Source organism: Oncorhynchus mykiss, chromosome 10 (genome assembly GCF_057628025.1).
Source record: "Oncorhynchus mykiss isolate SJ-2025 chromosome 10, ASM5762802v1, whole genome shotgun sequence".
In the NCBI taxonomy this organism is placed as follows: domain Eukaryota; kingdom Metazoa; phylum Chordata; class Actinopteri; order Salmoniformes; family Salmonidae; genus Oncorhynchus; species Oncorhynchus mykiss.
The window spans coordinates 23216535-23288623 of NC_143031.1; positions in this window are offsets into that span (position 1 = coordinate 23216535).

The window sequence follows — 72089 nt, forward strand, 5'->3', positions numbered from 1 at the left end:
CACATAGCCCTGGCCTTTGTGATTCAGCATTAAATTAAAACTTACCCTGTTTTTTTCCTTTCAATACAAAAAAAAAGTTTGTTCAGACTCAATAGGCAACTCGAAGAGTTAATGAGCGCTTTTATCAACTGGAATAGCTGTTAATTTATTTCCAATTCCCTCTAAACTTGTGTCATTTAAACACTTCCAAAAAGATAGCAAGGTTAATGATTAATTATAGGCTGTACAGTATAGCCATTGATTCTGGAAGAATTCACATTGTGAAATGCCTTCAACTGTTGTACCCTGTCAGAACCCAAAATATAAGCTGGTTTTACTCCATGGTTTGTAAATAATGTCATTGTGAACCAATAACTTTAAATCATGTTTGAAACTATAATTTTGGTCTCATGGATGGAAAGTTCTTGCATCCATAACTCTACATACAGTATCTATGCATCTAAAAGCGGGTACATTTCTACAGCACCATCCCTCAGCTGTTTACCAAAACAAGTGGAGGGGTGCCTTGCTTTGTCCAATCTCAGATGGTCCCTTTAAAGTGTCTTTTTTTTGGCATTGGCTTTAATACTGGCAATTTCAAACCATAGTTTGAAACCGTTGCTTTAGCAATACATTGCTTTTGTAAATTACCCTTATGGAGGCTATGGTGAACACAGTGATCAGGCTGGTTCTATCAGGCTATTCATGAATGTTGAGATTGTCAAATCTTTAACAGGACAATGAAAAGGGTGGGTTCGGCACAAACAGGGAAATCCCTTTCATTCAAGGTTTATGTATTGAATTGAATATAATTTCTAGCCAACTATGCTACTATATTCTTCAAAGGTATCTCAGTGCATTCCCTCTACTTGAATGTCAGGTGTAGGAATGTGGCAAGTCTTCTGAAAGCAACACTACAATTTCTCCTCCTTACCTCTTTTTGAGGCTGTCAACATTCCCCTTCAACCGCTCAGGGGGAAAATGTGAGATGATGAGTGAGATGATGGGTGAGCGAGTAAGAATTGTTCCGGGGTGGAGGACAAAACGTAGCAAAAGCTTGTTTAGTGGTGTGTGAGACCATCATAGAGACGGTAAACAATGTCACAGAGAGAGCACGAGAGCAAAGTAAGCTACTACTATGTCAAACTGCCATGGCAGAATGGATTAATAACGTGAGAGGAGAGGTTAGGCTATATACAGTGCCTTCGGAAAGTATTCAGACCTCTTGACTTTTTTCACATTTTGTTACGTTACTGCCTTATTCTAAAATGTATTAAATTGTTATTTTTCCTCTCATCAACCTACACACAATACCCTATAGTCATAAAGCAATAACAGGTTTTTTAGAATTTTTGCTAATTTATATTTAAAACAAACTTAAATATCACATTTACATAAGTATTCAGACCCTTTACTCAGTTCTTTGTTGAACACCTTTGGCAGAGATTACAGGATCGAGATTTCTTGGGTATGACGCTAGAAACGTGGCACACCTGTATTTGGGGAGTTTCTTCCATTCATCTCTGCAGATCCTCTCAAGCTCTGTAAGGTTGGATGGGGAGCATTGCTGCACAGCTATTTTCAGGTCTCTCCAGAGATGTACGATCGGGTTCAAGTTCAGGCTCTGGCTGGGCAACTCAAGGACATTCAGAGACTTGTCCCGAAGCCACTACTGCATTGTCTTGGCTGTATGCTTAGGGTCATTTTCCTGTTGGAAGGTGATACTTCTCCACAGTCTGAGGTCCTGAGCACTCTGGTGCAGGTTTTCATCAAGGATCTCTCTATGCTTGGCTCTGTTCATCTTTCCCTTGATCCTGACTAGCCTCCCAGTTCCTGCTGCTGAAAAACATCCCACAGCATGATGCTGCCACCACCATGCTTCACTGCAGGGATGGTGCCAGGTTTCCTCCAGACGTCAGTCTTTAGGTGTGTGTGTTCAATCTTTGTTTCATTAGACCAGAGAGTCTATGTGCCTTTTGGCAAACTCTGGCCACTCTATGATAAAGGGCTGATTGGTGGAGTGCTGTAGAGATGGTTGTCCTTCTGGCCGGGCGGCCAGGTCTAGCAAGAGTCTTGTGGTTCCAAACGTCACTGTGTTCTTGGGGATCTTTACTGCTGCAGAACTGTTTTGGTACCCTTCCACAGATCTGTGCCTCGACACAATCCTGTCTCGGAGTTCTACGGACAAATCCTTCGACCTCATGGCTTTGTTTTTGCTCCGACATGCACTTTCAACTGTGGGACCTTATATGACAGGTGTGTGACAGGTGTGTGAAACATCTCAAAGATGGTCAATGGAAACAGGATGCACCTGAGCTTAATTTTGAGTCTCATAGCGAATGGTCTGAATACTTATGTAAATAAGATATTTCTGTTTTGAATTTTTAATACATTTGCAATAATTTCTAAAAACCTGTTTCCGCTTTGCAAATGTTTTCTTTTCTATGCAGATTGCTGAGGATTTTAATTAAATCCGTTTTAGAATAAGGCTGTAATGTAACAAAATGTGGAAAAAGTCAAGAGTTCTGAATACTTTCCAAAGGCACTGTATATATACTGTACCAGTCCAACATGGTTTTAGGATAACAGCGTACCAGGGGACGCCTGGGTATGGTTGGGCCAATTATGTTGTAGGCTGGTGTTTTTACACACACACACGCAGTAGTTTTGTGTGTAACTGCTAATTGTGCGTGGAGGGTATGACAATCCCTTAGCGAGGGACAGGGTGAGTCCAATAAGTCACACACACACACACACACACACACACACACACACACACACACACAGAATAATAGTAAAGCATTCCTCATCACTGTTTCACCTCACATCTCACCTCTCGTATACATATTTTCTGCCATTGTACTGCAGGAGAGTGAGGGGCCTTTATTCCTGTGAATACAAGGATGTTGGTGGGTGGGGGTAGGTACAGTAAGGGGTTGCTATGAAATGGCACATAGTCAGAAAGTCCCTGCAAATAACTTTGTGTTTCCTCTGCAACAGGGGGAAATCAAAAAGATCACCTGTTCATTAGCCTTTCTCCCCATATTTTTGTGCTAGTGCTGTCGTAGCTAAACCTACCCCCAGCTGAGACCGTTAGGTCTGTGTGTGTGCGTTCACATGTATGTATCCCTCTCTCTCTCCCTCTTAATCCTTGTCCTTTCCTGCCTTTGTCTCCCACACTCCCCATGTCCTTGCCCCTGTCATTTTAATCATTACATCAGGTCTTGCTTCTGGGGCCTGGTTCCCACTTTAATGTCGCTTTGCCTTTCTTTTCCCCCTCGGCTCGGGTTTGTCCCTGATTTACAATGGCCCCAGTGGCCTATGGGGAGGAATGGAAACGGAGGGGGGGGGGGGGGGGGGGGAGTATTTATGATACCTTCAGCTCAGCCAGGGATGTGTGGTGCCCGAGGGAACAGTCTTGGCTTGGGAGACAGAGGGAAAGTCTCTCCCTGGAGGGAACCCAAGGCAGAGTTAGCGGATAGCAGTTAGCGTGTCGTGGCTTCGGCTGCTCAGGAGACAATGGCCCCTGCCTATCACTCTGAGGGAGTCAGCTGGGTTGAACTTAGGGTGAATGGGTCTATCATGAGAAAGCACACAAGGTCTATCATGACTTTCAACTGAATAATGGCTACATTCTGGGCTGGGGGCATGAGGGTTGGCCCACTGAGCATGACAATGAGCGTTGCTAGCTTGTCTGACACAGTCCTTCAGGGATGCGTCAAATGTTGGGTATTGTTGTTCTGTGGTGTTGTTGGGATATAAGACCACTAATGGTTCCTCAAAGCAGGATGTCTGTACTCCTGATTGAGTTAGAGGATAGAGGGATTAAGTTTCGATCAAACATGATGTGAGAAATAAATACTTGTTAGAACATTTGCGCCATCTGTTGATTTGAATGAATGGTCAACAGGGTGGATAATGGGATATATAAAAAAAAAAACACCAGACATATTTACAATATTATGATAGAGCAACTGCGAGTAAAAAAGGTATATGTTAGTAAGTTTGGATATGTACCTAGCAAAGGTCTGACAGGTAATAGGGTATTGGAGTTGTAACCCAGACAGACTGTCAGTGGCTGCAACACTAACTGGCCCCCACACCTGTTTTGCTGTGTTTTAGAGCAGGTGTACAACCTTGAGGTCAAAGGTCAGCGTCTATCAGGCCAGAGTTCATAGAGAACAATCGCTAGGGAGTAGTTGTTGTGGAGTACTGGGCAAATCCAGTGGGGCCCAGAACAGAACCCTGTGGAACACCAATGGTGTAGTCATAGATGTAAATGAACTTTTCAGCTGCCCTGTTCTATCAACTGTTGTGCAGACCACCCCATCATCTGCCCCTAAACTCCAGAATTGTTGTGGTCATTTCATCATTATGAGCATGTGCACATAGGGGAGTTTTGCTCAAGTTCAAGGTCATGGAATGAACCACTAGACATGGGTTATGTTTTCTGGAGAGCCTGATCTGCATTGACAAATGAGGGACACACTGTGTATTTTATTTCAATCAATTATTCTCATTGACAAGACACAATTAAATGGTCAAAATCTGTTTGAACAAATCTAACTCGCAAACTGCTAAAGATATAGTATGCATCTGTGTGTGCATCTGATCTGACAGTATATTTATAGCATTACTATATTTCCATTAATGCTATGCAGTAGCTAAATCCACCGTACACAAAGGTCCGCAGGACCAGAGTTAAGAAACACAACTGTTAGGTCTAATTTCCATTTATGCAGCCATGTCTTGACCGCAATGTAATCTTGATTAAATGTAGGTCATTTCAAATCAAATCAAATGTATTTGTCACATGCTTCATAAACAACAGTTAAAGACTAACAGTAAAATGTCCCTTCCTAACAATGCAGTGAGAAATAAATATAGAAATAATAGAAAAGTAAAACACGTAATAATTAAAGTAATAAATACACAATGAGTAATGATACCTTGGCTATATACACGGGGTATCAGTACCAAGTCCATGTGCAGGGGTACAAGGCAATTGAGGTAAATATCAAATCAAATCAAATGTTACTTGTCACATACACATGGTTAGCAGATGTTAATGCGAGTGTAGCGAAATGCTTGTGCTTCTAGTTCCGACAATGCAGTAATAACCAACAAGTAATCTAGCTAACAATTCCAAAACTACTACCTTATAGACACAAGTGTAAGGGGATAAAGAATATGTACATAAAGATATATGAATGAGTATTGGTACAGAGCGGCATAGGCAAGATACAGTAGATGGTATTGAGTACAGTGTATACATATGAGATGAGTATGTAAACAAAGTGGCATAGTTAAAGTGGCTAGTGATACATGTATTACATAAAGATGCAGTAGATATAGAGTACAGTATATACGTATACATATGAGATGAATAATGTAGGGTATGTAAACATTATATTAGGTAGCATTGTTTAAAGTGGCTAGCGATATATTTTACATCCTTTCCCATCAATTCCCATTATTAACGTGGCTGGAGTTGAGTCAGTGTGTTGGCAGCAGCCACTCAATGTTAGTGGTGGCTGTTTAACAGTCTGATGGCCTTGAGATAGAAGCTGTTTTTCAGTCTCTCGGTCCCAGCTTTGATGCACCTGTACTGACCTCGCCTTCTGGATGATAGCAGGGTGAACAGGCAGGGGCTCGTGTGGTTGTTGTCCTTGATGATCTTTATGGCCTTCCTGTGACATCGGGTGGTGTAGGTGTCCTGGAGGGCAGGTAGTTTGCCCCCGGTGATGCGTTGTGCAGACCTCACTACCCTCTGGAGAGCCTTACGGTTGTGGGCGGAGCAGTTGCCGTACCAGGCGGTGATACAGTCCGACAGGATGCTCTCGATTGTGCATCTGTAGAAGTTTGTGAGTGCTTTTGGTGACAAGCCAAATTTCTTCAGCCTCCTGAGGTTGAAGAGGCGCTGCTGCGCCTTCTTCACGATGCTGTCTGTGTGGGTGGACCAATTCAGTTTGTCTGTGATGTGTATGCCGAGGAACTTAAAACTTGCTACCCTCTCCACTACTGTTCCATCGATGTGGATAGGGGGGTGTTCCCTCTGCTCTTTCCTGAAGTCCACAATCATCTCCTTAGTTTTGTTGACGTTGAGTGTGAGGTTATTTTCCTGACACCACACTCCGAGGGCCCTCACCTCCTCCCTGTAGGCTGTCTCGTCGTTGTTGGTAATCAAGCCTACCACTGTTGTGTCATCCGCGAACTTGATGATTGAGTTGGAGACGTGCGTGGCCACGCAGTCGTGGGTGAACAGGGAGTACAGGAGAGGGCTCAGAACGCACCCTTGTGGGGCCCCAGTGTTGAGGATCAGCGGGGTGGAGATGTTGTTGCCTACCCTCACCACCTGGGGGTGGCCCCTAGGAATAAAGTGACTAGGCAACAGGATAGATAATAAACAGTAGCAGTAGCGTATGTGATGAGTCAAAAAAGTTAGTGCAAATAGGGTCAATGCAGATAGTTACATAGTTAACCAAATAGCTAACCAGACCTACTATTTAGCAGTTTTATGGCTTGGGGGTAAAAGCTGTTCAGGGTGCTGTTGGTTCCAGACTTGCATCAGTAGCACTTGCCTTATGGTAGCAGAGAGAACAGTCAATGACTTGGGTGGCTGGAGTCTTTGACAGTTTTTAGGGCCTTCCTCTGACACTGCCTGGTATAGAGGTCCTGGATGGCAAGGAGCTCGGCCCCAGTGATGTACTGGGCCGTACGCACTATCCTCTGTTGTGCCTTGCGGTCGGATGCCAAGCAGTTGCCATATCAAGTGGTGATGCAGCCAGTCAATGGTGCAGCTGTAGAACTTCTTAAGGGTCTGAGGGCCTTTTGTCCAAATCTTTTCAGCCTCCTGAGGGGGAAAAGGCATTGCTGTGCCCTCTTCACGACTGTGTTGATGTATGTGGACCATGATTGATCTTTAGTGATGTGGACACTAAGGAACATGAAGCTGTCGACCCAATCCACTACAGCCCTGTCAATGTGAATGGGGGCGTGCTAGGCCCTCTGTGTCCTGTAGTCCACGATCAGCTCCTTTGTATTGCTGACGTTGAGGGAGAGAGGTTATTGTCCTGGCACCACACTGCCAGGTTTCTGACCTCCTCCCTATATGCCTCCACACGGGAAAGCGTCAAATCCCATGTTCCCTCCTCATGTCCTGGTTCAAAAGTCAGCTCTGCACTTTGGTAGAGAGCTACTTCGGTCCTTAATCTTTAATTACTGCTAATAAATCATAGATCAGCATGTTAAACATCTTGGTCTTGCAGTCCAGTCCACAAGGCAATTAAAAGTGCATTGATGACACAGCATTAGTCATCTCAGCCTAGGCTTGGACATGGTTTCCCTATGAACTCTGATTGTTTATTAATGCTGATGAATTCACCTTCATTGTAAAAAACTAAAATTAAGGAATGAATCGAGAGATATTTTAATTTCGAACCATGTGATGTTTTAATACAAAGTAATCAAACCACAATGAGCCCAAAAATAACAAGACCCAGTCCACATCTAACATGAATAAATAAACATAAAGTAAGTAACATAAATAACAAATTATACCAGTTCCATTTATGGACCAAAAAATGGACAGCTGCGCCATAACAGTTGTAAAATAGTTGGGAGGAGTTTTTCGATGTGCAGATTCCATGGCACATGGTTTATGAACGGATACAGAAAACAACACCTGATTCAAAACTTAGTTTAATTATTATACAAAATTCTTGCAACCAATAGAATGTTATGGGGGATAAAATCATCCCAGCTCTGCAGATTTTGCTGTGAAGAGGCAGAATCATTAGATATTTTGGTACTGCCCATATGTAGATTTTTTGGTTGAAGGTTCAGGAATGGCTGAAAAATCACAACATTTGCCTTAAACTAACCGCAAATAGCACTGCTAGGTGATTTGTAAAGCAATAGTCAAGTAGAAACTATACTGAACAAAAATATGAACACAACATGTAAAGTGTTGGGCCCATGTTTTATGAGCTGAAATAAAAGACCCCAGAATTGTTCCATCAGCACTAAAAGCTTATTTCTCTCAACTTTTGCCATGATAATCCTGACAGGTGTGGCACATCAAGAAGCTGATTAAATAGCATGATCATTACACAGGTGTACCTTGTGCTGGGGACAATAAAAGGCCACTCTAAAATGTGCAGTTTTATCACACAGCACAATGCCACAGATGTCTCAAGTTTTGAGTGACCGTGCAATTAGCATGCTGACTGCAGGTATGTCCACCAGAGCTGTTGTCGGAGAATTTAATGTTAATTTCTCTACTATAAGCCGCTTTAGAGAAGTACGTCCAACCGGCCTCACAAGCACAGACCACATGTAATCATGCCAGCCCAGGTCCTCCACATCCGTCTTTTTCCCCTGCGGGATCATCTGAAACCAGCCACCCAGAAAGCTGATGAAACTGTGGGTTTGCACAACCAAATAATTTCTGCACAAACTGTCAGAAACCATCTCAGGGAAGCTCATCTGCGTGCTTGTTGTCCTCACCAGAGTCATGACCTGACTGCAGTTCGGCGTCGTCACCAACTCCAGTGGGCAAATACTCCCCTTCGATGGCCACAAGCATGCTGGAGAAGTGTGCTCTTCATGGGGTTCCTCGCAATTCCGTCGGCGGTAAAAAATGTGATCCACATTTTTTAAAAGTCTAACATAATAATAACATTTAAAAAAACATTTTTTCTTCACATTTTCAAACATATTTTCCAACAGGGCTATACATTTGGGTGTGGTTTACATTTGGGTGAGGTTTTTTTCTCACCTAGGTAGCCTAGCTTCCCTGACAAAAATAAAATGAAACCATCTAGTGTTAAGCGAATTAACAACACAATGTCAAATACAGGTAGTCTAGTCAAATAATTAACGTCCGATCACATTAACCGTTACTCTCTCGTGGGAATTCCACTAACGGTATGTAGCCAAGCATAGTTGTTGCTCATTCCGTTTGCTCAAAAATTGATCAATGGTTTAAAAAAGTAAGGCCCGCTACTACCAACAGTACTACACCTGCCCCTGTCGACAACACAAGTTGTTCTGCTTCCACGAGCACATCCAATGCTGCATCAGTCATTCTACAATTGTTGTTAGCCCAGCTAGCTTGGACACTGACAGTTGTGAATCTGAAGCAGCCGAATAGCCACTTCCCCCTTACCTGGGAAAGCACCAAACAACAGACAGGGACGTTGGACCATCAAAGATGCGCAAATATGATGAGAACTACATTGATTTGGGGTTCACTTATATTGGGAGTAGTGCCTTTCCTCAGCCACTGTGTGTTATATGTGCAAAAGTACTATCTCAAAACTCGATGAAACCTTCACTCTTGAGCAGACATTTAGAAACAAAACATGCCAATTTGAAACAAATAAGCCACAGGAGTTTTTTGAGCAGAAATATGATGACTTTTGACTAGTAAGACATGTATACAAGCAACAGATACCAAGGGGGCAGCATTTTCACTTTGGATGAATTGCGTGCCCATTGTGAACGGCCTCCTACTCTGTCCCAGATGCTAATATATGCATATTATTATTACTATTGGATAGGAAACACTCTGAAGTTTCTAAAACTGTTTGAATTATGTCTGTGAGTATAACATAACTCATAGGGCAGGCAAAGTTCCAAACAGGAAGTGGAAATTCTGGGGCTGGTTGATTTTCAACTCATTGCCTATTCACATCCAAATAAGATATGGATCTGTTCGCACTTCCTACGCCTTCCACTAGATGTCAACAGTCAGTAGAACGCGGAATGAAGCCTCTAGTTTGATGTGGGACAGGATGGCAGCTATTTGAGTCACTGGCCTGGCAGAATGCCAGTTCCTGGTTACACACAGTACTTATTATACCGCCTTGCGTTCCATTACTCTGTAGACAAAAACGAATGCTTCGGTTAGAACGTTATTGGATATATATGATGATAACATCCTGAAGATTGATTCTCTACTTAGTTTGACCAGTTTATTCAACCTGGAATATAACTTTTTGAAGTTTTTGTCCGAGTTCGCCTGGACCGGCGCCAGCTTTTGGACATGTGAGCTAAACGTGCTAGCAAAAGTTCCGTTAGTGGAACCTGTGTCCTAGACAGGGCATAAGAACGAGCTAGAAGCGTCTTATATGGTGAGCTACCGAGTGGCTAGGACAGGCAATCCCCACACTATTGTGGAGGACTTAATTCTTCCTGCTGGCCCGGATATGGCTGGGACAATGCTGGGGGAAAAGGCCAAAATAACTATACAGACAATGTCTTCATCAAACAACATTGTTTCACGACGCATTAGTGACATGGCAGGAGATGTTTTGAAATAATTACTGCTTCGCATACCTGCCAGTGAATTCCATGCGTTATAGCTGGATCAGTCAACAGACATGGTGGGCCTGGCACAGCTCCTGGTATATGTCCATTATGTTTATGGGAGGTCAATTAAGAAAGACATCCTCTTCTGCAAACCACTGGAAACCAGGACAACAGGAGAGGATATTTTTAAAGTACTGGACAGCTTTGTGATATAAAATGGACTTTGGCAGTCAAGATGTGTTGGTATCTGTACTGATGGTGCAAAAGCCACGACAGGGAGACATAGTGGAGTGTTAACACATGTGCAAGCAGTTTCTCCCGACGCCACTTGGGTACACTGCAGCTGCCAAGGGAATGCCTGACAGCTTGAATTACGTTTTGGACACAACTGTACAGTGAAAATGGTTCACTTTGTTAAAGCAAGGCCCTTGAACTCAGGTATATTTTCTGCATTATGCAATGATATGGTCAATGACCATGTAACACTTTGGTTATCAAGGGGCAATGTATTGACACATTTTTTTTTAAATTGAGAGACGAGATTAACCTTTTCTTTAATGACAATAATTTTCTGACCGCTTGCATGATGATGAGTTTCCCACACGACTGGCCTATCTGGGTGATGTTTTTCTCACCTGAATTAACTGAATCTAGGACTACAGGGACTCTCCGCAACTATATTCAATGTGCGGGACAAAATTGAGGCTATGATTAAGAAGATGGATCTCTTCTCTGTCTGCATTAACAAGGACAACACACAGGTCTTTCCATAATTGTATGATTAAAAAAAAAAAATATTTGTGCCCTGGTCCTATAAGAGCTCTTTGTCACTTCCCATGAGCCGGGTTGTGTCAAAACACTCATTCTTATGTTTAATTAATAAATGTATCGTATAGTGTGTGTGGCAGGCTTACAATGATGGCAAAAAACAAAATATGAGAGTGAACATGTGTATGCACGTGTGTGCATTTTGATGCGAGTGTGTGTGTGTGCATGCTGTATATAGATTTTTCTAATGTCTTTTTGATTGTATGTTTGTTTATTCCATGTGTTGTTATATGTGTTGAACTGCTTTGCTTTATCTTGGCCAGGTCGCAGTTGCAAATTAGAACTTGTTCTCAACTAGCCTACCTGGTTAAATAAAGGTGAAATATATATATATATATATATTTTTAAGTATGTATATGCATGTGTGTATGCATGTGCACGCGCTTGTATGCCATCAGCCTCAGGCAAACAGGAATTGGATGTAACAACTTTCCTTTTTTAGTGTCAGTACATCCTTTTTTAGTGTCAGTACACACACACACACATATATGTATATATATATACACACACAGTGCATTGAGAAAGTATTCAGACCCCTTGACTTTTTTCACATTTTATTATGTTACAGCCTTATTCTAAGATTGATTAAATCATTCCTCCCCCCAAATCTACACACAATACCCAATAACGACAAAGCAAAAACAGGTTTTTTGAAATGTTTTCAAATTTATTAAAAACAAAAAAACGAAATATCACATTTAGATAGGTATTCAGACCCTTTACTCTGTACTTTGTTGAAGCATCTTTGGCAGCAATTACAGCCTCGAGTTTTCTTGGGTATGACACTACGCATGGCACACCTGTATTTGAGGTGATTCTCTCATTCTTCTCTGCAGATCCTCTCAAGATCTGTCTGGTTGGATGCGTAGCGTCGCTGCACAGCTATTTTCAGGTCTCTCCAGAGATGTTCGATTGGGTTCAAGTCCGGGCTCCGGCTGGGCCACTCAAGGACATTCAAAGACTTGTCATTAAGCCACTCCTGCGTAGTCTTGGCTGTATGCTTAGGGTTGCTGTCCAGTTGGAAGGTGAATCGTCACCCCCAGTCTGAGGTCCTGAACGCTCTGGAGCCAATTTTCATCAAGGATCTCTCAGTACTTTGCTCCGTTCATCTTTCCCTCGATCCTGACTAGTCTCCCAGTCCCTGCCACTGAAAAACATCCCCACAGCATGATGCTACCACCACCATGCTTCACCGTGGAGATGGTGCCAGGCCGAAGAGTCCATTCTTGGTTTCATCAGACCAGAGAATCTTGTTTCTCATGGTCTTTGTGTCCTTTAGGTGCCTTTTGGCAAACTCAAAGGGAGCTGTCATGTGCCTTTTACTGAGGAGTGGCTTCTGTCTGGCCACTCTACCATAAAGCCCTGATTGGTGTGGTGCTGCAGTGATGGCTGTCCTTCTGGGAGGTTCTCCCATCTCCACAGAGGCACTCTGGAGCTCTGTCAGAATGACTATTGGGTTATTGGCCCTGACCAAGGCCCTTCTCCCCCGATTGCTCAGTTTGACCGGGCCGCTCAGATGGAGGCCACTGTTTTCTTGGGGACTTTCAATGCTGCAGAATTTTTTTGGTACCCTTCCACAGATCTGTGCCTCGACACAATCCTGTCTCAGAGTTCTACGGACAATTCCTTCGACCTCATGGCTTGGTTTTTGCTCCAACATGCACTGTCAACTGTGGGACCTTATATAAACAGGTGTGTGCCTTTCTAAATCAAGTTCAATCAATCGAATTTACCACATGTGAACTCCAGTCAAGTTGTAGAAACATCTCAAGGATGATCAATGGAAACAGGATACACCTGAGCTTAATTTTGTGTCTCATAGCAAAGGGTCTGAATACTTGTGTAAATAAGGTATGTTTTAAAAAAAACAATTATACATTGGTTAAAAATTCTAAAAACATGTTTTTGCTTTGTTTTTATGGGGTATTGTGTGAAGATTAGTATATATATATACATATTTAATATATTTTAGAATAAGGCTGTAACTTAACAAAATGTGGAGAAGTCAAGGGGTCAGAATATTTTTCAAATGAAAGTGGCAATAGGGTACAGAAATAGAGCCTCACAATCAATGGAAGATGAAATAAACAGAATTAAAAGTTAAAGGAAAAGGATAGACTACAATGACCAAGAGCCAACAGGGAGTCAGGCTGCTACTTAATATTCTGAATGGAGTTGTAGTTATTTGTAACAGTAGGAAGAGAAAGTGCATGCACTGCAGCCTCAGTTAGCCTAGCTAGCTAATGTTAGCTGGCTTAAGTAGATATCCCAGTTTGAAGCAGTCAAGACAGGTACTAAGTAATTTGCTTCTCCTGGTTTGATGCAGTTAAGACAGGTACTGCATAATCATATTTGATGATAAATGACCTAGCTTTGGCAGCTATGGCAGCAAGTCGGCTTTGTTAGTTGCTGTCTCTCCCTCCCTCCTCCCCATGTCTCTCCCTCCTCTTGCGCTTTATCAGCTCTGGTTAATGTTGCTTTCCTCACTCGGATCGGACCAGGTCCGGATCCAACCAGGTCTATACAGAAAGGGTCTAGTTGTCCTCTGTTCCATATTATAGACAGGTGTGTGCCTTTCCAAATAATGTCCAATCAATTGAATATACCACAGGTGGACTCCAATCAAGTTGTAGAAACATCTCAAGGATGATCAATGGAAACCTGAACTCAATTTCGAGTCTCATGGCAACTGGTCTGAGTACTTGAGTAAATAAGATATTTCTGTTTTTTATTTGTAATACATTTGAAACAATTCTAAAAACGTGTTTTTCGCTTTTTCATTATGGGGTATTGTGTGTAGTTTGATGAGGTGAAAAAAGTACTTAATCCATTTTAGAATAAATCTGTAACATAACGAAAAAGTGGAAAAAGTCAAGGGGTTTGAATACTTTCCGAATGCATTGTATATACCTTTAACCGTCATTCGCCCAGCAACTTCACCCCCACTTGTCTCCAGTTCCACCTTCCAACCCTCAGTTTACCTCAGCCCATTCCACCTATCTTTGCTGGCCACCCTCTTCAGATTTCTATCAACGATCAAATAAAATAAATTTAAATTGTATTTGTCACATGCGCCGTGAAATGCTTACTTACAAGCTCTTAACCAACAATGCAGTTTTAAGAAAATACAAAAAAAAGTAAGAGATAAGAATTACAAATAATTAAAGAGCAGCAGTAAATAACAATAGCGGGGCTATATAGAGGGGGTACCGGTGTCGAGGTAATTGAGGTAATATGTACATGTACAGTGGGTAGAACAAGTATTTCATACACTGCCAATTTTGCTTTTCTTTAAGAAGCCCTCCTGTTCTCCACTCATTACCTGTATTAACTGCACCTGTTTGAACTCGTTACCTGTTGGGTCATGTCCTCTTCACGACTGTGTTGGTGTGCTTGGTCCATGTTAGTTTGTTGGTGATGTGGACACCAAGGAACTTGAAGCTCCAAACCTGCTCCACTACAGCCCCGTCAACGAGAATGGGGACGTGCTCGGTCCTCCTTTTCCTGTAGTACACAATCATCTCCTTTGTCTTGATCACATTGAAGGAGAGGTTGTTGTCCTTGCACCACAAGGTCAGGTCTCTGACCTCCTCCCTATAGGCTGTCTCATCATTATCAATGATATCAATGATATCAGGCCTACCACTGTTGTGTCATTGGCAAACTTAATGATGGTGTTGGAGTCGTGCCTGGCCGTGCAGTCATGAGTGAACAGGGAGTATACAGCTCATTGAGTGCGGTTTTAGTGCCAGCATCGGTCTGTGGTGGTATGTAGACAGCTCCGAAAAATACAGATGATATCTCTCTAGGTAGATAATGATGCTGTGATGTTTACCATACAATTTGAATCTATCTAATTGAATAGAATCCGCAGATTGAGAGTTGAAGATAAGTACTTTTACTAAGAGTATTAGTATATTAGTAATTGACTGACCAGGTCTCTCCAAATCTCCCAACAATGCTATTTCTAGGGCAATACCAGAACTTTTAAACAAAGGATGAGCATTTCTTAGTAATCTACCTGAGAACCATTTTGGGTTCAAGTAAAACATTTGTATAAGTGAATGTTATTAGCTAGCTAACACAACAACATAATGGTAATAATTTATTTGACTGGTAAATCTCTTGATCAACTGGTTAAATCAAGATGGCATAAGCCTATTCACAATACAGGTGAATTCATATTCAATAGTACTATGTGCATGCATTGAGTTATCCATTGAGTTATCCATTGAGTTATCCATCCACGTTGCTCCATTTGTCTGATTTCAGTGGTCTATGGAGCAACAGATGGCAAAGAATCTGGTTCCCTTTCATTTGGTAACATGTTCGGACTACTGATTAACCACATTTTCATAGGAGTAGGCTATTGTCTTCAATCATACAAATGTGTGCTGTCTCTTTAAGAGAAAATACACCACTTGTATGTCATATAGCCAGACAGTTTGGCTCAGCAGTTCAGCTCGGCAAGGGAAAGACAAGTAATTTAGCTTAATCAGTGAAATATAAATATATATATATACAAAATGTTTTTTTGTTGTGACAATTACCTTTGAAATTAGCCAATTTTGCTTTTAGGTTTGGTGGCCCGACAGCTTATGTGTATGTCATTTATGCCTGGAACCAGAACTGCACTCAACAGTTTACTGGGTATCAGTCAGCACAACACTACCTCATGAAGAGACAGCTGGGTGTGGGTCAACATTGATGGAGAGAAGCCTGACAACAAAAAAGCGAAAGTTAGCAGGGCAGGGGGAAAGTGAGAAATGAACAAGAGAGAGGGAAAAATATTTAAAATGCCAGGGCTTGGGGAAGCACAAAACCTCATCACCCCATCACCAAGCGAGAAACAGAGAGCCTCATCTTTGAATAAGTCATGAGTTTAGTTCAACCTTGGCGGCAAGGACAAGTTGTGTGGGTGCGGATGTATTCAAACGAACAACTTGCACAATCTCATCTTATCTGACGGTTCTTGTGAAAAGAGAGGTGCATCTTGAGAGGTGTGAATGTAAGCTAAACACATGGCATGTTTTTACCTGAAAGGTATTGTGGGAGTTTGAATGACTGGGATAGTGGGGGGCAGTGGGGGCCTAGATAACAGAGGATGTTCCTCGAATGCTACCCTGTAGAATTCTCAGTGGGTCACGATCAAACATTATATGGCATTCAATACCTGGAAATGCATCAGGAAAATGTGAGCTTTGTGAGACATATATTATATTGGAGGACAGGGAACATTGTGTAAAATAAATATGAATATTGTTATTAAGTTTCAATTTGATGGCAACAGCCCAGCTCATAGGTACTATGTCCTTGAAGGCCACAAAAAAAAGAAAACAGACATACTGTATGTTCTCAATGCTAGTGTATACTAGCTACTATACAAATACAACGTTATTTCTCAGAATACTTGCAAGGAAACTGTGGTCTGCGCTGCTTCTATGCTGTCTGCATAGACATTGGAGACAGCGTCTTGGGGGATTTGCTGTGTTTGTCAGTGCGGGTCAGTGAGTGGTTGAGATGTTCAGCTGTCTGGCCTGTGTGTCTCCAGACTTCCCCTCATGTTGTCCCTCTTAAAGCCTCAGTCCACTTACACAGACAGGGCCCTGGGAGCCAGCTGCCCACTGCCCATCAATGACCCACATGTTTACACTTGGCTACACATCAGTCAAACAGATACACACACACACACACACACACACACACACACACACAAGTTTCAAATTGTATTAGTCTTATGTACAGGATTTGCATGGCACACATCCACGTCCAATGAAATGTTTACTTGCAGGTTCCTTCTCAACAATGCAACAACAATCAAAAATAATAACAAAAATACAAATACGAACATAAAGGAAATGGCAGTGGATTAATGCAAAAATAGCCATAAAAAAGCAAAGTTGAGCAGGAGCCGGAACACATTGCTTCTCTGCTTGTGTGGGGGCTTTGGTCGTGACACTGTCCACAGTGTAGGCAACAAAAGATGTTTGCCTGGACACCCAAGTCACTGTCCCTGGTCTGGTCAGTCATCAGTGCTTCCTCATTGAAACCTCGCCAAAAGAAGAACAAATGCTACGTCTTTTACCCGCAGCTAAAGTGACCATGTTAGGTACTGACAGCTCTATGGCCTGTGGTTAGAATGGATTAAATACAGTAAACTCAAGCATTTGTTAGCCAGATATACTTCCATTATGTGACAAAAGTATAGAATCCCCATAGTTCAAACCATTATGGATCATTGGAATTGCACTATGTGAGAACATATTGAGTTGGGTTTCAATGACTGTACAGTTTTTTTAATAACAATTTTGTTGCAGAGTAGACTTCAGAATACCAAAAACAGAATTCTAATGTATTTCAAACAGCCCCAGAACCTGTCTGCTCTTTCATGCCAGTTGAACTCTGACATAGACAAGACAATTGAACACAGCCGGGCAGCTAGCCCTAAAATGACCACAGAGTCTGTTTGAGGTCAATTGAACATTGAGTTGGGATGAAGTGACTCTAATGCGTCACCCTAAGGGACATCTGCCTTAGGAACTCGGAACCAATATTGAGTTCAGTACCGGCCTCTTTACTCAAGAGAAGGACTGCACTGTCATATCGAATCACATTGATCTGTTCATCGCTAACGGCTAGCTCCTCTAACTCCATTGAGCCTCACTAGCTTCCGGCTTCTTCTCAGAATACAACATCACAAAGACATGCTGGCATCTGGCTCGTTTGTTCAACACACTTCACAGAGTTTCTTCTTCACCGGACAGAAAACATCCCAGCTATGAAATTAGCCAGTTTCCGTTTTGGATGGTGAAAAGCGAGGGGCTGGTGAGTTGACAAGTCATAAACAAAGGTCTTTCGGTTGTCTCCAGAGCAAGTTCTATTGGAGGGGTGTGGAGAGAGGAAACGAAGGAGAGGTGCTGATTGGAGGGCCGGAACTGTCTGTCAGGCTTCCAGATGGAAAATTGCTTGTCCATCTGCACGGGCTTAACTCTTAGCGTAGCCACCGGTTGACCTGCAAACCGTGGGGGGTTGGGTCTCAGTTACCATTAGTTGGCACTAATGCTAAACCCCCCAACAGTCAGGGATTTGATGACAGTGAAAGGGTAGGCGTGTGCCAACCGTTTAGAGGAGTGACAGCAATGACAAGGGTCGACATCTGTCTGGGCATCAGTAACTAAGCTAATGTGAACAATAGCTGTTATCTCTGCCCGGCAGCCCGGCTTTAGCGCTATGCTAGCTACAACACACTGAGCTCCTATCAAGAGGTTAGAGCCAGAGGTGGGAATGAATAGATATACCTAAGAGGTATTTGTTCAACACTGATCCAGGGGAAAGTCATTAAAGGAAATTATTTTAACAGATAGAACATTGCTTCCAGCAAAGAAGTGTTGTTTGCCTCATTGTTGGGGAGCTGGCTCTGAGAGTCGATTATCAATATTGATCTCAGAAAGATATGATGATGTGAATGACTGAACTTAGTTGCTCTCATATTCTCATGTTCTTACACTACTGGTCAAACGTTTTAGAACACCTACTCATTCAAAGGTTTTTCTTATTTTCACTATTTTCTACATTGTAGAATAATAGTGAAGACATCAAAACTATGAAATAACACATATGGAATCATGTAGTAACCAAACAAGTGTTAAAGAAATCAAAATATATTTAAAATTTTAGATTCTTCAAATAGCCACCCTTTGCCTTGATGACAGCTTTGCACACTCTTGGCATTCTCTAAACCAGCTGCATGAGGTAGTCACCTGGAATGCATTTCAATTAACAGGTGTGCCTTCTTAGAAGTTCATTTGTGGAATTTCTTTCCTTCTTAATGTGTTTGAGCCAATCAGTTATTGTCACGTGTGCTCCCTCTCCGACCCCTAGGTCACCAGGCTGCTCGTTAGGGTACACACCTGTCACCAGCGTTACGCACATAATGACACTCACCTGGACTCCATCACCTCCCTTTATATGTCTCAGCCAACAAGTGATCAGCATATGTGGGAACTCCTTCAAGACTGTTGGAAAAGCACTGCAGGTGAAGCTGGTTGAGAGAATGCCAAGAGTTTGCAAAGCTGTCATTAAGGCAAAGAGTGAAGAATCTCAAATATAAATATTTGTTTAACTTCTTTGGGATAAGGGGCAGCATTTTCACCTTTGGATGAAAAGCGTGCCCAGAGAAAACTACCTCCTGCTCAGTCCCAGATGCTAACATATGCATATTATTAGTAGATTTGGATAGAAAACACTATACGTTTCTAAAACTGTTTGAATGATGTCTGTGAGTATAACAGAACTCATATGGCAGGCGAAAATCGGAGAAAAATCCAAACAGGAAGTGGGAAATCTGAGGTTTTTAGTTTTTCAAAGCTTGGCCTATCGAATACACAGTGTCTATGGGGTCAAATTGCACTTCCTAAGGCTTCCACTAGATGTCAACCTTCTTTAGAAACTTGTTTGAGGCTTCTACTGTAAAGCAGGGGCTCATAAGTGCTCTTTGAGTGAGTGGTCTGGCAGAGGGCCACAAACTCTGACACATGAGAGGTAGCTCTAGTTCCATGGCTTTTCTACAGACAATGGATTTCTCCGGTTGGAACATTATTGAACATTTATGATAAAAACATCCTAAAGATTGACTCTATAAAACGTTTGATATGTTTCTACGACCAGTAATCTAACTTTTTGGAATTTTCTTCCGACCTTTCCGCTGGAAGTTGCACGCGCGTTTCAAATTGTTTACCAAACTCCCAAACAAAAGGAGGGATATGGACATAAATTATGAACTTTATCGAACAAATCAAACATTTATTGTGGAACTGGGATTTCTGGGAGTGCATTCTGATGAAGATCATCAAAGGTAAGTGAATATTTATAATACTATTTCTGACTAATGTTGACTGTGCAACATGACAGATATTTCTTTTGGCTGGTTCTGGCTCCGAGCCCAGTACTCAGATTATTGCATGGTATGCTTTTCCGTAAAGTTTTATTGAAATCTGACACAGCGGTTGCATTAAGGAGAAGTATATCTAAAGTTCCATGCATAACAGTTGTATTGTCATCAACATTTATAATGAGTATTTCTGTAAATTGATTTGGCTCCCTGAAAAATCACTGCATGTTTTGGAAGCAAAACATTACTGAACATAACACGCCAATGTAAAATGAGATTTTTGGATATAAATATGCACTCTATCGAACAAAACATACATGTATTGTGTAATATGAAGTCCTATGAGTGTCATCTGATGAAGATCATCAAAGGTTAGTGATTCATTTAATCTCTATTTGTTTTTGACTCCTCTCTTTGGCTGGAAAAATGGCTGTGTTTTTCTGTGACTTGGTGGTGACCTAACATAATCGTTTATGGAGCTTTCGCTGTAAAGTATTTTTTAAATCAGACACTGTGGCTGGATTAACACGAATTGTATCTTTAAAATGGTGCCTAATACTCGTATGTTTGAAAAATTTGATTTATGAGATTTCTGTTGATTTGTTGATTTGGCGCCCTGCAATTTCATTGGCGGAACCCCGTTCCCGGACAGGTTAACACTTTTTTGGTTACTACATGATTCCATATGTATTATATCGTAGGTTTTGATGTCTTCACTATTATTCTACAATGTAGAAAATAGTACAAATTAAGAAAAATCCTAAAACATTTGACCGGTAGTGTATATGAAGTGCACACCTTAATCTCTTTTTCTGCCCATAGTGAGACCCGATATTTCTATTTGTAAATGGGTAGGTCGGTATTGGTCATGTAATTGCCACTGAGTTATTTGAATTCTAGCGTTAGCAATGACTATGGAATTCCATGGGTATCTGCTAGCATGCTTGTAAATACCCTTAGACCTCCAGTCATTGCAATAACGCAAGTTAACATTGTATCACAAAACAAGCTCTAACTTCCTTCATACTGGACACAGAGACATAAAAATGGTGTCCATGAGTTCCTCTAACTCTGGGGAAGTAGATAAAGGGTCTCATTGCCAAAATCCTGAAGTATCCCTTTAATGAGCTCAAAGCTCAGGGGATTGTCCTTAATTTTGTAGAAACATGTAAAAAAAAACACAATATCAACCAAGAATATTTGTCCCTCCATATCCAAAGGGCATTGATAAACAGTTCAAAGACTTGAATGTCTTCCAGTGAGGTGCCAATGGGATCTTTTGAAATTCCACCACCTTTTCTATTTTTTTATTATTTAACTAGGCAAGTCAGTTAAGAACAAATTCTTATTTTCGATGACGGCCTAGGAACAGTGGGTTAACTGCCTGTTCAGGGGCAGAATGACAGATTTGTACATTGTCAGCTCAGGGACTTGCAACCTTTCGGTTACTTGTCCAACATTCTAACCACTAGGCTACCCTGCCGCCCCCTCACCTACTGTGAGGCTTAAGGTGACACATTGAAATTCATTGTATTAATTGCTCACCTTTGGCCATCTCCTCCGGTGCCTCCAGACTACAGTAGCTAAGAGGAGGAACACGCCCTGGCCATGCACCCTGCTCTCAGTCCAATTAAATTTTGCTCATTAAATAACCCAAATGATAGCGCCTCCAGGCGGAGGGGTAATCAGTCTAAAGAGGCTGCACCATCAGTTGTGTAGGCTACCCACACACACTTATGTTCTCATGTAAATACAGGATAAAATACTGATGGTGAAACACATGAATATGACCATAATAATACTTACCCTGAGACACACTTGTTCACAGATTGTCTGCATGGAAGATATTCATGCATGTACACACACACACTATCTTGCTCTCAGTGGCGGCAAGTAGCCTAGTGGTTTGAGTGTTGGACCAGTAACCGAAAGGTTGCTAGATTGAATCCCCGAGCTGACAAGGTAAAAATCTGCCCCTGAACAAGGCAGTTAACCCACTGTTCACCAGTAGGCTGTCAATGTAAATAAGAATTTGTTCTTAACTTACCTTTCTCTAGGACACTACAACAATTGAACCAACAAAGTCACAAGGTCATCAGCTTGATAACCCCTGACCCCTCATTTGACAGCAGCTGTAAAACATAAGTTACTGATAAGATAGCATGGTGTCACTTTAGCCGATCAATGCTAGCTCTTTGTCTTACACCTGGTACTAAACAAGAGACCGAGAGCCAGGGAGATAAGAAACGAATACACCATTGTATGCGTGTTTCTGTGTGTATGTCTGTCCTCAACGTGAAGTGGGGTGTGTTTGTCGAGTACAAATGAAAGCAAGCATGTGTGTACAGAGCCTTGTTGTCCCCTAGGTGGACTGTCTACATGCCACCCCCTTGGCTCCAACTCCTCCATTCTCACACACACACACACACACACAGGCTGGGCTGCTCCCTCTCCCGAGAGGAAGGCCTATTGATCAGGAAGGCATCTCCCTAATTAGGCCGAACCAAGAGAGAGAGGGAGAGGAGAGGAAGGGGGAGGGGGGAACACAAAGACAGAGAGAGAGAAAAACAGAGGGAGAGGGGAAACAGCAGATGTAGGGCACAGCGGGCTGGTCAATGCATGTGTTGTTCCAAAAGAAATGGAGGTGTGAGGGGAATAAAGTTGTGCTACACAAGCAAAAGAGAGAGGAGGAAGGTAGGTAGGAACGACAGGGCTGTGATGAAGAGAAAGAGAGTGGCGAAGAGAAAAATAGGAAATAGGAGAGATGGTGGGAGGAAGGTAGGAACGACAAGGCTTTGATGAAGAGAGAGAGAGAGAGAATGAGCAAAGTGGATTACTTGGAGGACAGTAAGGGAAGGAGAGAGATATACAGATAGTGATGGATAGAGGTAGAGAGGGCTGGAGAAAAATAGAAATAGGTTCATAGAGCTGGAAGGTGGTGGAGGGTGCTGTGACTTTGTTACACAACCTCATAACTGATTGAATCCTTCGCTCCAGCCGTTGGTGTTCTGAAGCATTTAGGAGAATGGAAAAACACAGGCAACTCTGCTATTTGATTCCAATCACCTTCGGGCCTCAAAATGCTCCTGGGATTGAATTAAAAGATGCAATTAACTTGTTCACAGTTTTTCCTCCTCCTTTCTTTCCCCCTCCAGCTAAATAGGAGGAGTAGTTTAGAGAGAGAGAGAGAGAGAGATATTTTTTTTTGACACGAGAATACACTTTTCTGACTAATATCGATGCCACTTAAGCCAAAACAAGAAGTTGCTTTTTAGGGGCAGTCGCTGTTTAAATCTAATTAAAGGGAATGGATCCATCCCAGTCACTTTAAATGGGTGATTAAAAAAAATAGACACCTGGGAGAACTTACATCAACATACCATCCCCACTGCTCACTATGCACAGTCTTATATCTAAAGGAAAATATGCTGTACATTGGGAAATACAGTGCATTCGGAAAGTATTCAGACCCCTTCCCTTTTTCCACATTTTGTTACATTACAGCCTCATATCTAAAATTGATTACATTATTTTCCCTCCTCATCAATCGACACACAATATCCCATAATGACAAGTGAAAACAGGTTATTTGAATTTTTTGCAAATGTATTAAAAATAAAAAACAGAAATACCGTATTTACATAAGTATTCAGACCCTTTGCTATGAGACTCGAAATTGAGCTCAGGTGCATTCTGTTTCCATTGATCATCCTTGAAAGGTTTCTGCAACTTGATTGGAGTCAAACTGTCGTAAGTGCAATTGATTGGACATGATTTGGAAAGGCACACACCTGTCTATACTAGGTCCCACAGTTGACAGTGCATATCAGAGTCAAAACCAAGCCACGAGGTTGATGGAATTGATTGTGTCGCACAGATCTGTGGAAGGGTACCATAACATTTCTGCAGCATTGAAGGTCCCCAAGAACACAATGGCCTCCATCATTCTTAAATGGAAGAAGTTTGGAACCACCAAAACTCTTCCTAAAGCTGGCTGCCCGGCCATCCAGGTTCTTGGTCAGGGAGGTGACCAAGAACCCAATGGTTACTCTGACAGAGATCCAGAGAGCCTCTGTGGAGATGGGAGAACCTTCCAGAAGGACAATCATTTCTGCAGGACAACATCAATCAGGCCTTTATGGTAGAGTAGCCTGACAGAAGCCACTCTCCAGTAAAAGGCGCATGACAACCCACTTGGAATTTGCCAAAAGGCACCTAAAGGACTCTCAGACAATGAGAAACATGATTCTCTGGTCGGGTGAAACCAAGACTAAACTCTTTGGCCTGAATGCCAAGTATCATGCCTGGAGGAAACCTGGCACCATCCTAAGGTGAAGCATGGTGGTGGCAGCATCATTTTGTGGGGATGTTTTTCAGCGCCCGGGACTGGGAGAGTAGTCGGGATCGAGGGAAAGATGAACGGTGCTAAATACAGAGAGACACTTGATGAAAGCCTGATCCAGAGTGCTAAGGACCTCAGACTGGGGTGAAGGTTCACATTACAACAGGACAACGACCCTAAGCACACAGCCAAGACAATGCAGGAGTGGTTTCAGGACAAGTCTCTGAATGTCGAGCCAGTGCTCAGACTTGAACCCAATCTAAAATCTCTGTAGTAGACCTGAAAACAACTGTTCAGCAATGCTCCCCATCCAACCTGACAGAGCGTGAGAGGATCTGCAGAGAAGAATTGGAGAAACTCCCCAAATACAGGTGTGCCAAGCTTGTAGTGTTATACCCAAGAAGGCTCAAGGCTGTAATCGCTGCCAAAGGTGCTTCAACAAAGTAATGAGTAAAATATTGAATACTTATATATATTTTTATACATTTGCAAAATGTATAAAAACTGTTATTGCTTTGTCATTATGTGGTATTGTGTGTAGATTGATGAGAATATACATATACAGTGGGGAGAACAAGTATTTGATACACTGCCGATTTTGCAGGTTTCCCTACTTACAAAGCATGCAGATGTCTGTAATTTTTAGCATAGGTACACTTCAACTGTGAGAGACGGAATCTAAAACAAAAATCCAGAAAAATCACATTGTATGATCTTTTAAAGTAATTAATTTGCATTTTATTTGCCTGGCAAAAGTATTTGATCACATACCAACCAGTAAGAATTCCGGATCTCACAGTTTTTCTTTAAGAAGCCCTCCTGTTCTTCACTCATTACACTCATTACCTGTATTAACTGCATCTGTTTGAACTCGTTACCTGTATAAAAGACACCTGTCCACACACTCAATCACACAGACTCCAACTTCTCCACAATGGCCAAGACCAGAGAGCTGTGTAAGGACATCAGGGATACAATTGTAGACCTGCACAAGGCTGGGATGGGCTACAGGACAATAGGCAAGCAGCTTGGTGAGAAGGCAACAACTGTCTCACCTCGTGGGGCATCAGTGATCATGAGGAAGGTGAGAGATCAACCCAGAACTACACGTAAGGACCTGGTCAATTACCTGAAGAGAGCTAGGACCACAGTCTCAAAGAAAACCATTAGTAACACACTACGCCGTCATGGATTAAAATCCTGCAGGTCATGCATGGTCCCCCTGTTCAAGCCAGCGCATGTCCAGGTCCGTCTGAAGTTTGCCAATGACCATCTGGATGATCCAGAGGAGGAATGGGAGAAGGTCATGTGGTCTGATGAGACAAAAATAGAGCTTTTTGGTCTAAACTCCACTCGCCGTGTTTGGAGGAAGAAGAAGGATGAGTACAACCCCAAGAACACCATCCCAACTGTGAAGCATGGAGGTGGAAACATCATTCTTTGGGGATGCTTTTCTGCAAAGGGGACAGGACGACTGCACCGTATTGAGGGGAGGATGGATGGAGCCATGTATCTCTAGATCTTGGCCAACAACCTCCTTCCCACAGAGCATTGAAGATGGGTCGTGGCTGGGTCGTCCAGCATGACAACGACCCGAAACACACAGCCATGGCAACTAAGGAGTGGCTCCGTAAGAAGCATCTCAAGGTCCTGGAATGGCCTAGCCAGTCTCCAGACCTGAACCCAATAGAAAATCTTTGGAGGGAGCTGAAAGTCCATATTGCCCAGCGACAGCCCCGAAACCTGAAGGATCTGGAGAAGGTCTGTATGGAGGAGTGGGCCAAAATCCCTGCTGCAGTGTGTGCAAACCTGGTCAAGAACTACAGGAAACGTATGATCTCTGTAATTGCAAACAAAGGTTTCTGTACCAAATATGAATATACTTATGTCATGCAATAAAAGAAGAAGGTGAGGACCAAAGCTCAGCGTGGTAAGTGTTCATGTTTTGTAATAAAGATATGAACACTGAACAAAACAATAAACGTGAAGTAATCAAACCGAAACAGTCCCGTGTGGCACTAACACGGAAAATAAACACCCATGAAACACAAGTGGGAAAAGGCTACCTAAGTATGATTCTCAATCAGAGACAACTAACGACACCTGCCTCTGATTGAGAACCATACCAGGCCAAATGCAAAAACACAACATAGAAAACGGAACATAGACAACCCACCCAACTCACGCCTTGACCATACTAAGACATCACAAAGGAACTAAGGTCAGAATGTGACATGAGCATATGCTTATTTTTCATATTTGTACTGTAGCATGCTTTTCTTCTACAAAGATGTGTATACAAAGTCTGTCTCCTCAGCAAATGTATTGCTCGCCCAATTATACCATTGCTACAGAGTAGTCTAGACCCAGTGATCTTTTTCTTTAACCTGCTCAATATGTCAGCTCTTAGACAATCCCTTTAATGAGTCCAACAGGCAAGTCTATCAAAAGACAGGTCAATGTGAGGAAAAAGGGAAGAGAGAAAAAAGAGCAGTATGGTTCAAAATGACTGCAGCTTGACAAACCGCTGCGATGGAAGACGCTGGTGACCTTGTGCTATTGGCCAATGACCAGGGGATCCTCTTTCAGTATGCGCACACAGGTACTACAGATGAAAGACATTGTTGGAGAGGGGGACAGGGAGAGAGGGAGGGAGAAGGGGTTGTTCGCTCAGAAGAGTTCACTGAGAGAAGTAGAGAGTACACACTGACTGGGGAATATAAAAAATAATAATTTGGGATGAGCTAAGAAAATGGCTGTGCCCTGTGAACCTGTGGTGTGTGTGTGTGTGTGTGTGTGTGTGTGTGTGTGTGTGTGTGTGTGTGTGTGTGTGTGTGTGTGTGTGTGTGTGTGTGTGTGTGTGTGTGTGTGTGTGTGTGTGTGTGTGCATGCGAGCGTGCATCTGTCTGACTCTATTTGCATGTAGCCTAGGAATGTACACTGTATGTCTCTGTGGTCTTTGTCTGTCTGACATGATTAGTCTGATTGAGTTGGTTTTGTTGTGTGTTGTGTTTGAAGTGTGTGTTTGCTCACTTGTGTAGGCATCATGTATGCTTTTATGTGTGCGCATGGGTGTGTGTTTTCAGTGTGAGTTTCCCCTTTGGGTTAAATCTCCAATTCCACCCAGACACATTTTCCCTCTGTCTCTCTCTCCCTCTCTTCCCCTCTCTCTTTCGTGTCAGTGCTACTCTTCAATCATGCCAATTGCTTGTGAGTCTAATGTGAGATGTTCAGCTCATCATGCGCGCTGCCCCACTTTCAAGCAGCCAGTAAGCAACAAACCTCTAAATAAATCCAATAAGTGTGAGCTTCACAACACGGAACTAAACATCAGAGCTCACAGTCCCCCAGTAGCATTTCCCAAGTGTGACTCCACCAAGGACCCCATTCAGCCTCCCTCCGCCCTGCCTGCCTGAAACGGCAAGGAATAGAAATAGCTGTCCGTGCACATTGTCTGAAGTGGAACAGGCTTGCTATGAAACGTGTTAAGATGGAGAAAAACGATGCTTTTCTACATGGCATTGTTGGCTGGTAGAGCGGGAAATGTGAGACAGACAGATCAAAGGATACTAAACACGATCGTAAAGACGTTTCGTAAACACGTCGTCTTCGAAACAGGGCCCCTGATTAAGAGGATCTTAAGAAGTCGTTATTTTAGAAATGTGGGTTGAGTTTGAATGTGTCCCAAATGACACCCTATGATCTACTTTTGACAAGGGCCCACAGGGTATAATACACTATATAAGGAATATGGTTCCATTTGGGACACAATCAAACTCAACCCAATTTTTTTTAAATAACAACTTTTGTGTGTGTGTGTGTGTGTGTGTGTGTGTGTGTGTGTGTGTGTGTGTGGTGCATGTGTGGTGGGTGTAAGGAGGAGGGACCTCGGTGACTGCCTCTTCTCCAGCTATCATGCAATATTAATGGCCTCTATTGATTATGTCTATCCTTCACTGTGGAGATGGGACACGCAGACATGTCTGCAGTCACTCACACCTCCACTCACGCACACACACACACCACACATACACACACACATCTGAAGACACTGAAAACTCATGTGGATAATCCCTCCAGACCCAAATAAATAACGTAAAAACCTATCTTCTGTCTTTCCTCCCTCCATACCTCCCTACCTCCATCCCCCATCCAATATTGTGTACCAGGTCCATGTAACAAAGTGCCATGACGTCCCCAGTTTCATTTTTAGGAGGACAAAAGACAAACTCCTCAGTTTCAATTGCTGGAGCTGTCGGCCCAATGTAAAGGCGTGTTGGACGGTCTTGTAAGGTCACCGACCGAGGGGAAAAAGTAATATTTTTTATTCATTATTCTCTTCTTTCTCTACTCGTTTCTCACTCTTGTCTCTCCAAGATGGAATACATTCTAAGTCCAAGGATTGATAAGTTGACTGGCTGCCGTCCTCCGAGGGTAGTGTGTGTGCGCGTGCATGCTTGTGTTTGTATGTAAGGCTAGATTAGTCAGAATGTGCAGGTTCTTTCTGGCCCATTGACCGCTTGATCATATAATTAGTTAAGCCCAAACTTAAAAGTTACTACCCACTGGGCACGAACTGTTTCAATGTGTCAACATATTGTGACGTGGAATCTACGTGGAAAATACATTGGGTTTGAAAAAAGTCAACTTAAACTGTTGTTTTGAGGGTGAAATTTCAACTACAGGATTATGCCATCATGGTAACCAAATTTCAACATAGACAAACCTTGTGTAAAATATGTTGAATTTGTACCTTTGTCAGATATTCAACCTTATATACACAATCAGAAAAAAAACTACAAGCTAGGCAGCACCTCTTACTGGAGAATTTATCTATCTAAAGTTGTGTTTTGGTCTCCCATCCAGTGTTTTAACCAGGCCCAGCTATGATATTTGTCGCTATTTATTTTATTTTATTTAGCCTTTATATATTTTAAAAGGGAAAATATATTGAGACCTAGGTCTCTTTACAAATGTGCCATGTATATACAACATAAATATACACAATAGACGAAAACATATACACATTCAAATACAGAAATATGCTCATGTGAAGCATAAATATAACTGTTACATTCCTCCACAAATAAGTCTCCAATCAATACTTTAAATTGCATTAACGGCACCAGAACATCAAGATGAAATGTATTTAGAATTTAGTTCCAGCAGTACGGTGCATTAAAACTAAAAGCAGATTTACCTAGCTCGGTTGAGACCCTAGGAACCTCAAGAGTTAACCAATCCTGTGAACGGGCTAGGCAACTCAGGTGTCTATACTTCAACAGCAAAGTTAGATGAGACAGAAATTTATGAAGTAGGGCCTTGTAAACAAAAAATAAGTAATGTAGTGATCTACAGGTCTTTCGCGAAGTCCAACCAACCTTTTGATAAAGGATGCAGTGATGAGTATCAAAACTGTCACCTGTAACAAAACGAAGGGCACTATGGTAGATGGCATCCAAGGGTGTAAGGGTAGTAGCAGCTGCACTTAGATAAATAATATCACCACAATCAAGAACAGATAAAAGGTTGACTGAATAATCTGGTCCTACTGCTTCGAGAAAAGCACAATCTGTTTCTGTAGACAAAGCCCACTTTAAATCTTAGCTGCTTAACCAGCTCATGTACACCACCGGTCCGAAGAAAACTACCCATTCAAGGGTTTTTCTTAATTTTTTGCTGTTTATTTACATTGTAGATAATAGTGAAGATATCACAACTATGAAATAGCACATATGGAGTCATGTAGTAACCAAAAAACAAAAAGATATGTTATATTTGACATTCTTCGAATAGCCACCCTTTGCCTTGATGACAGCTTTGCACACTCTTGGCATTCTCTCAACCAGCTTCACGTGGAATTATTTTACAACAGTCTTGAAGGAGTTCCCACATATGCTGAGCACTTGTTGGCTGCTTTTCCTTCACTCTGCAGTCTGACTCATCCCAAACCACCTCAATTTGGTTGAGGTTGGGGGCTTGTGGCCAAGTCATCTGATGCAGGACTCCATCACTCTCCGTATTGGTAAAATAGCCCTTACACAGCCTGGAGGTGTGTTGGGTCATTGTCCTGTTGAAAACCAAATCATAGTCCCACTAAGCCCAAACCAGATGGGATGGCGCATCGCTGCAGAATGCTGTGGTAGCCAAGCTGGTTAAGTGTGCCTTGAATTCCAAATAAATCACAAACAGTGTCACCAGCACAGCACCCCCACACCATAACACCTCCTCCTCCATGCTTCACGGTGGGAAATACACATGCGGAGATCATCCGTTCAACCACACCGCGTCTCACAACGACACGGTGGTTGGAACCAAAAATCTCCAATTTGGACTCCATACCAAAGGACACATTTCCACTGGTCTAATGTCCATCTAATGTCTCATCTTTTCACACAGTCTGCTCTGAACAGCTGATGTTGAGATGTGTCTGTTACTTTTAAAGCATTTATTTGGGCTGGAATTTCTGAGGCTGGTAACTCTAATGAACTTATCCTCTGCAGAAAAGGTATCTCTGGGTCTTCCATTCCTGAGGCGGTCCTCATGAGAACAGTTTCATCACAGCGCTTGAAGGTTTTTGTGAAAGCACTTGAAGAAACGTCCATGTTCTTGAAATGTTCCATATTGAATGACCTTCATGTCTTAAAGTAACTATGGGCTGTCATTTCTCTTCGCTTATTTGAGCTGTTTTTGTGATGACAACCAAACACAATTCAACATCACTTTTCAATTATAATAAATAGCCTATTAACTTGTTGACAGGTTAAGAAAGTATATGTTGGATTCACGTCTCCAACTCAACCAAAAATAAAAGTTAAAGAATGTGATTAAGTCAGTGGCTCAATCTAAAGCAGTAGATACAAATCCTTTAAATGTTGATATTTGGTTGCATTGTCATATAGAGTGTGCATGTTCAAGATAGCATACCTAGGTCATCGCAGGTCTGTGGAGATCTTTACAATTGCTGTAATAATCTCTGCAGAATCTCAAACGGTTTTGATCACTTGCACCATGTACTATTAATGTAATTTGAACTGAAATCCAGGCCGTTTGGTTCTACTATTAGATGAAGCACAGTCATAATACATTAATCTGTTGCATAAATAAACAAAATCTCTGACGTTGTTTAAAAAAACTGTTTTATTTAACCTTTATTTAACCAGGTAAGCTACTTGAGAACAAGTTCTCATTTACACCTGCGACCTGGCCAAGATAAAGCAAAGCAGTGCGACACAAACAACAACACAGAGTTACACATGGAATAAACAGGCGTACAATCAATAACACAATAGAGAAAAAGAAAGTCTATATACAGTGTGTGCAAATGGAGTGAGGAGGTAGGCAATAAATAGGCCATAAATAAAATAAATAGTAGCAAAGTAATTACTATTTAGCAGATTAACACTGGAGTGATAAATGAGCAGATGATGATGTGCAAGTAGAGATACTGGAGTGCAAAATAGCAGAAAAGTAAATAAAATAATATGGGGATGAGGTAGGTAGATTGGGTGGGCTATTTACAGATAGACTATGTACAGCTGCAGCGATCGGTTAGCTGCTCAGATAGCTGATGTTTAAAGTTAGTGAGGGAAATATAAGTATCCAGCTTCAGCGATTTTTGCAATTCGTTCCAGTCACTGGCAGCAGAGAACTGGAAGGAAAGGTGGCCAAAGAAGGTGTTGGCTTTGGGTATGACCAGTGAGATATACCTGCTGGAGAGCGTGCTACGGGTGGGTGTTGCTATCGTGACCAGTGAGCTGAGATAAGGTGGAGCTTTACCTAGCATAGACTTATAGATGACCTGGAGCATTCCCTTCTGGAGGGAAATGCTGTAAGAATGCTCAACCGGTGTCGCTCATTCAGCCGACAGAAACTTTCAACCGGTTCTCCCCATTAAGCAGCGAGTCGGAGTCAGAGGCCGAGCCATCTCTGGTCTCTACTCCTCCCGTTACGGGGTCTGATACGCTGAAGCTTCCCACCATTAGCTCTGACAAATTGAAAACCCTAGTCAGTGGCGACTCCATTACCCCCAGTATTAGACTTAAAACAAATCATCCAGCGATCATATACTGTTTACCAGGGGGCAGGGCTACCGACATTAAGGCTAATTTGAAGATGGTGCTGGCTAAAGCTAAAATTAGCGAGTGTGGAGAGTATAGAGATATTGTTATCCATGTCGGCACCAACGATGTTAGGATGAAACAGTCAGAGGTGACCAAGCGCAACATAGCTTCAGCGTGTAAATCAGCTAGAAAGATGTTTCGGCATCGAGTAATTGCCTCTGGCCCCCTCCCAGTTAGGGGGAGTGATGAGCTCTACAGCAAGGTCTCACAACTCAATCGCTGGTTGAAAACTGTTTTCTGCCCCTCCCAAAATATAAAATGTGTAGATAATTGTCCCTCTTTCTGGGACTCACCCACAAACAGGACCAAGCCTGGCCTGTTGAGGAGTGACGGACTCCACCGTAGCTGGAGGGGTGCTTTCATCTTATCTATGAACATAGACAGGGCTCTAACTCCCCTAGATCCACAATGAAATAGGTTGCAGGCCAGGCAACAGGCTGTTAGCCAGCCTGCCAGCTTAGTGGAGTCTGCCACTAGCACAGTCAGTGTAGTCAGCTCAGCTATCCCCAAAAGAGACCATGTCTGTGCCTCGACCTAGGCTGGGAAAAACTAAACATAGCGGTGTTCGCCTGAGCAATCTCACTAGAACAAAGACCTCCTCCATTCCTGCCATTATTGATAGAGATCGTGATACCTCACATCTCAAAATAGGGCTACTTAATGTTAATGTTAATCTTGATGTGATTGGCCTGACGAAAACATGGCTTAAGCCTGATGAATTGACTGTGTTAAATGAGGCCTCACCTCCTGGTTACACTAGTAACCATATCCCCCGTGCATCCCGCAATGGCAGAGGTGTTGCTAACATTTATGATAGCAAATTTCAATTTACAAAAACAAAAACCGACATTTTCGTCTTTTGAGCTTCTAGTCATGAAATCTATGCAGCCTACTAAATCACTTTTTATAGCTACTGTTTACAGGCCTCCTGGGCCATATACAGCGTTCCTCACTGAGTTCCCTGAATTACTATCGGACCTTGTAGTCATAGCAGATAATATTCACATTTTTGGTGACTTTAATATTCACATGGAAAAGTCCACAGACCCACTCCAAAAGGCTTTCGGAGCCATCACATACTCACTGCCACAGTCATACTCTGGACCTAGTTTTGTCCCATGGAATAAATGTTGTGGAACTTAATGTTTTTCCTCATAATCCTGGACTATCGGACCACCATTTTATTACGTTTGCAATCGCAACAACCCAAAGATTCCTTGATGCCCTTCCAGACTCCCTCTGCCTACCCAAGGACGTCAGAGGACAAAAAACAGTTAACCACCTAACTGAGGAACTCAATTTAACCTTGCACAATACCCTAGATGCAGTTGCACCCCTAAAAACTAAAAACATTTGTCATAAGAAACTAGATCCCTGGTATGCAGAAAATACCCAAGCTCTGAAGCAAGCTTCCAGAAAATTGGAATGGAAATGGTGCCACACCAAACTGTAAGTCTTCCGACTAGCTTGGAAAGACAGTACTGTGCAGTATCGAAGAGCCCTCACTGCTGGTCGATCATCCTATTTTTCCAACTTAATTGAGGAAAATAAGAACAATCCGAAATGTAGTTTTGATACTGTCGCAAAGCTAACTAAAAAGCAGTATTCCCCAAGAGAGGACGGCTTTCACTTCCGCAGTAATAAATTCATGAACATCTTTGAGGGAAATATCATGATCATTAGAAAGAAAATTACAGACTCCTCTTTAAATCTGAGTATTCCTCCAAAGCTCAGTTGTCCTGAGTCTGCACAACTCTGCCAGGACCTAGGATCAAGGGAGACGCTCAAGTGTTTTAGTACTATATCTCTTGACACGATGATGAAAGTAATCATGACCTCTAAACCTTCAAGCTGCATACTGGACCCTGTTCCAACTAAACTACTGAAAGAGCTGCTTCCTGTGCTTGGCTCTCCTATGTTGAACATAATAAACATCTCTCTATCCACCGGATGTGTACCGAACTCACTAAAAGTGGCAGTAATAAAGCCTCTCTTGAAAAAGCCAAACCTTGACCCAGAAAATATAAAAAACTATCGGCCTATATCGAATCTTCCATTCCTCTCAAATTCTTTTGAAAAAGCTGTTGCGCAGCAACTCACTGCCTTCCTGAAGACAAACAATGTATACGAAATGCTTCAGTCTGGTTTTTGACCCCATCACAGCACTGACTGCACTTGTGAAGGTGGAAAATAACCGTTTAATGGCGTCAGACCGAGGCTCTGCATCTGTCCTCGTGCTCCTAGACCTTGGTGCTGCTTTTGATACCATCGATCACCACATTCTTTTGGAGAGATTGGAAACCCAAATTGGTCTACACGGACAAGTTCTGGCCTGGTTTAGATCTTATCTGTTGGAAAGATATCAGTTTTTTCTCTGTAAATGGTTTGTCCTCTGACAAAACAACTGTACATTTTGGTGTTCCTCAAGATTCCGTTTTAGAACTACTATTGTTTTCACTACATATTTTACCTCTTGGTGATGTCATTCGGAAACATAATGTTAACTTTCACTGCTATGCGGATGACACACAGCTGTACATTTCAATGAAACATGGTGAAGCCCCAAAATTTCCCTCGCTTGAAGCCTGTGTTTCAGACATAAGGAAGTGGGTGGCTGCAAATGTTCTACTTTTAAAGTTGGAGAAAACAGAGATTCTTGTTCTAGGTCCCAAGAAACAAAGAGATCTTCTGTTGAATCTGACAATTAATCTTGATGGTTGTACAGTCGTCTCAAATTAAACTGTGAAGGACCTCGGCGTTATTCTGGACCCTGATCTCTCTTTTGACAAACATATCAAGACTGTTTCAAGGACAGCTTTTTTTCCATCTACGTAACATTGCAAAAATCCGAAACTTTCTGTCCAAAAATGATGCATAAAAATTTGTCCATGCTTTTGTCACTTCTAGGTTAGACTACTGCAATGCTCTATTTTCTGGCTACCCGGATAAAGCACTAAATAAACTTAAGTTGGTGCTAAATACTGCTGCTAGAATCCTGACTAGAACCCAAAAATGTGATCATATTACTCCAGTGCTAGCCCCCCTACACTTGCTTCCTGTAAAGGCAAGGGCTGATTTCAAGGTTTTATTGCTAACCTACAAAGCATTACATGGCTTGCTCCTACCTATCTTTCCGATTTGGTCCTGCCATACATACCTACACGTACGCTACGGTCACAAAAAGCAGGCCTCCTAATTGTCCCTAGAATTTCTAAGCAAACAGCTGGAGGCAGGGCCTTCTCCTGTAGAGCTCCATTTTTATGGAATGGTCTGCCTACCCATGTGAGAGACGCAGACTCGGTCTCAACCTTTAAGTCTTTATTGAAGACTACGCTTGAGTGTAGTCTGGCCCAGGAGTGTGAAGGTAAACGGAAAGGCTCTGGAGCAATGAACCGCCCTTGCTGTCTCTGCCTGGCTGGTTCCCCTCTCTCCACTGGGATTCTCTGCCTCTAACCCTATTACAGGGGCTGAGTCACTGGCTTACTGGTGCTCTTCCATGCCATCTGTAGGAGGGGTGCGTCACTTGAGTGGGTTGAGTCACTGACGTGTTCCTCCTGTCTGGGTTGGAGTTGTTAAACTGTTCTGCCTGTGGCTATGGAACCCTGACCTGTTCACCGGACGTGCTACCTGTCCCAGACCTGCTGTTTTAAACTCTCTAGAGACAGCAGGAGTGGTAGAGATACTCTCAATGATCGGCTATGAAAAGCCAACTGACATTTACTCCTGAGGTGCTGACTTGTTGCACCCTTGACAACTACTGTGATTATTATTATTTGACCATGCTGGTCATTTATGAACATTTGAACATCTTGGTCATGTTCTGTTATAATCTCCATCCGGCACAGCCAGAAGAGGACTGGCCACCCCTCATAGCTTGCTTCCTCTCTAGGTTTCTTCCTAGGTTTTCCTAGCCACTGTGCTTCTACACATGCATTGATTGCTGTTTGGGGTTCCATGCTGAGTCTCTGTACAGCACTTTGATATATCAGCTATATAAATAAATTTGATTTGATTTTGATTTGGAGCCAGTGGGTCTGGCGACGAATATGTTGCGAGGGCCAGCCGACTAGAGCATACAGGTCGCAATGGTGGGTGGTATAAGGGGCTTTGGTAACAAAACGGGTGGCACTGTCCACATATTCTAGGTCAGAACCGTACAGGGTAGTGATGCTAGTCGGGCGGGCGGGTGTGCGCAGCGAACGGTTGAAAAGCATGCATTTGGTTTTTACTAGCGTTTAAGAGCAGTTGGAGGCCACGGAAGGAGTGTTGTATGGCATTGAAGCTCGTTTGTTAACACAGTGTCCAAAAAATACCAGATGTATACAGAATGGTGTTGTCTGCGTAGAGGTGGATCAGGGGAACACCCGCAGCAAGAGCTACATCATTGACATATACAGGGAAAAGAGTCGGCCTGAGAATTGAACCCTGTGGCACCCCCATAGAGACTGCTAGAGGTCCGGACAACAGGCCCTCCGATTTGACACACTGAACTCTGTCTGCGAAGGCAAGGCAGTCGTTTGAGAAACCAAGGCTATTGAGTCTGCCGATAAGAATAAGATGATTTACAGAGTCGAAAGCCTTGGCAAGGTCGATGAAGACGGCTGCACAGTACTGTCTTTTATCGATGGCGGTTCTGATATCGTTTAGTTAAACCCTGATGAAGACAGCTTGGCTGTTGAAATGTTGGTAATTCAATTTTTGCATCTGAGCTCCTAGAGTGTGCGACTCTCTTTTATTTTCATGATATCGCTTAGTACCTTGAGCGTGGCTGAGGTGCACCCGTGACCGGCTTGGAAATATTAACTTGACTTTCGAAGACTTTAGAGAGGCAGGGCAGGATGGATATAGGTCTATAACAGTTTGGGTCTAGAGTGTCACCCCCTTTGAAGAGGGGGATGACCGCGGCAGCTTTCCAATCTTTAGGGATCTCGGACGATACGAAAGAGAGGTTGAACAGGCTGGCAATAGGGGTAGCAACAATGGCGGCAGATAGTTTTAGAAATAGAGGGTCCAGATTGTCTAGCTCAGCTGATTTGTTCTGGTCCAGGTTTTGCAGCTCTTTCAAAACATCTGCAATCTGGATTTGGGTGAAGAAGAAGCTGGGGAGGTTCGGGCAAGTAGCTGCGAGGGGGACGGAGCTGTTGGCTGGGGTAGCCAGGAGTAAAGCATGGCTTTGATTATCATGGATTTATCGGAGGTGACCGTGTTTCCTACTCTCAGAGCATTTGGCAGCTGGGAGGAGGTGCTCTTGTTTTCCATGGACTTTACAGTGTCCCAAAACTTTTTGGAGTTAGAGCTATAGGATGCAAATTTCTGTTTGAAAAAGCTAGCCTTTGCTTTCCTGACTGACTGCTTGTATTGGTTCCTGACTTCCCTGAACAGTTGCATTGTATTCTCATTTGAACTTTGCTGTGCTTTTAAATGGTTCAAAGTGCAGTGATAGACATTTGGGTGTAAACTTAACCAAAATTCTTACATTCTATTTCCATTGGAATTTGGTTGTGCTTTTAGATTGTTGAAAGCATAGTGACAACACATTGGAAGTTCAACTAAGTTTTTTCTGTTTTTTGAGTGGGTGAACATAGGTTATAATCTTTTTGATCAACGTCTCATCCAAATATTACCCAATTATCCATGTTGAAATTACGTGTTGTGCCCAGTCGGTAGTAAACAATAAAATGACTTACCTTTAGAAGGACACAGAATACCAAGAAAAGAGCATTCATCAAGACACCAGAGGATGCGGAGGAGAGGAGAGAAAGAGAGAACAACAAACACTGAATTAGTAATTGGTTTATAATATTATTGATAACAAGTTGTATACCACATATGCTAAACTGTTTCGGATGAGAGAGAAAGAGATGTCATAGGCTTTGACTGCTGCAGTCCTTAATACTTATGTACTCGCAACTCTCATTATGGAGAGGGTAGCATATTATGACAGAGCCAAGAGAGATGTCATCAGTTTATGTTGAGTGTTAAAAAAGTTTATGGCAGTATTATGGGTGTTCTGATAGTCGTCTACACACTCACTAGTGCTGGTGCTCATTTTAACGTCCAACCGATGACGCCCAATGAATGGTAATGATATGTTAGCAGGAATCCTCATGCTGTGACAAAGTAGGTTGGAATGATGTATCTGATGATAGGAAATGACAATGAGCTCTGCAAACACAATAACTACTTGTGTGAGGTTCCGACACCAAACTCCCCACTCATGCATAACAAGCTGACTACACCATTTGCCTCGTGTCTGCGAGCGTTGCAAAACACATTTTGAAATCTATGTTTTTCAATTATTGCACCCACACTGCTCGCACGGGCCAATGAGCGTCTGCGTTGCCAAGGGCTAAAATAGAAGTCAGTTCTATTTGTGACACAGATCGCGCTGCAACTCCTGCCTCTCCCATCTCCTCATTGGTTTATAGAAGCATGTACCCGCATGCCATCTCCTCATTAGTTATACTCACGTGGGTGACTGAAAGACGAACAAGGTCAATGGTGGTAATTCACCTCATTTATAAATTTGCCAATTGCAATATAATGTCAAGAGAAGAAAAGGCCTGGAAGGAGGAGAGATGACTAGAAACGATTCGGTTAACCGTTTTAAGTATGAATTAATTGGCGGAGTTTAGGTCCTTCAGGTAAATTTCAGGTAAAATAACAACTCAGTGTTTATATCCCAGGACAAATTAGTTAGCAACAGCAAGCTAGCTAAATAGGACATTTAGCTCGTAAGTGCAAGCAAGCTAGCTACATTTCCATGCATGTTTAATGCTTTTCGACCTGTTCCCCAAATTAATATAATTGGTTTTGAGTTTGTTTTGATATTTTAACCTGTGTGTCGTGATAGTGTTCGGTGTGGGGGGACAAAATACATTTATGCACAATGGCACACGCATGCAGCCGGTTTGGGTTCCGTGTAAGTCTCGTGCTATTACTCGCCTGAGGTAGAGTATCTCATGATAAGCTGTAGACCACACTATCTACCTAGAGAGTTTTCATCTGTATTTTTCGTAGCTGATTACATACCACCACAGTCAGAGATTGGCACCAAGACAGCATTGAAGGAGCTGAATAAACAAGAAAATGTTCAGAGGCGGCGCTCCTAGTAGCCGGGGACGTTAATGCAGGGAAACGTATATCCATTTTACCAAATGTCTATCAGCATGTCAACTGTTCAACCAGGGAGGAAAAAAACTCTGGACCACCAATACTCTACACAGAGATGCATACAAATCTCTCTGACCATAATTCTATCCTCCTGATTCCTGCTTACAAGCAAAAATTAAAGCAGGAAGCACCAGTAGACTAGATAAATTAAAAAAGTGGTCAGATGAAGCAGATGCTAAGCTACAGGACTGTTTTGCTAGCACAGAATTGAATATGTTCCGGGATCCTGTCAATACAGGACTAAGATTGAATCGTACTACACCGGCTCTGACACTCATCGGATGTGGCAGGGCTTGCAAACCATTACAGACTACAAAGGGGAGCACAGCCGAGAGCTGCCCAGTGACACGAGCATACCAGATGAGCTAAACTACTTCTATGTTCGCTTCGAGGCAAATAACACGGAAACATGCATGAGAGCACCAGCTGTTCCGGAAGAGTGTGTGATCACGCTCTCCGCAGCTGATGTGAGCAAGACCTTTAAACGGGTCAACATTCACAAGGCTGCAGGACCAGACGGATTACCAGGACATGTACTGCGAGCATGCACTGACCAACTGGCATGTGTCTTCACTGACATTTTCAACCTCTCCCTGTCCGAGTCTGTAATACCAACATGTTTTAAGCAGACCACCATACTGCCTGTGCCCAAGAACACTAAGGTAACCTGCCTAAATGACTACTGACCCATAGCACTCACGTCTGTAGCCATGAAGTGCTTTGAAAGTCTGGTCATGGCTCACATCAACACCATTACCCCAGAAACCCTAGACCCACTCAATTTGCATACCACCCCAACAGATCCACAGATGATGCAATCTCTATTGCACTCCACACTGCCCTTTCCCACCTGGACAAAATGAACACCTATTTGAGAATGCTATTCATTGACTACAGCTCAGCGTTCAACACCATAGTGCCCTCAAAGCTCATCAATAAGCTAAGGATCCTGGGACTAAACAACTCCCTCTACAACTGGATCCTTGACTTCCTGATGGGCCGCCCCCAGGTGGTAAGGGTAGGTAACAACACATACGCACGCTGATCCTCAACACAGGGGCCCCTCAGGGGTGCTGCTCAGTCCCCTCCTGTACTCCCTGTTCACTCATGACTGCACGGGCAGGCACGACTCCAACACCATCATTAAATTTGCTAATGACAACAGTGGTAGGCCTGATCACCGACAATGATAGGAGGAGGTCAGAGACCTGGCCGTGTGGTGCCTGGACAACAACCTCTCCCTCAACGTGATCAAGACAAAGGAGATGATTGTGGACTGCAGGAAAAAGAGGACCGAGCACGCCCCCATTCTCATCGATGGGGCTGCAGTGGAGCAGGTTGAGAGCTTGGTGTCCCAATCACCAACAAACTAACATGGTCCAAGCACACAAGACAGTGGTGAAGAGGGCACGACAAAACCTATGCCCACTCAGGAGACTGAAAAGATTTAGCATGGGTCCTCAGATCCTCAAAAGGTTCTACAGCTGCACCATCGAGAGCATCCTGACTGGTTGCATCCCTGCCTGGTATGGCAACTGCTCGGCCTCCGACCGCAAGGCACTACAGAGGGTAGTGCGAACGGCCCAGTACATCACTGGGGTCAAGCTTCCTGCCATCCAGGACCTCTATACCAGGCAGTATCAGAGGAAGGCCCTAAAAATTGTCAATGACTCCAGCCACCCTAGTCATAGACTGTTCTCGCTGCTACCGCGCGACAAGTGGTACGGGAGCGCCATGTCTAGGTCCAAGAGGCTTCTAAACAGCTTTAACCCCCAAGCCATAAGACTCCTGAACATCTAATCAAATGGCTACCCAGACTATTTGCATTGACCCCCCCCCCCCTCCTCCTCTTTATACCGCTATTACTCTATGTTGTTGTTATCTATGCATAGTCACTTCAATAACTCTACCTACATGTACATACTACCTCAACTAACCGGTGCCCCCGCACATTGACTCTGTACTGGTACCCCCCTGTATATCGTCTCCCTGCTGTTGTTTTACTGCTGCTCTTTAATTACTTGTTACTTTTATCTCTTATTCTTGTCTGAATTTTTTTGAAACTGCATTGTTGGTTGGGGGCTCTTAAGTAAGCATTTCACTGTAAGGTGAACCTGTTGTATTCGGCGCATGTGACTAATAAAATTAGATTTACTTTGAAAAAAAATGATCAAGTGCATTATTTGCATACCATTACATTTACACAGAAAGCGTCAAATTCAATCTCCTATTTCTGTTGTCGTTTTCTTGTCACCACAATCACACGTACTCTGCATAGAAAAGCATGAGCTGCCATATGTGTCAGTCCATCAAACTAAACCAGGTTGTGAGGATATATAATAGAAACGCAGCCAATAAAACGCATAGGCACGCTAAATTAGCTTCCATACAGCCCTGGGGGCCACTGTTGCTGTGTATTGGAACATGCTACCGTCATGTCAAAAATGACCTTTGGGGGGAAGAATTTGCCTCCTGCAACGTGATTACCAATTTCCATATCCAGTTGTAGCACTATAGCCACGTTGATTTGATTTCATTGGGTTAATAGGATTTGATCTGCCATGCACTGCCACCAATATCCATAAAACAGGTCCCCAGAATGTAGGCTTGAGTGTGTGCATGTTATTGGCTGGCGCACCCCTCCGGAGCCCTCACAGTACATTTCCGACAACGTTGTGAGTGTTACTGAAGAGTTGTCAAGCTTTCATGCACGGTGGCCGGCAGACTGGTAGAGGCAATTATGGGGGTGTAATGCTAGTAGTGGTGGCGATATAACTCTGAATTATAATGCCCATATTTATGGGAGTTGGGAGGTTGCTGTGTGGCAGATTGTGTGTGTGTATGTGTGTGTATGTATGTAGGCTGTATGTTAGATAGAGGATAGCTAGATGGATGGTAAAAGGATGACTTCTAGTCCTCCAATGCACAGATCTGTCGGAGAGAGGGCTTCAAACACATATACACCCACACAAACATCACACACTAGCAACCTCCACATATTCATGTATTCACACAATACTTCCACTTATCTTTTTGTATACAGACATACACAAGCACACACACACACATGTACATACACATTTGCAAGCACGCACACACACTCAGACACGATGTCAATCTGGTAATGGAGAAGTGGATACACAGCTTTTCACTTCAAGGCTCAGCAGGTAGCTTTTCATTTGCTTCCCTGACCATGGCAAAAAAACAGTGGCCCCAGCATCGATCCCTGCCTCCCTCCCTTCATTACCATGTTAATATCTGCAAAACGCTCCTCTTTCAGAAAAGCACAGGCTCACTCCACAGCAAGAGATGGAGGGAATGAGGGGAGGAAGACTAATTTCCTTTCATTCCAGCCATGAAAAAATGCGAAGAGTAGAGGAAAAACTAAAACACACAAAGCTCTGGGGTGTCCAAGCCAGTGTCTGTTTTAGTTCCTGGTGATTTCCTCACTCTCTGCGAGTCTGACTGGGGGCCTCCAGGAATGGGGGTAGGGGAGGAAACACACCCAGGAGAAGAAGTCTCTGCCCTGGGTAAGTAGGCGGGATGGAGCCCTGTGTAGCTAGCCTAGCATCATTAGCCATCTCCAGCTGCCTGGGTAATGTGCACACTTCATTTCCCCCCTGTGGGCCCCCAAACCACTGCATCTCCCAGTGCCTCCAAACTACCAGCAATTTAGGCCAATCTTGGCTCCTTAGGTTCTGAAGTCTAATGGTAGCCCCCTGAACAGAAACATCAGTGGAGTTTGCTTTTTAGAAACCTTTGTTGGTGTGTGTTTGGATAGCTTTGTTTCTTTTCTGAAGTCTTTCTTGACAACACAGTATGGCTACCATGAATAAAGAGGAAGATTTCCAGTAGAGATTGGCTGTAATTTGGAGCACTGGTGAAATTTACCGTCGTAAGGTGAGGTGTCATTCATAGAAATGTTCATGGAAGTCAAATCAAACCTATATCTTATATCTTATCTTTTTAGGCTTGTCCTTGCATGATCAAACTCATGTTGAAAATGCAATTATTTTGGAATCCCTATACAGTTCAGTGTTGATGTTTTTGTTTATTTTTACATTGGGTTTAGCCACTGTAATTCTTAAGACAAGGCTGTATAATTAAATGTAAAAGGGTCAAATGCGTCTTTTAGTTCGACCCGCCCATTCTTCACCCTGTTGCATCCCCTCCCCCTTGATGTGTGATGCATGCTGGGTAATCCACAGCGCTCCAACCCCTCACCATCTTCTCTGCTCAACCCAAGGACACAGGTCTGTTTAGGAGCTATTTGACGAATTTGTCCATTACATTACCTGACCCTTTGTCCGACCCTCTGCCTTCTTTGCTAATGCTAATTTAGTACTGTCACGTAGTCTACAGTGGAGTGCGGTGGGGGTGGGGGTGGGACAGAGGAGACGTCCTCATTTGTGCCCACTGATTAAGTGTCACCAGAGAGCAATGACCTCCCCCCACCTCACTCTCCTGCTGGAGAGGTACAGGTACAAAAGGCTTTAACCCTTTCATTACTATTTCCCTGCCAGGCAAAGCTAGATATAGCAATAGCTTGCTTCAGTGTTTATGGCTGTTTGGTGGGGAGGGAGGGAGGGAGGGAGGGAGGGAGGGAGGGAGGGAGGGAGGGAGGGAGGGAGGGAGGGAGAGTACAGGAAAGGCAGGAGAGAAAGAGAGGGGGAGGAAGGGAGAGAGAGGCAGAGAAGTAGCTAGCTCAGTGTTTATGGTTGTTGTGGTAGGGAGAGAGGGAAAGAGAGAGAGGGAGGAAAGGTAGTTCAGTGTTTATGGCCGATGTGGTGAGGAGGAAGACAGAGGAAGGGAGGGAAGCGAAGGAGAGAGAGAGGGACAGTGGCTCATTTAAATTCAATGCAGTGCTGAGGTGGGAGATAAGCAACAGATGACAGTAGTGCCGGGCCATTCTATCTCTGCCTGGGAGAGGCCAATCAGAGAGACAGATAACAAAATACACTCCTAAATACTGAAATTATGGGGATGGTGGGGTGTAGCGTAGGGAGAGGGGATAGGGGGTTATTGAAAATGTCGAAGGGTGAAATAAAATGGCGATGGCTCTTGAAATTCTCCTTGAACCTTTGTCTACTAATACAGTTCATAGTTTGCTCTTCCTCTCTTTTTTTTAATGATCAACCAATACTTGAATACACTAAACAGGTCCCACACATTTATATCCAGAGCCATACTGATATACTATATCCATTCATTATTTTTAGATCAATAATAACGAAGGAAATGAGGAGATGATTATATTCAAGACTATTGACTACAGCTAATAGTGATGGAGTATGGTGGTGGGTGCACTAAGGAGGGTCTAGGCTGCACAAGGAGACCCCCTAAGAAACAAAAGGTGACCTTGCCAACGCCCAATGCCTCCTTGCCTCCACCATTGCCTTCACATGGTTTACCATGTCTTAATTACCACACACCACCAAAACCCTGATTGGATTGAATGAGAGAAAAGAGGAGAAAGGTGGAAGGGGAAACAAGATGCTTTGATTGATTTGGTACGAACATGGAAAAGAAAGTGGATTTGAGGAACCCAAATGAAGACTTGCCAGGGTAACTTCCCAAATCAATCTCCATCATCGCTCCCCGCGTAATCAATTAGTCTTCATTTAGAATGGAGTGTTACAGATGGAACACCAAGAACCCACTAGACTGCGATAACATTTTTCTAATTGGAACCATAATAGGTGATTATAACACTGCTTGGATTTAATTAATTCAATAATACTTCAATTTTATTGCCTAGTCAAACAAGGGATTTACTCTAAATGAGTTTAAGTGTTAGGAAGTCTTATTTTTCAGTTCACTTTCTGTACCATAAATGTTTTTTTTTTTACTCAGTGCCCAATGGCTGAACGGCTTCCAAATTAAATTCCCTCAGTTTGTGAAAAGGTTCATCTGGACCATATCCGACTACGCAACAAAAATATTGAGCAGAGCATCAGACGCTTCCCTGCGGCACTCTCAATGTGGCATTTGTCATGCTCTTATTGCTGGTAAGCCATTTCGCTAAGCTCCATGGGTGAGAAGCAATCCAGTCTCCTTTGGTTCTTCCAAAGTCTATAAGCTGGCGCATTATCTCTGAGCCACGCTACAGACTGTCACAGGTCAGACCACCAACCTACAGCAGGCTACTCACCACCAGGGTTGGGCTCAATGCCAGACTCTGCTCAATGCCACATGAATTAGATTACCATCAATGACTTCAGACATTCTCATGGCAAAATGAATGCCCGAATCAATGAATTCATGAAAATGAAAAATCTAATTTTTGTTAGTTAAGAACATGTTTCAAGAATCTGTTTACAGGAGGGGTAATACTATTTCATTGCATTTCCTGATTTGACAGGAAATAGAATTGACCCAAACCCCCCTGTTTCTCTCAGACGTCGCCTACTAGACACAGAGTAATAAAGAAAAGAGGATGGCTAATAGAGTGACCTTGTGTGTGTGTTATGTGTGACCAGGGTTATTCGTGGGGTGACCTCCAGTTGCACTGACCCATATTAATAATGACTTGTGTCAAATGAGGCTCGTGATTTCCTTTATAATCAGCCCCTGCCAGATGGATGCACACATGGCCGTGGATCATGGTATTGTCATTCAGATGATGTGTGTGTCACTGCCGTTTTCTTAATAAATGAGGAGGATATGGTTTCGTGCCTAACCTTCTCTTTGCATCTTTGTGTTCTTTGTGTTCACACAGATGCATGTTTCAGTAATAGGCCTAGGGATTTTTTAACCTAGGCACAATATCTCTGTCGTAGCAAAACACCTTTTCAATGGATTATGATGGCTTATGTTGCAGCCTTTTGTGTCCGTTCACCATCTATTCTGCATTGATGAAATGGAGATGTTAGGGATACCGCGATCCGTTTTGTCCAAGAATGTTTCTACTTGGCCATTTCGAATATTCAAGCTGCCTTGTAAACAAAACTACACACTTCTGTAATATTCTCATCCCAGCTTCTGAAATGTAGCTATACGTTTTGCTTCCACACTCAACAGCCCTCTTTATCTAAATCTCTATACCACAGACAGCATGCTGAACACGCAATCCTATTTCTGATAGCTATCCACCACAGGCAAGGCAGTGGAGCAGCAGTGTTGTTGTAGTTAAGCCTCCAGACCTAGGGCGACAGACCAGCACACAGCACACATAGCACATCTCTTTGACTGAAGTGTTTGGACTGAAGTGTGCCCTCGCACACAAATACAATACTACTCTGATCTGACTTCCTCTACCATAGGGAATATGCTGGGAGGCATCCTTTTCTCCTCTTTACCCAAAGCTACATTGCACATCGGTGTATATGTTTGATGTATCTCAGCTGCAGAGAAAGACTTATTATATAATGCAAAGACAATACTTCATATGCCAATTGACAATGAGTACTCCCAAATGGAGGTTGAGAATTTTGATAACCTTCTGTTGGGTCATACAGTACATACCTGTATAATGCAGAAGGTTACCATAGCTCTCCTATACATTTTTTGAATGTCAGTATTTTTGCTACAAGTGTGTGACACATGCTTACGGCTGGTTTTCTCGACAGCCCAATTTGACGTAATCACACATTCTTTTGACTTCAACCACGGCACACAGCATTCAGAGGTTACTCTTCAAGTCCAATTTTTTTTTCCAATCACGTTCATGCAATCTTCACAAGTATGTGGTACAATTTCACAACTCTAAGCACAAAAATCTAAACAGATAATCTTTCACGCCCTCACCTTAGAGAGCCGTTTTATTTCTCTATTTGGTTAGGTCAGGGTGTGATTTGGGTGGGCATTCGATGTTTTCTATTTCTTTGTTTTTGGCCAAGTGTGGTTCCCAATCAGAGGCAGCTGTCTATCGTTGTCTCTGATTGGGAATCATACGTGGGCAGCCTTTTTCCACCTATGTTGTGGGTAATTATTTATTTTCTGTGTGTGTTTGTGCGCGGCACGGTTGCGTCACAGTTGCGTCACGTTCGGTTTCTGTATACCTGTTTTTTTGTGAAGGTTTCACTTTATTAATGTGGAATTACATGCACGCTGCGCCTCGGCTCATCTATGACAGGGAGTTTGAAGACAGTGACCGTGACATGATCAAATAAATGATTTTCAAAATGCAATATTAACTTCTTTTGATATGATTTTCTTGTCATTTGTTAACAATACATTTAACCATCATTCAATAACTGCTCAAAACTGATAACAACTCAACCAAAATTATGTAAACTCAGCAAAAAAAGCAACGTCCCTTTTTCATTACACAATCTTTCAAAGATAATTCGTAAAAATCCAAATAACTTCACAGATCTTCATTGTAAAGGGTTTAAACACTGTTTCCCATGTTTGTTCAATGAACCATAAACAATTAACGAACATGCAACTGTGGAACGGTCGTTAAGACACTAACAGCTTACAGACGGTAGGCAATTAAGGTCACAGTTATGAAAACTTAGGAAGATGGTCAGTCAATCTGGAAATTTTCAAAAACGTTGAGTTTCTTCAAATGCAGTCGCAAAAACCATCAAGCGCTATGATGAAAATGGCTCTCATGAAGACCGCCACAGGAAAGGAAGACCCAGAGGTACCTCTGCTGCAGAGGATAAGTTCATTAGAGTTAACTGCCCCTCAGATTAATTCCCAAATAAATGCTTCACAGGGTTCAAGTAACAAGACACATCTCAACATCTACTGTTCAGAGGAGACTGCATGAATCAGGCCTTCATGGTCTAATTGCTGCAAAGAAACCACTACTCAAGGGCACCAATAAGAAGAAGAAACTTGCTTGGGCCAAGAAACACAAGCAATGCACATTAGACCGGTGGAAATCTGTCCTTTGGTCTGATGAGTCCAAATTTGAGATTTTTGGTTCCAACAGCTGTGACTTTGTAAGATACAGAGTAGGTGAACGGATGATCTCCACATGTGTAGTTCCCACCGTGAAGCATGGAGGAAGAGGTGTGATGGTGTGGGGGTTCTTTGCTGGTGACACTATCGCTGATTTATTTAGAATTCAAGGCATACTTAACCAGCATGGCTACCACAGCATTCTGCAGCGATATGCCATCCCATCTGGTTTGCTCTTAGTGGGACCATCATTTGTTTTTCAACAGGCCAATGACCCAACACACCTCCAGGCTGTGTAAGGGCTATTTGACCAAGAAGTAGAGTGATGGAGTGCTGCATCAGATTACCTGGGCTCTACAATCACCTGACCCCAATTGAGATGGTTTGGGATGAGTTGGAACGCAGAGTGAAGAAAAGCAGCCAACAAGTGCTCAGCATATGTGGGAACTCCTTCAGGATATGTCATGAAGCTGGTTGAAAGAATGCCAAGAGTGTGCAAAGCTGTCATCAAGGCAAAGGGTGGCTACTTTGGATAATCTAAAATCTAAAATATATTTCAATTTGTTACGTTACAGCCTTATTCTAAAATGTGACCCGATCAGGAAGCTAGGCTTATGTCTCAAGTCCCGACTTCACAGGATAACATTTTGAATGTAAAAAATATAGTTTTATCAAAATGAGTTTTTGGGCAGAAATGCCTTCTCGAACATGTGAACTTTCATGTGGCTTACTATCAAACTTGTATGTCATCTGTAAATACAAATAAAATAGTTAAATTACGAGCCTAGTTGGTTTAGCCACAGAGAAAGGCAGCAACCTTCCCGCTAACCATGATTGGGGCGGCAGGGTAGCCTAGTGGTTAGAGCGTTGGACTAGTAACCGGAAGGTTGCGAGTTCAAACCCCCGAGCTGACAAGGTACAAATCTGTCGTTCTGCCCCTGAACAGAATTTGTTCTTAACTGACTTGCCTGGTTAAATAAAGGTAAAATAAAAAAAATAAAATAAAATTGGCTGAGATATTGAGTGGGCTGGACATGCCGAGAGATGAGTTTGGATTGGTATGCAGTGTTTCCTCTTGTGTCTATAGAATGAGTTGCTCATAATGCTCAAGATAATCCTTTCTACTGCAGTTTCATTTAAAGATATAATGTTAACCATGGAAAACTGCAAATATGTTGCTACTGCTCTCAATAACATTGCTGCCTTGAATTTATCAGGTGTACTGACAAAGGTCAGTGGGGAAAAGTTGTGATGGACTACTTTCTGGACGACGAATGCTGACCCTCTCTCACTCTGAAAATAAATTGTTTTGAAGTCAGTGGAACACAACGGACCAAACAAGCTGTGCAAACTAAACAGAAACTTACCTGACCAAGAATTATTTGGAAAACATTATTGACCATTCATTTGGGAGTTAATCTGAGGTGCAGTTAACTCTCCATTTTTTGATTGGTAAGTTAGTCTTGCCAGCTATCTACACTTATAGTAATCATAAATTCATATCAAACGGGCAAACAGAGAGTCACCTTCAAAACCACCATCATTGGAGAGCGATTCTGAGGTAATACCTTTGCGTGGACTGAGCGAACGCTTGTAAAATAGAGTCAAGCAACCAGCATAGCAAAGGATGCTTTGGTTCATTACGGGGGCCGGTCAGAATCTTGTAAGTCCTAGCAACAGCCCTAGCAATGGAAGCTAGAAGTCATTGAATCCCATTGTGATGTGGTGGGGGGACACTATTAGGCATTACAGCCCCCTCCTCATTGATTTTGTTAGTCACTCTCACTAAAATATTACAAACATTTTTCCCAGATAAGTTGACTGAGAACATGTTCTCATTTACAGCAAAGACCTGGAGAATAGTTACAGGGGGTGAATTGGCCAATTGGAAACCATGGTATGAGGGCCAGATTGGGAATTTAGCCAGGACACCAGGGTTAACACCACTTCTCTAACAACAAGTGCCATGGGATCTTTAGTGACCACAGAGAGTCAGGACACCCATTTAACGTCCCACCCGAAAGATGGCACATGGCAATTTCTCTAATCACTGCCCTGGGGCATTGGGACATTTTTTAGACCAGTGGAAAGAGGGCCTCCTACTGGCCCTCCAACACCACTTCCAGCAGCATCTGGTCTCCCATCCAGAGACTGACCAGGACCAACGCTGCTTAGCTTCAGAGGCAATCGAGCAGTGGGATGCAGGGTGGTACGGTGCCAGCATAAGTCATGGCAAAATGTGTACAATTACAGGAAATTATCTTTAGAAATGCAAAAATGACTCTCCACCCCATGGCAAAATGGTTGTAATTGCAGGAAATTACCTTTAAAACTGAAAAATGATCCTTGCCTCATGGAAAAATGTGTAGAATTGAAGGGCCCAACCAAATCTCGCTTAGAGGGCATGTTTTCATGATCTTGGGGCCCAGGAAATGTCACGCCCTGACCATAGTTTGCTTTGTATGTTTATATGTTTTGTTTGGTCAGGGTGTGATCTGAGTGGGCATTCTATGTTGTATGTCTAGTTTGTCTGTTTCTGTGTTTGGCCTGATATGGTTCTCAATCAGAGGCAGGTGTAGGTCATTGTCTCTGATTGGGAACCATATTTAGGTGGCCTGTTTTGTCATTGTGGGTTGTGGGTGATTGTCTATGTTATGTTGCTTGTATGCACAGTGGTTCATTAGCATCACGGTTGTCCCTTTTTTGTTTTGTAGTGTTCAGTTTTCCCATTAAAATGACGAACACTTACCATGCCGCATCTTGGTCCGATCCTTACTCCTCTTCAGACGAAGAGGAGGAAATCTGCCGTGACAGGAAAACACAGAATTTCTCATTTGGATGCCAGGCTGAAGAAGTTTAAGAAACCCTGGTTTATAGTTTTGTACTTAAACTTTTGAAAATATACCACTTACATCTGAAAAATGTGCCAAAGTGATTGAAAGAAATGAACAGCCTCACCAGATCAGAGAGTGAGAGAGAGTGTGTGTGTGTGTGTGTGTGTGTGTGTGTGTGTGTGTGTGTGTGTGTGTGTGTGCATGTGTTAGTGATGTACAGGTTGACTCATAACCCGCAGTTCCCACGGTTATATCCACGGGGCGGGCGGGTTTAGGGTCATGAAATATTGTGTGGACGAAGGGCGGGTTAGTGGGTGGCAGGTTTAATAAATAGAAAACAATGCAGAAAAAATCCCTAAATGTATAATTATTTAGCAATTCATATCTATGGGCAATATTGAGTTTTTTCTTGCATTAATTGTATCTGGCGTTAGTGCATAGCCTTAGCTTTAGGGCTTAACTGTAGAGCGCCAAATACACGGCAATTGTCAAATGCTTTTGGGAACATGGGCAGAAAACGTTAACATCGAACCACTGAGGCAAAAAGGACAATGTCGAGTTTAATTCAATGATAGAAAATCAGTGAAATAGAGAGTTGAAAATGAATAGAAGGGAGGGCAGCAACAGGAAATGTCAATTATAATTATGTGGATTATAATTCATGGACATTATTTGTAGGGGTTGATATATGTTTCGTTAGGACATATCAAATTTGACATTTTAAAGTGGAAATTAGAACCTTGAGAAGCCTTTTAAAGGCACTACAGAGGGTAGCGCGTATGGCCCAGTACATCACCGGGGCAAAGCTTCCTGCCATCCAGGACCTCTATACCAGGCGGTGTCAGAGGAAGTCCCTAAAAATTGTCAAAGACTCCCGCTACCCTAGTCATAGACTGCTGTTTCTGCTACCGCACGGCAAGTGGTACCAGAGCGCCAAGTCTAGGTCCAAGAGACTCAAATAGCTTCTACCCCCAAGCCATAAGACTCCTGATAATTTGCATTGCCCCTCTGCATTGTTGTTTAAGGGCTTGTAAGTAAGCATTTCACTGCATGGTGTACACCTGTTGTATTTGGCACATGTGACAAATAACATTTGTCTTTGAAAATTCTCAGCAACAAAAGAGTGATCAAATGAAGATCTTACATCTGTAGGTCAATAACCTCTCACATAGCCTAATATAATATTAACTCCTGAAGAATTAAGCATTTTTGCTGTAAATTATAAACCAAATGTACATTTTGACTTGGGAATAGGAATGGAGAACTATTTATTTATTTCGTTCAGAATCTTTCCATAAAAAAAAAAAAGATTATTGCATTTTCTCCATGGTCTCTAAACGTCTTTGCTGCTTGAGTGAAGCAGAAATAAAAGAGGAGAGAGAAAACAAACCGATGTCAACTAAATTGAAGCATTCATTCTATTGATTTATGACATTATTCAGGTGAGCAAGGGCTTATTTAATCTTCTAAGGCAATAAGTAATGACAGAAGAGAAGCTGCTAATTTTAGACAAGTTGACTAACAAATAGCCCACCAAAATGTACATTATAAACAGAAACACAGGCCTATCTAAGAAGGCCTTCAGATAGGCCATTTTCTATATTAGCGGGTTATGGTTGGGTGAAGGTCTCAGATTTTCACTTTATCTCATATAGTCAGGCAGTTGTGGATGTGTTATTAGCAATTGTGGGTGGGTGAACAGCTGACCTGTGCATCATTAGCGTGTGTGTGCGTGTTCATGCGTGCGTGTGCATGTGTGTGTACATGTGTGTCTGCAAGAAGACAGTATGTACTGTATGAGAGTATAGTGTCAGTATATGTGTGTGTTTTTGTCTGTGTTTCTACACCTAACTGTTTGTATCTGGATACATCTAGTAGGAGATAACACTTCTCCTGACCTCAGTGCTGCACTAATCCTCCTTCTACAAATCCCCCAACTTCTCTCTCCCTTGCCAGAGCTGCAATCTAGCTCTAAAGACAGGCTCCACAACTCACAAGCCCTGCAGAAAAGCTGTGTCTGCACTACCTGTGGCTGGGGATTTCCAAAGTCATTACACGAGAAACAGAGGAACAGGGAAGGGGGGAGAGGGGTGGAGGTAGGGGCAGAGGGATGGGAGGGAAGGAAGAAACATGATAGAAAGAGGAAAGAGGTAGATAGAGTGGTGGAACGGGTGAATAGTGATAGGGGAGCAATTCACATTGGCATCTTCCCTGTTGTACGTCCTATTGATTAAAGTGCTTTTCAATTTCGCTGCCATGAGTTCTAATACACGCCTCAAATTAGTAACCCCTCTGTTCTTGTTATTGGATTCAATTCCATAGACAACTGCAACAGAGGGTGTTCACCAGATAATGGATGTTCTCCTTCATAGGCTTTGGCTTGTGTTCCTATAGAGCAGGGGTTGGCAACCTAAGGCAGCACTGAAGATGAGAGAATCGTTTTCACATGGCTAGCAGCTAGCAAGCCTTCTTTTGTTCTTTGAAAAAAGTTCAGGGCGTAAAATGTCATGAGCAAAGAAAAATAAGGCAGATGTCAGCTCATTTGTTGCCTCTTGGACAAATGAAAATGGATTTGTTTTACTGAAGGACTGGTCTGTTTGCGCTCCTGTTGTAAAACTGTTGTTTGTCGGACATTAAGTGTACAGCGTCATTTTATAATGAGACATGAGAAAAACCAAGGATGAGGAGGACAAGGCTGAAGGAAGCAAGAGGACCATGTCCAGGTATGAATAGCAAACCAGTGTGTTTACACATCTACATGCAGTCAAAACTCCAGCTATAGAGGGGAGCTACAAAGTTGTGCTGTGCATAGCTAAACATGGATAACCATTTACTAATGGGGAATATATTAAGGAAGCTTTCCTCAGTAGTTCGCAGGCTTAATTTGATTGCCTAACAAAGACACACTCATCTCAAAGATAAAAGACATGCCTGTGTCTGCCAGACCTGTTGAAAGGCGCAATACCGAGATGGTTGAAAATGTAAAGGAGCAGCAAGCTGTAGCTTTAAAAGACGCACCTGTGTTTAGTGTGGCTCTTGATGAGAGTTTGGATGTGAATGAGATTCCACGTCTGGCAGCTGTTGCAAGATACTGTGTCTCAGAGCAGGTACGTGAGGAGCTGCTTTGTCTGAAACCCATGCATGGTACTACTAAAGGGGAAGATTATTAAGGGAAGGTGTTATTAAAAACATATTCGCTATTACAACTGATGGTGCCCCGCTATGGTGGGGGAAAATAAAGAATTCACAAAGCTGATTGAAGATAATATTGGCCACCCCATGGTTAAATGTCACTGTATCATTTAACAAAATAATCTGTGTTCCAAGATCAAGCCTGTGGTGCTAATGGACAGCACCTCTTTTTAGAGAGCTATGGAATTCTTCAGTTTGTGGGCAATTAGATATTCAATAGACACAAATAGTTGTAATGCACATATGAAAATCAGAACTGGCATACAGATTGTTAGAAATGGTAGGATAAATTGTAAATTGGCACTCCACACAAAAAAGGTTGCCAACCCCTGCTATAGAGCTTGGTTAACTTCTTGACGCTACCCATCCCGTTAGCGGGATCATTTTCGTCAGCAACCGCTGAATAGCATAGTGCCACAGTCAAATAATATTACTAAAAAATATTCATATTCATGAAATCACAAGTGCAATATTGCAAAACACAGCTTAGCCTTTTGTTAATTCACCTGTCGTCTCAGATTTTGAAATTATGCTTTACAGCGAAAGCAATACAAGCGTTTGTGTAAGTTTATCGATCGCATAACAAAACATTATGTACACTAAGCATGAAGTAGTTAATATTTCAGCCAACCTGTCTTTTCCTACCCAACCCCAATTGACTTTATTTAATTATTTGAGGTTTCCCCCGATACCATACTACATCCGTGGTGGGAAGAAGATATATGATACAATTTAGTACCTTTCAAGGAACTCATTCATTTATTTCTGAATGACCAACCAAACACTTTCGAAATCTGTCATAGAATCCGGGGTTATTCTGGTGTTCCTCTCGGGAGACGACTCGGAGATAGGAAGCGTATCCCAATCCGAAGGAGGGAGGAAGCAGCTTGACTTGAGAAAAGAGAAAAGCTTGGGACGACTGGAGACGGTGATGTCATTTATCTCCCTATACAGTAGATTACGCACTCCCAACAAACAAACAGGAACAGGATGTCATAGCACTTCCTGGTGGTGTGCTGTCAAAAAGATACCCCCCCCCCCCCCCTGCTATATGGAGTCAGACAGGCCAGATTTGGTGGTGGTGTAGTTGTCACGCTGGTTGTTTTGGAGGTGTTTAGAAAAGAGGGCTGCCATTTCCTGACTCGTTGCCTCATAGGACCCATTGAGGATGGGGGGTGATGGGGGGTGTAGTGCAAAGGAGGCTGCTGAGGGGAGGACAGCTCATAATAATGTCTGGAACGGAGGGAATAGAATGGCATGTGTTTGATGTATTTCATACCATTCCACTGATTCTGCTCCAGCCATTACCACGAGCCCATTCTCCCCAATTAAGGTTCCACCAACCTCCTGTTGTTTAGTGAGGGATTGTGATCCTGAAACTGGTAAAGTTCAGGATGCCTGGAGTGCAGGTGCGGTGACTTGAATGGAGCCCAAAATATCCCCCGTCACCCAGAATGCAAATATCCTTCCTGCATCCTGCCCCACACACAGCACTGCTAAACACATCAGCCTCTCTTTCTCTCTCTCCCACTCTCTCTATCTCTATCTTTACCTGACATTTACTGTACATTTTACCCCCACTATAGGTCTGACTAAAGTCCTTGGCTATGCATTGCACAGTAAATGTTGGTTAATATAATGGTAGATTGCAAATTATATTACCAAACATTTATAGTAGATTTTTATTCCTAACAAACTAAAGGACTGATTTGCATGAATTTGCCCTTAAATCATGGAGTGACGCTATAAATACTTTTTAATGACTATTATTATCTTGTGTGCGTACAGTCACTGTAAGAACACTTGGGGTTGGATCCCCACCTGAAAACAGTTGATACAGCGATGGCGTCATTCAAAATCAAATACAAAGTATTGGATAGCAACTTCTCGAAATGTGATTAACATACCACTGTGCTAGAGAATAGGCACAATCCGTGACTCAAATCTGGTTGCCCACAGCGGTCATTAGTAATTAAATTAGTGTTTGGACAGCCAGCAGGTAAGTGGAACAGCTTCATGTAGGCAACGAACACATTAACATAATGGTAGTTAATTACACTTGGGCTTGGCTGGAGACTTATTATTGAGAAGTAAGGAGTAAAGCTGACCTTTTGGGAAAGTTTTTACTTTGGTATTGTGATAGATCTCCATTGTTTTGAGGTACAAGTGAGGTGTGGCCTTTCTAAAAGTATTATACTGTATGTTTTAATGTTAGAGTTTATATGCTGGTGCATATGGTAAAGATTTACAGTATAGAACATGTATTGACATATTTGTGTTTCAGCCAGCCTGTCTTCTCCTACCCAACCCTGGTTTACTGTATTGATTCATCTGTAGCTTCCCCCTATACCACACCACCTCTGTGGTGAGAAGACGATATATTATGGAATGTAATACTTTTCAAGGATCGCATTCATTTTTTTTCTGAACGGCCAACAAAACATTTTCATTTCCCCGCGTCTACAGAATCTATCATAGAATCCCGGTGTTCATCTCAGGAGATGACTTGGAGATAGGGAGCGTATCCAGATCCAAAGGAAGGAGGAAGCAGCTTGACTTGAGAAAATAGAAAAGCTTGGAGACGGTGATGTCATTTATCTCCCTATACAGTAGGTTACACACTCCCAACAAACAAGCAGAAACAGGATGTCACGGCACTTCCTGGTGGTGTGCTGTCAAAACGAGACCACATCCCCCCGCCTGCCGTATATGGAGTCTGATGGGCCAAATTTGGTGGTGGTGTAGTGGTGTCACACCTGTTGTTTTGGAAGGTGATTAGGAAAGAGGGCTGCCATTTCCTGACTCGCGGCCTCACGGGACCCAATGAGGATGAGACATGATTGGGGATGTAGTGAGGGATTGGGCTCCCGGAACGGATAGAGTGCAGGTCAAGGATGCCTGGAGTGCAGGTGTGATGAATTGAATGGAGCCCAAAATATTTCCCGTCACCCAGAATGCAACTGTCCTTCCTGCATCCTGCCCCACACACAGCACTGTTAAACACATCAGCCTCCTCTCTCTCTCCCTCTGTCTCTCCCTCTCTCCCTTTCTCTCTTTCCCTCTCTCTCTCATGATACACACATACAGTAGAAGCATCTCTATCTTTAGCCAACATTTACCGTACATTTTACCCCCAAAATTTACTATCGGTCACAACTAGCTCTCGGAGTCACTTCAGAAATAGATGTGCATCTATGGTTCTCAAAAGGCACATTTACAAGTTGTTGCAAAAGTCAAATTTCAAAGTGTTTAAGGTTAAGTTTAGGCATTAACTCCAAAAACGGAAGGCTAGACATTAACTCTGAATGGTTAAGGTTAGGCATGAACTCTGAATGGTTGAGGTTAGGCATTAACTCTGAATGGTTAAGGTATGGGTTAAAGTTTGGATAGGCAAAAAAAAACACAACAACAAAAAACACTTTCTATCTCTGGATTCAAACTGGTAATCTTTGGCCGGCGCCTGCGCCACGTCGAATCATAGGCAGATACTTACTCCCATCCACCATCCTCGTCCACAGCATCCAAAACCAAAAACCTCACTTTTGCCCAGCAGCCCAGCAGCCCTCACTGTTGCCCCTGGTGGCAGGTTTCCAGATCTCATGACATCCTCAAAAATGGATACTCACGAGTGACCTGGCTGCTGACTGAAGTCCTTGGCTACACCCTGACTGCTGACTGAAGTCCTTGGCTACACCCTGACTGCTGACTGAAGTCCTTGGCTACACCCTGACTGCTGACTGAAGTCCTTGGCTACCCCCTGACTGCTGACTGAAGTCCTTGGCTACCCCCTGACTGCTGACTGAAGTCATTGGCTACCCCCTGACTGCTGACTGAAGTTTTTGGCTACCCCCTGACTGCTGACTGAAGTCCTTGGCTACACCCTGACTGCTGACTGAAGTCCTTGGCTACACCCTGACTGCTGACTGAAGTCCTTGGCTACCCCCTGACTGCTGACTGAAGTCCTTGGCTACCCCCTGACTGCTGACTGAAGTCCTTGGCTACCCCCTGACTGCTGACTGAGGTCCTTGGCTACCTCCTGACTGCTCACTGAAGTCCTTGGCTACACCCTGGCTGCTGACTGAAGTCCTTGGCTACACATTGTACAGTAAATGTTGGTTAATGCAATGTTAGATGGCAAATTATATTAACCAACATTTATATTATATTTTTATTCCCAACAAAGGATAGGACTGATGTCCATGAAGTTGTCCACATATCATGGAGTGACGCTATAAATACTTTTTAATGACTATTATTATCTTGGGTGCGTACAGTCACTGTAAGAACACTTGAGGTTGGATCCCCACCTGAAAATAGTTGATATGGCAACAGCGTCATTGAAAATCAAATTAAAATGTGATTAACCTCTCATTACATTTGCGCAAATGACAAATTAAATCAATTAATGCAACTAACGTATTCTGATAGTCACCATTTAAACCACCCGCTGTGTTAGAGAATAGCTGCAATCCATGACTCAAATCTGGTTGCCACAGCGGTCATTAGTAATTCAATTAGTGTTTGGACAGTCAGCAGGTAAGTGGAACAGCTTCATGTGGGCAACGAACACATTAACATAATGGTAGTTAATTACACTTGGGCTTGGCTGGAGACTTATTATTGAGAAGTAAGGAGTAAAGCTGACCTTTTGGGAAAGTTTTTACTTTGGTATTGTGATAGATCTCCATTGTTTTGAGGTACAAGTGAGGTGTGGCCTTTCTAAAAGTATTATACTGTATGTTTTAATGTTAGAGTTTATATGCTGGTGCATTTTGTTAAGATTTACATTATAGAACATGTATCAAGGGGTTTGTCACAGGTTTTGCAAGGTGGCGCTCTGGACAGGTGGTTTGACAATGTTGTGACAAAAATGCGCAACATTGAAACAAAAGGCAGTCACTGATTGGTCAGATTCTTAGCAACTACAGTATGACTAGTAGCTGCATTACAGTGAATTGTAGAAGGCTTGTTTCAACTTGCTGCATTTTGTTGTATGTCTTGTTTTGATGCTTGTCACGTCTATGCTAATATGGCTAGGGTTGGCTAGCTGGCCAACCAACAACTGTAACAATAGCAAGTTTTTGTTGAGTAAATTGAGGCAAATATATTGATAAAACTCACCTTGTCCGAGAGAGAATTACATGACTATCAAAACGTCACGCCAAGGTAAGCCTACAGCAAACACACAATTAATTTGATTTTTGGATAAAATTCACGATATGAAAAATGTATGACTGAAAAACCATTGGAACCATTTCTGTGTTTTTGTGGGTATTATGACGTGTCCACTGTGGCGGACTATGACTGTAGCCTATTGCCGCTTTGATGACTTATGATTGGCCAACAACAAGCTACACACGCCAAGCTTCACCCTCATGAAAAGCAAGAGCAGCAGCATAAATTATAACATTTCTCTCTACTGCATTGGTCGTGTTCAGATCTGTATGGGTCAGGTAAATTACACATACCCGAGACCCGTGCCAATCATATCAGATCCGACCCAGACCTGTGACATTATTAAGAATTCTGGATCCGGACCCACTCGGGTCCCAGATCGGGTCTCAGATATTAGGGTACAGGTGGATCTGTGAAGACCTCTACCGTGTATATAGCCAAGTTATCGTTACTCATTGTGTGTTTATTCCTTATTTTTCAATTTGTTATTATTTTTTATACTATTTCAATGTTTTTCTCTCTGGATTGTTGGGAAGGACTTTTAAGTAAACATTTCACTGTTAGTCTACACCTGTTGTTTACGAAGCATGTGACATACAATTGGATTTGATTTGGTTCGGTTCGCAATGTCTACTGTAAGACCATGGGTCCTTTACATTGAATTGATGTGGAGAATAGCAGGTGAGTTGAAGGCAGTTGATACAGTATGAGTGACTACTAGCCTATTCAATTTAGGATTGTAAAATTCCTGGAACTTTCAATATATTCCCTGGTTTTCCAGAAATACCATTTGAATGTTTCCCGGAATCAGGAGGGAATAAAGCAGATAATCCAGAATGCTCCAACCAGGATTTCGGGAAAACCAGGGAATTTATGTAAAGTTCCTGGAATTTTGCAACTCCAATTCAATTTAACTTTAACTATTGTTTGTGTGCTAAAACAATTCTGTCAGTGTCGATGAGTGTTGTTGTTCTGTATGTTTGACTGAAGCACAAACATGTTTTCCTCGTTCAGTCAGAAAACCCATATTCTGCTCAATTTCTGTTTCCTCTCATGAATCTTTCTGCATCATCTTATTGATCGATGGACCGGAACAATTTAATACCTCCAATTTGTGCAAATCTTTCCGCACTGAACGTGCGTGTGTGGTAGGGAATGGAGAGGAGCACTGGTGTGTGTGTGTGTGTGTGTGTATTCGTGCATGAGGGTATGTGTGCTTTGAATTACAGTTATTTGCCACAGAGAACCCCCACCCTACCCCCAAAATAAGCAATGATTCAGGAAGAGCAACAGGAAAGAGATAAGCCATCTGAGTGGAATGCAAATGGTTTATTGGACATAACAGCTCTTTTCCTGTACCAGAACAAGACCCTCTGTGTTTTATGCTTCGGGGACTTTTTATTTGCTCCTATTGACTCAATGCTTTGACAATGCTAAACAATCCAAAATCCTGATGCTATGTCAGTGTGCTGTTCTGTGAATGGGAGATTGGGTGTCTTTTTTGAAATGTGTGGTTTAGTGAGAGGGATTTCTCTGAAGATTTCTAGAAGGTTGGGGATCTGATGGGAAATGTAGCTGTACATACATGAACACACACATACACATACACTCACAGACAAACATAAAACACACACACACAATCCAGTACTCACACAAACATGTTAACAAGTAGGCACATGCGTTTGCTCATGCTCTGACACACACACAAATACACAGGGGAACCCGAGCTTTAGATCAAGGCTTCAACATAATCAATATACAGCGATGAGGAAGGGGAGGAGAGGAGGTAGAGCGCTCAACAGAGATATATTTCAAAGGCAACCTACTCATTAGTCAAAAGAAATGTGGGAGTGAAAGGAAAACATAAAATAGAGATTTGGGTTCAATACAACGTTTACATATTAATTTGTTCAATTACATTTCTCCAGAGGAGAAATCATGGTGTTTTCAATATATATGATGAGCAAGGGGAGGTAACACACAGCCAATTAGAGATATACAGTGCCTTCAGAAAGTATTCACACCCCTTAGCGTTTACCACATTTTCTTGTGTTACAGCCTGATTTTGTGTCACGGGTCTACACACAATACCCCATAATGTCAAAGTGGAATTATGTTTTTAGACATTTTTACAAATTAATAAAAAAATGAAAAAATGAAATGTCGTGAGTCAATAAGTATTTAACCCCTTTGTTATGGCAAGCCTAAAAAGTTCAGGGGAAAGAATTTGCTTAGCAAGTCACATAATAAGTTGCATGGACTCTTAAGTCCCTCAGTGGAGCACTGAATTTCAAACACAGATGGGTTAAAATTTTAAAAAGCAGACATTGCAAATCCCTTTAAGCATGGTGAATTGTGTATATCCCTTGAGACCAAGTTCCCTGGCAAAGGTCAATATTAAGGTAAAATAAATTGATGTATAAGTCAACGCAGAGGAAAGCTAAATAAACAAAATGATGAGAGAGAAGGGGAAATAGTCCAACCCTGATGAATGGTAGTTATCACTGGCAATACAAGTGGCACCGTGTGCACTTCTTTAAGCTGCCCTATGTGGATCTGGATCCAAATACTCTGCTGAGCCCAGTCTAAACACTACCTGGTAGCCTACTCGTTCCTCTTTTGGTCCTAATGCCTTACGTGTCTGTGTTTAGGTCCATGTCAGGTTAGGTGGACATGGGCTATGTTTATGTCATATGGCCACCCCCCAGGCGCACTAATCTCGTTAACCCATAATTAAAATCTTGTGTAATTTGGACACAGCTGCGTGATTAAATCTGGGTCCATATGTGATAGAAATGTGAAGTTCACGAAGTCACCACCCTCAAAAAGGGAACTCTCAGCCGCTAATTTTACCACATGCTGTCACGACTTCTGCCGAAGTCGTTGCCTCTCCTTGTTCGGGCGGTGCTCGGCGGTCGACGTCACCGGCCTTCTAGCCATCATTGATCCATTTTTCATTTTCCATTGGTTTTGTCTTGTCTTCCCACACACCTGTTTTCAATCCCATTCATTACCTGTTGTGTATTTAACCCTCTGTTTCCCCTCATGTCTTTGTCAGAGATTGTTTTATGTCAAGTGTTGTTTTATGTTGTATAGGTGCGCGACGGGTCCTCGTACCCATATTTGTTTATGTATGAACGTATGTAGTGTTTGGAGCATGTTAAGTGGACTTGTATTAAAAGACTCCATTTACACTCCGTTTGACTCTCCTGTGCCTGACTTCCCTGACACCTATACATACGACTCTGACACGTGCGAAACAGTCAAAGTTTAAGCACAGCCTTTGCCCAATCCTGATATGTCCAAATAATTAGCTACGGATGCTCGTCATCCTATGCATTCCATCCCGTTGTGACAGATTCTTCGTTTTACTCACAGAATCTGTCCACCAGAGATTACAGGCACACACACTCACTCACTCACTCTCTCACACACACACACACACACACACACACACACACACACACACACACACACACACACACACACACACACACACACACACACACACACACACACACACACACACACACACACACACACACACACACACAGAGAGAGATGGAGAAACAGTGAGAGAGAGAGACAGGGAGAAAGACATGGACAGAAAAAGAAAGAGAGGAAGATAGTCCATTGATTTGACTAGGATTGGGGCTATACGAGGACCAGGGGTGGGGTCAGATTTGCATAAAGAGGGTGTGAGAGGACGCTGTCCCAGGGACCCCAGAGACAGGGGGCAGAGTGGGGTGACACACACACACACACACTACTCCAAGACAGCAGGGTGACAGAGTGACAGAGTGGGGTACGCCTGAAGAGGTGGACAGAGGATACAGATGAGAATTACTGGGGTTTGGGCTGGAGACGCCCCCTCACCTGCCACCATGGCGCACCCGAACAGAGACACATACATACATGCATGCATGCACACACACACACACACGCACACACACACACACACACAAACACACACACACACACACACACACACACACACACACACACACACACACACACACACACACACACACACACACACACACACACACACACACACACACTCTGCACATATGCTAACACACTTAACATGATGAAAGGAAAAAGGAAAGGGGGATATCTAGTCAATTGTACAACCGAATGCATTCAAATGAAATATGACAATGCATGGTAATATACTGCGTGTATGTCAAGTGAATGTCTATAATAACATCTGCTTCTTGAATTGATTTGTTAATTCAGTTTTATCGATTTCTATATATCGCTTATCCATTTGCATAGACTTAATAGGTCTATGACACAGTCTGACCCCTTGCTCATGGATATACCCAAATAGACGTATATATATATCCCTCTAGTAGCTGGTGTAAGCTAGTGTTGACATCAACTTGAATAGAATGGTTGGGCATGCTATTATATAATGTATTTGAATGCCATCTACTGGTCATTCTAAGGTGTTACATGAAGGGAATGGCTCATCATGAGAAGAGCAGTATTCTCAGGGGAATGTATTTCCCACTGCTTTACGGTGTAGGTTTTAAGGTAATATCCATATTACAACAACACATTAAAATTATGCATAATTTACAAATATCTTCTATAATTTACAATGGGTTTGAAATATGAAGTATAATGTTACAATTCGACCTAAATGTATATGAATTCTATTTCGGTATGATTTCGTTTGCTCTCATCTGAGAGAATAACTTGGGAACACAGGGTTCTAGCACCATCGTGTGTCCATTTGGTAATATTGCAGTGGCATTCATCAGTGTGTATCAATAGGCAGTTCATCACACCCCAAATCATATTACTGTACTAGTCGCTGTAGGCTACATGTACATGTATATAGAGGATATTCTGGGTAGGGTATATTACTTTAGGACAAAATATTCTATGTGCTTTGGTAATATAGTTTAGCAATTTGCAACAAGGGTTGCTAACCATGAAAAGCCTATACAAAGCAGGACTAGGTTCCCTACAATCCAAATAGTTGTTACTACATAGCCACAAGAGGGAGACCTCATCTCAGATTTAAGACACATTCACCCGCAAATGCATGTAAAAACGTTACCAATGTATAAAAAACTAAGTCCCTGCACTACAAACTCTGTACAATTGGTAAGTCTGCTGAACACTTTGAGGAGCAGGTGCAATGGCAGGTTGTTACAATTACTAGTATCTCTTTTGCAGTGTGTTAGCAGTAAGTGCACTGCCACTGCCTAACTGTTATGTTCCTGTTCTTCGTTCTCTTTCTATATTTTTGTCAGGTCTTCATTGGAAAGGAGTGGAACATTTCACATGACTCGCCTGATAAAACAAAGGTGAGGACAGAATGAATGACAAAAGAACATATTGTGTAGCCTGGCCCACAGGCTATAGCCTCATTGACCTCCTGTAGAAAGACCCCAAGACTCCATACGTCATATCAAATGTATTGGTCACATACACGTGTTTAGCAGATGTTATTGCGGGTGTAGCGAAATACTTGTGCTTCTAGCTCCGACAGTGCGGTAATATCTAACAAGTAATATCTAACAGTTTCACAACATATACCCCAAATACACGTACATCTTAATAAGGAATGGATTCAGAATATATACATATATGTCAGAGCGGCATTGGACTAAGATACAGTGGCATAGTATAGAATATAGAATATACATATGAGATGGGTGATTCAATATTAACACACAATTAAAAGTGACTAAGATACAATAGAATAGTATAGAGTACAGTTTATACATATGAGATAAGTAAAGCAAGATAAGCAGACATTATTAAAGTGGTTAGTGTTTCATTTCCTTAAAGTGGCCAGTGATTCCTCATCTATGTCTATAGGCAGCCACCTCTGATGTGCTGGAGATGGATGTTTAACAGTCAGTGGTGTAGTATAGAATACTATACAGTATATACATATGAAATGGGTGATGCAATATCTGAACACAATTTAAAAGTGATTAAGATACCGTAGAATAGTGTGGAGTGCAGTTTATTCATATGAGATGAGTAATGCTAGATACAGAACATTATTAAAATGGCTACTGATCCATTTCTAAAAGCGTCAAGTGATTCCAAATCTATGTCTATGATGTGCTAGTGATGGCTGTTTAGCAGTCTGATGGCCTTGAGATAAAAGCTGTTTTTCAGTCTCTCGGTCCCAGCTTTGATGCACCTGTACTGACCCCGCCTTCTGAGGACAAACCTGATGGGAGGGGTTTGTCCTGCTCTCCACCACCTTGCATCTTTTTCACTCCAATTCCCCACCCCACCTTCTGTCCCACACTGGAGGAAAGAAAAGGGAGGTGGTCGTGGAGGAGAATCTCTGAAATGTCATCCAGGGATTGGCCAGCTTTGATAAGCAGCTATCAGAGCTACCCCTTGCCCCTGACATTTCCTTTTAATGTGTGGGGCTCCTGGCTGGCAGCAGGGTCTTTTAAATGCAAAGCTCCAGGCCCAGGGGGGAGCAGAGCTGGGAGAGAGAGAGAGGGAGAACTCCTTCCTTTCACCCCTCCCCTTTTCCTCTCTGTGGGCACCACATAGTTCTTAATTGGCAGGGTAAATGGTTTGGCACACACATGCTAATTAAGGTTGCCTAAGTCAATACCCCCCCCCCCCCCCCCCACACACACACACACTCTCCCCTCCTGCCTCCCCACCAACCCCAATGCTTCCTGATTTCTGATTCCACTCTTCTATTCAAAAGAAGTCTGGGGTGTAGGTTTCAAATGAGATACTCATTAGGGGCGGCAGGGTAGCCTAGTGGTTAGAGCGTTGGACTAGTAACCGGAAGGTTGTGAGTTCAAACCCCCGAGCTGACAAGGTACAAATCTGTCGTTCTGCCCCTGAACAGGCAGTTAACCCACTGTTCCCAGGCCGTCATTGAAAATAAGAATTTGTTCTTAACTGACTTGCCTGTAACAGTCAACATGATGACTGCTAGAAGGGCAGGCACTACATGCCATGGCAGAAGGTTAATTGGGAGAATAACATTAATATTGTAATCTAATTGTTTGAGACATACTGTGGTTAAATGTGATAGTCATCCCATGAATCCACTGGTTAAATAAAAGTAAAATATAAAGGTTAGGAAACAGGCGTGAGACAAGAGATGAGATTATTTCCATAGTGAATTAAATCTAAAGGGTTATTTTACTTTGAATGGTTGACATGGTGGGCATGGGCATTTCAACTGTCAGTTATGACCACACACACACACACACACACACACGTTTTATTCTACAGCTTAAGACCTATTTAATGATTGGTTTCACATGTACATACACATAAACACACACACATACCAGTGGATTCATGGGATGACTATCACATTTAATCACAGTACGTCTCACACAATTAGATTACAATATTAATGTTATTCTCCCAATTAACCTTCTGCCATGGCATGTAGTGCCTGCCCTTCTAGCAGTCATCATGTTGACTGTTACAGGCTAAATGAAAACTTTACCATTTAATTGAATATGGTTACATCAAGGTGATAGTAAAATAGGATGGACAAAAGAATCAGGATAAGATTTATTCCTGTCGTAACAGCTTTTATATGTTATTTGAACATGTAGTTAAAACATGAATCCATAACAAAAATCTAGATTGATCCACCAAGGAAAAGCCTCTCTCTTGTGGCGAAGGAGTAGAATTGCAAGAAGGCCACTCAGTGCCATGATTCCAGTCAGTCAACTGAGTCAAATTTCAGATACTAAACAGGAAGTAGGCATGAATTTCCTCATCAGACATAACTGAAATCAAGCCAAGCTTTCCATACTGTAACAGTATACCAATGCAGCTGTCACTTGTATTTAAGTCATTTTACGCAGTTTATCATAGCGCATTTCGCTTTATTACAAGTTACACATCATTGTATTTTGTAGCAGAAAGTAGGCTGGCCCACCTTGAAGTCTCGTAGACTGATGCATTGCACTCTTTTTGTCTATAAACCCTCTTGCATAAACTTCCACCATACTTTACCTCATTGTTAACCTTCAGACATATACAGTGCCTTGCGAAAGTATTCGGCCCCCTTGAACTTTGCGACCTTTTGCCACATTTCAGGCTTCAAACATAAAGATATAAAACTGTATTTTTTTGTGGGACACAATCATGAAGTGGAACGACATTTATGTGATATTTCAAACTTTCTTTACAAATCAAAAACTGAAAAATTGGGTGTGCAAAATTATTCAGCCCCCTTAAGTTAATACTTTGTAGCGCCACCTTTTGCTGCGATTACAGCTGTAAGTCGCTTGGGGTATGTCTCTATCAGTTTTGCACATCGAGAGACATTTTTTCCCATTCCTCCTTGCAAAACAGCTCGAGCTCAGTGAGGTTGGATGGAGAGCATTTGTGAACAGCAGTTTTCAGTTCTTTCCACAGATTCTCGATTGGATTCAGGTCTGGACTTTGACTTGGCCATTCTAACACCTGGATATGTTTATTTTTGAACCATTCCATTGTAGATTTTGCTCTATGTTTTGGATCATTGTCTTGTTGGAAGACAAATCTCCGTCCCAGTCTCAGGTCTTTTCTTCCAGAATGGTCCTGTATTTGGCTCCATCCATTTTTCCATCAATTTTATCCATCTTCCCTGTCCCTGCTGAAGAAAAGCAGGCCCAAACCATGATGCTGCCACCACAATGTTTGACAGTGGGGATGGTGTGTTCAGCTGTGTTGCTTTTACGCCAAACATAACGTTTTGCATTGTTGCCAAAAAGTTCAATTTTGGTTTCATCTGACCAGAGCACCTTCTTCCACATGTTTGGTGTGTCTCCCAGGTAGCTTGTGGCAAACTTTAAACAACACTTTTTATGGATATCTTTAAGAAATGGCTTTCTTCTTGCCACTCTTCCATAAAGGCCAGATTTGTGCAATATACGACTGATTGTTGTCCTATGGACAGAGTCTCCCACCTCAGCTGTAGATCTCTGCAGTTCATCCAGAGTGATCATGGGCCTCTTGGCTGCATCTCTGATCAGTCTTCTCTTTGTATGAGCTGAAAGTTTAGAGGGACGGCCAGGTCTTGGTAGATTTGCAGTGGTCTGATACTCCTTCCATTTCAATATTATCGCTTGCACAGTGCTCCTTGGGATGTTTAAAGCTTGGGAAATCTTTTTTTATCCAAATCCGGCTTTAAACTTCTTCACAACAGTATCTCGGACCTGCCTGGTGTGTTCCTTGTTCTTCATGATGCTCTCTGCGCTTTTAACGGACCTCTGAGACTATCACAGTGCAGGTGCATTTATACGGAGACTTGATTACACACAGGTGGATTGTATTTATCATCATTAGTCATTTAGGTCAAGATTGGATCATTCAGAGATCCTCACTGAACTTCTGGAGAGATTTTGCTGCACTGAAAGTAAAGGGGCTGAATAATTTTGCACGCCCAATTTTTCAGTTTTTGATTTGTTAAAAAAGTTTGAAATATCCAATACATGTCGTTCCACTTCATGATTGTGTCCCACTTGTTGTTGATTCTTCACAAAAAAATACAGTTTTATATCTTTATGTTTGAAGCCTGAAATGTGGCAAAAGGTCACAAAGTTCAAGGGGGCCGAATACTTTCGCAAGGCACTGTAAGTTACCAGACCCCAACTCAGGGATGGAAAACCCTGGAGATCCCTTCACTCTCCACCCAGTTAGATGAATCTGCTTTTAGGTTTTTTGCGCCTCTCATGTGGAATGATCTTCAAAAGTCCTTAACGTTGGTGGATTTGGTGGCTCTAGGGCAATTCAGGCGGATGTTAGAGGGCCTTTTTACTGAAGAATGTGTTTGTTTCATATGGTTGTGTGTTTTGCTTTTAGTGTTTTGTGTTTGCTTTTCATGTATTGTGTGATTGATTTGTACATAGATATGTGTAGTGTAAATATTGTTTATGAATGTGTTCATGCAGAGCTCATCTGAGAAAAAGACAGTAGTCTCAACATGACTCCCTGCTTAAATAAAGGTTAAATAAAAACAATTATATCATTATCACCTATTTGCACCTTACTCTGACGACGAGCTCATGTCTGAAGGAGACGACACCTGCGTAAAAAAAAAACACGCCCTGTTAAGAACTCTTTTTATTTTTTTTAAATATTTTTTTATATATATTGACTTTCAATGTTAGCACTCCTGAAGAGTTGGCTAATGACCTTTTCATTCATCTTTTCTTTTCACACACACACACGCACGCACGCGCGCACACACACACACCAACTGCTGGGAGAGCAGAGGTGCCTCAGTGAAAGGTCAGAAGCCATTGGTGTAAATAACATATGAAGCTGAGAGGGGCACAGGGTCAATGGTGTATAGAGGAGGTGTGCCAATCACTACATCAGTTGTGTGTGACTTTTCTATAGCAGAGGGGGTATTCACCATTAATACAACACAGGGTTCAGGGTTTCTGTCCCAATCCCAAGTCAAACCCTGACCACTGGTCTTAGACACTTTATGATGGTCCCTACATCTGACATGGGGAAACAGTTTCCACCATAATGCTGACACCCATCCAGTATTTTCAGGCTGTCTTGTAGTTGCTCACTCCTGATCTAATGGGGGGTGATTGCAGTCAAGCTGACTCTCTTTTCATAGAAAGAAAGGGTGCCCTCTACTGGCCCATCTACACATATGCAGCGATAACTTTAAAGCCAGTGAGCCAAGAAGTGAGGATAACCAAGACCCTTGTAGCACTCTGCCCACCCTTCTGCCCCTGCTCTGACCACTTCCTTCCATGTGCCAGGCTCAGTGGGCCAGCCTGCTCCTGGTTGGCATTTTACTCCCTGGTAGCATGCCTGGTATTGGCATAACATGAGGAGTTGGTCAACAGCAGGGGTTCTCTCTCTCTCTCACTCTCACACTCACTCACTCACACCTGGCATCTCTAGGCCCCCTTCAGTACACTTTAAAGGGTTTGCTGTGAATTTGAAAGTAACTTACGGGCAGCTCTGTGGCAACTAAAATTCAGTATTTCATATTACAGTATTATACACCTACTGTAATATAAGTACAGTATCAAAGCAAGCACTGTGTAATGACACACAGTACAATACCATAAAATGAACTGTATTATACTGTAAAAAAGTTAATGCTACCGTAATCGGAAATGAATGAATGAATGAATGAATGAATGGCTGGATGAATTAAATTCATTGAGGGAGGGGTTTGTTTTTAACAGTATTTTACAAGTGATTGGTAAAGCAGGTTGGCTGCTAGGTAAAGTGTTACATTACAGCATATTCATGAATATTTTGTGTTTTATAACAAAGGCTTCCAAACTGGCAGCAACTACAGGGCAAAACGGACCAAAAGGACATGGCAAAATGTTCAACTGTTTAAGGTTTAAAACTTGCTCCCACTCCAATCTGTCCCCTATACATGTTACATTGATGGGGCACTATAATCACATATGAGTTAAATTGGTACAGCATTTTCACTCACAGGTTGAACAAATATAGCCTCTTACAAGGCACACCTCAAATGATGTTAATGAGTCAAAACAATACCATGCACTCACTAGTGGTCAAAAGGTTTTTGGTGCTCCAAAGGCACGGTATGGTACGGTACTATTTTCTGTGGGGTGGAATTAAAGTACCATTAGAAATACAGCATTCATTTCCCGCCCACAACAAGTGACCTACTTCTCATACATGCCAGGTTATGTAGTATGTGGGATAATTGATAAGGTTGATAGGCGCACACCGGTGTGAATTGGCAGAGTCTATTAACTTGACTGTGCTTGCCTGCATGTATGTGTGTGCTTGCCTGCATCTACTGCCAACTCAGACCTAATGTAAGCTGGTGTGTATGTGTGTTAAAGGAAGGAAAGGTATGCACCTAAATGAAGCTGACTAGAGACCTGACCTGTATGTATTTTATTTGATTCATTCACAAGGGTTTTGTAACATGTCTATTAACAAGTCATTTTCCAGTAAGACAGATTCAAATCCTTCTAAAAAATTCTAATCCTTCTAATCCACATGAGATGCATATGAACTATGGTGTAAGAAACAGAACATCTGAAAGGCAAATGCTACAGTGTGTCTCATTACAAAACTCCCTACACTGTCTTTTCTGCAGCTGGAGCTTGGTGGAGGAGAAGGGAGATCAATCCCCTGGTCTCATCACCCAACCCTTCCACCTGCAAATGGCCAGCGAGCATTCTCCCTCACGCCTCTGCCCCCGACACTTCCTCTGGCGCAACCATGGCAACGTGCCCCTAACCCCAGCTTTCTGTCATTTCCGTTGGCAGGGCGAAGGTGCACTCAGCCTGGGAAATCAGCCTAATAAATAGCTTTATGCTAATGAGGCTGGCGAGCGGAGGACAGAGCTGCCAATCTTAATACACTTATTAAATTTCTATCAGGCGCCCCAGAGACAGAGGGGGGAACTC